General features: G+C 33.1%; 7 protein-coding genes and 2 long non-coding RNA genes across 11 annotated transcripts in view; 3 read left to right on the forward strand and 6 right to left on the reverse strand.

The window, feature by feature from the left end:
* Positions 1–1,137, reverse strand: part of LOC107957590 (protein NRT1/ PTR FAMILY 8.1) — a 3,211-nt gene extending 2,074 nt beyond the window's left edge. The window contains 1 exon segment of the mRNA XM_016893130.2: positions 42–1,137. Within this exon segment, the coding sequence (XP_016748619.2) occupies positions 42–237 (196 nt within the window). The 5' untranslated portion in view covers positions 238–1,137.
* Positions 1,138–1,279: 142 nt separating this feature from the next.
* On the reverse strand, positions 1,280–2,568 carry LOC107957593 (dehydration-responsive element-binding protein 2D). The gene has a single exon (XM_016893134.2). It carries the CDS (start codon positions 2,238–2,240, stop codon positions 1,518–1,520), a length of 723 nt encoding a protein of 240 aa, XP_016748623.1. The 5' UTR covers positions 2,241–2,568; the 3' UTR covers positions 1,280–1,517.
* A 567-nt stretch (positions 2,569–3,135) lies between these two features.
* Positions 3,136–7,274, reverse strand: LOC107957592 (probable GTP-binding protein OBGC2). The gene is made up of 10 exons (XM_016893133.2): positions 6,977–7,274; positions 6,363–6,844; positions 6,066–6,157; positions 5,616–5,699; positions 5,379–5,456; positions 5,013–5,213; positions 4,824–4,931; positions 4,406–4,480; positions 3,700–3,920; positions 3,136–3,563 (listed from the first exon to the last, which is right to left on the reverse strand). Exons 1-10 carry the CDS (start codon positions 7,075–7,077, stop codon positions 3,458–3,460), a joined length of 1,548 nt encoding a protein of 515 aa, XP_016748622.1. The 5' UTR covers positions 7,078–7,274; the 3' UTR covers positions 3,136–3,457.
* Positions 7,275–28,291: 21,017 nt separating this feature from the next.
* On the forward strand, positions 28,292–31,764 carry LOC107957595 (26S proteasome regulatory subunit S10B homolog B). The gene is made up of 10 exons (XM_016893135.2): positions 28,292–28,596; positions 29,136–29,255; positions 29,514–29,650; positions 29,745–29,906; positions 30,048–30,134; positions 30,239–30,325; positions 30,407–30,544; positions 30,975–31,166; positions 31,243–31,341; positions 31,464–31,764. The coding sequence occupies exons 1-10, from the start codon at positions 28,497–28,499 to the stop codon at positions 31,536–31,538; spliced, it is 1,197 nt and encodes a 398-aa protein (XP_016748624.1). The 5' UTR covers positions 28,292–28,496; the 3' UTR covers positions 31,539–31,764.
* Positions 31,765–32,641: 877 nt separating this feature from the next.
* On the forward strand, positions 32,642–36,205 carry LOC107957596 (uncharacterized). Of its 2 annotated transcripts, XM_016893137.1 has the most exons (9): positions 32,642–33,331; positions 33,423–33,515; positions 33,644–33,722; positions 33,832–33,910; positions 34,260–34,299; positions 34,388–34,522; positions 35,141–35,278; positions 35,547–35,701; positions 35,995–36,205. In XM_016893137.1, exons 1-9 carry the CDS (start codon positions 33,108–33,110, stop codon positions 36,015–36,017), a joined length of 966 nt encoding a protein of 321 aa, XP_016748626.1. In that variant the 5' UTR covers positions 32,642–33,107; the 3' UTR covers positions 36,018–36,205. The 2 variants fall into 2 exon arrangements, with proteins under 2 accessions (XP_016748626.1, XP_016748625.1); XM_016893136.2 differs by lacking the exon at positions 35,995–36,205 and having other exon boundaries at positions 32,645–33,331; positions 35,547–35,961.
* LOC107957597 (AAA-ATPase At3g50940) lies at positions 36,092–37,892 on the reverse strand. The gene is made up of 2 exons (XM_016893138.2): positions 36,670–37,892; positions 36,092–36,603 (listed from the first exon to the last, which is right to left on the reverse strand). Exons 1-2 carry the CDS (start codon positions 37,276–37,278, stop codon positions 36,220–36,222), a joined length of 993 nt encoding a protein of 330 aa, XP_016748627.2. The 5' UTR covers positions 37,279–37,892; the 3' UTR covers positions 36,092–36,219.
* A 6,261-nt stretch (positions 37,893–44,153) lies between these two features.
* On the reverse strand, positions 44,154–45,283 carry LOC107957598 (uncharacterized). Its single transcript, XM_016893139.2, has one exon. The coding sequence runs from the start codon at positions 45,134–45,136 to the stop codon at positions 44,264–44,266; it is 873 nt and encodes a 290-aa protein (XP_016748628.2). The 5' UTR covers positions 45,137–45,283; the 3' UTR covers positions 44,154–44,263.
* Positions 45,284–46,657: 1,374 nt separating this feature from the next.
* Positions 46,658–49,383, forward strand: LOC107957599 (uncharacterized). 2 transcript variants are annotated; one of them, XR_001700504.2, is made up of 4 exons: positions 46,658–47,475; positions 47,615–47,696; positions 47,779–48,140; positions 48,264–49,383. It is a non-coding gene; the product is annotated as an uncharacterized lncRNA (long non-coding RNA). The 2 variants fall into 2 exon arrangements; XR_001700503.2 differs by lacking the exon at positions 48,264–49,383 and having other exon boundaries at positions 47,779–48,166.
* LOC121229015 (uncharacterized) lies at positions 47,196–52,932 on the reverse strand. The gene is made up of 2 exons (XR_005926432.1): positions 49,592–52,932; positions 47,196–49,365 (listed from the first exon to the last, which is right to left on the reverse strand). It is a non-coding gene; the product is annotated as an uncharacterized lncRNA (long non-coding RNA).
* Between the last annotated feature and the right edge of the window lie 19,157 nt (positions 52,933–72,089).

The raw sequence follows: 72,089 nt of genomic DNA on the forward strand, positions 1-72,089 counted from the left end.
CAAAATTGAGCTGAGAGGCGAGAGCTGGTTTTCGTGAATACCTATGATAAATGGAGATGCCTTCCATCCTCCAGTTGTTTGTTTATCTGCAATATTCCCCCTAAAATCCACGCATCCATTGCCAACCAATGTAGTTGATGATTCAATTTTCCCATCATCCTGCTGTATATTCTCAACAAATTTCTCCATAGAAGGCTGAATAAAGGACTTCTCAAATGGGTTACCACCAGGTTCCATTATTTCCACTGTTGAAACTCTTGGGGTGGGTTCTGTTTTCGGGAACAATGCTATAACATTAATTCTGGTGGGATATCTTAACTTGAGTCCTCACATAAATAAGAGATCAATTTGCCCCCCCAAAAAAAGTAACCCTTAAAAAACTGCATTGCTACGTGTCTTGTAGTTTGTCTGGTTTGCTTTTTGACGTTTAACGAGTATCTTCCAACTGATGGGGTAAATGATGGCGTTTCGCCGGCAATAGGAACAATGGGTCTTAATTTTTTTTTTATTTGCTTAAATCGGGCTACCTCCAAATGGGGTTGAAGAGAAGTGTAACAGGCTGAAGTAATGGTTAGATAGTGACGATTATTTGTTGTCTATCAGACCAAACCTTGTATTGAATCATTCAGAAATAGGGCCTGTTCTTTTTCAAAGAAATCAACATATTCCCATATCAGAAGGCAACAAAATCATATATATATATTTTTGGTAAAAACATTGATCCCTCCCTCTCCAAAAAATAACAACAAAAATTTTAAATTCTGTGTAATATCAAATTTCAGTCCCGATTCTAAAAAAATCATATGAAAAAAATGTATATAAAAAAAATATGAAACTTTTAACTTCAGAAAATATATAGATAAGCAGGAAGTGTAAATTTGAGATTATACCAATTCTTCAGAAGTTAAAATTTATGATTATCTCAATCTTTGAGAGGTAAAATTATAATTATAGCTATCAAAATTGTGACATCAACTAACATGTAGAACAAGTAAGTATCTTTGTTGGGGGGACAAATGTGACCAAAGATATCTTTTTAATGCACCTCATGTGGCTGAATATGGGTTTCTGGTACGGGCCAAGGCCCATCGTCAAGGCAAGCTCAAAAGCAGTAATGCTTGTTAGCTCTCTCTTTTCACATAAAATCATCAAAATTACTAAATTAGATATAAGAGTTAAAGTTTGCAGGAGCTATGGGATCGAAATACCGGTTACTACCATTGGTGGACTACGTAGTGTAACGTTTTCTATTTTCCACGTCCCAAGTACTAGTAGTCTCTTGCAAAATTTATTCACTTTTGATTTTATACAAACGTTATACACTTTTCAACAATGTAACTGATACTTACAGGAATGTAAATAATTATAAATAAAAAAGTAGAAAATATAGAAAGACACTGCCATGAAAAACCCAGAAAAACCATGTGGTTTTCATGGCTATTAGCTATTGAATGTATAGAAAGACTATGGAACGGCTTTCACATGTCCGACGTAGCTAGCAGAGAGCTGATTTAGATTTACATGCACCACGGGGTTTGCAAGGCATCCCATCCTGTTGTATCGACAAGACTGGTATCGAAAATGCTTGGATCATCCATCACTGGAAAATCTAATGACATAACAGCTTCTGCCCAAATGGAGTCATCTAAAACAGGCAAGTTCATCGTCATATTCTCCCAAAACCCACCAATTTCTTCTTGGTTTTGTCCAAATTTGGCATTGTTCTCCACCATGTTCCCTTGAGACATATCTGATTCGCTATTGCTCACTGGTGTTACTTCATCGATCCTAATAATAATCGGGCTGTTCGATGAACTGGTAGTCGGATTTAGAGGTTGGTTCCCTCTCGGGGCGACCTGAGTATTTGGTGGAGGTGGAAACCGAGAGTTGACACACAAGTGTGGCAAGTTGAGCTTGGCATCCGAACCATAGAGTTTACGTGCGGCAGCATCGTAAGTCATCGCAGCTTCAAGGGCGGTGTCGAAAGTACCTAACCAAAGACGAGAACCACGGTTGGGTTCACGAATTTCAGCCACCCATTTGCCCCAAGTTCTTTGTCTTACACCTTTGTAAGTGCAAAGAGCATTCTCTGGACCTCCCTTCCCTCTCATGCACCCTTTTCTCGAGCTCGCTTGTGCACGTCTCTTCACTTGTTTTTTCTCTCCAGACCCAGGGCCACCCATGGCTGATGCTGACATTGTTAACCCAACCCAAAGAACAAAAGTTATTGATAAGCACATTAACTGAGAGGGGGGAAATCGTATTTATACAATAGAAAGAGAGATAAGAGGTGAAATGGGGGTGTAATTAAGATTGGCTGGAACGTGTCTTAAAGATGGGTTTTGAGATGATACTTGGCATGGGAACCATGTTGGCACGCGTCGACAGCAAAGCTAATTAACATTTCTGATGGACACACTTGGCCTAGATTCTTGTGTGTAAACAAACTCAGGCGGCAAACAGGGAGTTCGATTTCTTTTGGAAAATTTGGGGGATGGGATAAATGGTCAATTTTCTATTGGGAAATGGCGTGGGGGCAATCGGTTTGAGATAAGAATGTCCCCCGCTCGAGGGTCGAGGATTCCAAAAAAGAACCCCTCAATAAATGACAAATGAGAGAGGCTGGCTTCATTGATACGTGGGAGCTCCCAAAAACAAGCTCCACAAAATTACTAAGATTAAAATCTGCCTCCACTTTGTCAGTTTGATTCGAGAAAACAATAATTTAATTAAATTAGTTTTAAAAAGTTATTCTGATTCTATATTTAATTTCAAATATAATTATGAGCTTGAATTAATGTAATAAAAACTAAGTTACTCGGAAAATAACCAAATCTATTTCCATTTTTTGAGCAGGATACGAATCAGACCCTATCCCTTATCTTGAGGTCAAGAACACTAAAATATGATAATCCTATCTATGAGCTACAATCAAAGGGTCTCCTATATAATAACCCAAGTTAGATCGTGTTAGGAAACTGGTATTTTCATTTCATTTCATGTTTTTTCCCATTAATCCAACAATGGCTGACCCTAAATCTCCATATACATGTCAAGAATTTGAAGGAAAGAAGAGGAAGGATACAAAAACGAATGATACACGAGAAAAAGTGGAAACAGCGGAGAGCACAAAAATACAATAAACTGACCATTTTCATTCATCTAAGCACCTAATTGGGTCATATAAAGCTAAAGCAATAATTTGGATTAATCCATAGTTTGAAAATCTCAGCGAAGATATATACATAACCAAGACAGCGAAAACTTTTGCACTGAAGTTGCAGCCCTCAAATATGGCAGTATTGACTGTTGAGCTTTTAAAGGAGTCAATCTTGTAGCATTATTAGTGTGAGCCAAAATTGTTCCAGAATTCATGGGCAAAGGGAGAAAATCTAGGGTAAGCTTCACATTGGCAACTTGAGTCCGGATGTATTGAATTAGTACATTCACAACTGTATTACTCCCTTGACCTCGCACTTAATTCCAATGCATCGTTCGAATCTCGACACTTCCTTAAGGCAGCCCTTATCTCCTTCAACATGTCGTTTACTCTGATGCCTTTCCTGCTCAATATCCGGAAAAACTTAGTCAGGCTGCTCATCAACCTTGAACCTCAGAATGCAATATTAAGATGGAACTTTTAATGAGCTGACGCACTAGAGATGCAAGACAGTATTTAAGAAGAGAAACATTACTTACAAAACACTAACACCAACAATGGCAGCGGGCCGTGGATAGTCCTCAATTCCTTTATCCATTCTATCTTCAACAGAAATCGCTGAAGACAATGTAGTCGCTTCGCCACCTTCAGTGGGCAATGATTGCACTTCACCTCTAGAACTCATTCCCAATTCAGAATGTACTATATCACTTCCAATCTTTAAGATTTCTTCAGTTAAATGCGGAAGCTTATCCCTCGCCTATGGTTGTACCAGATATGTTTTAAAATTCATTAAAAGAGATGACATATCAGATGTTATACGCATAACTCTTGCACTTAAAACACAAACTCTCAAGAGAAGGTAATGGTTAAGTCTTGTTATTTCTAAAAATCTTAATACAATAAAGATATTATCACATGTATAATGTTATGTATTTCCACATAATACTCACACAAAAAAAAAATGTTATTTTAGTTAATGGATTCAATGGCTAACATTTGGATTAGACATAGAATTCCAAAATTTAAAAAGTATAGAGATTAGAAATAATCAAATTCGAGAACAATGACTAAATCCACAACTTACATATAGTGTGATACTAATAACAGAATTTGACCTAATGGATTTAACTGCTACCACTAGGGTCTGGATTGAAATTTCAAATTTGGGAAAGTATAGGGACTAAAATTGACCAAATTAGAATTTGACCGAAGATAAAAGCCCAATCACTAAGTGAGACTTACCTTGGGAAGGTCAATCTTGTTCAGTACTACAACATATGGTCGTTCTAGGTAATTTGGATTGTACATCCGCAGTTCCTGCACATCATAATTACTATGGTAAGAGGAGTTGAAATTGAGGGGTATTCAGTTTGAGACATGATATATTTAGATGTTGAGAGTATCCAAGGCAAGAGTTTATCATTAATAGTGTTCGTATAACTTAACGCACAATCTTAAATGGATTGAAAGGCCAAAGATGATATCCAAACACAAACTTTGGCCCACCCTAAATGTTTTAAAACCACAAAATGCCATAAAAGCTACAACTTATTAGTAAAACAAATTATTCCATCAATGAAAAAGGTTTGAATAAGACAACGGAACAATGTTATTGAAGTGAATATAAAATAACAAAAAATATGAACGAGGGAAGACATACCTCTCTGACAGTTATGTAGTCATTTAAAGGGTCATCACCTGATGCATCAACAACATGGACCAACAAACGTGTCCTCCTCAAATGCCTCAAGAAATTGCGACCTAGGCCCTAAACAATAAAAACGTCTCAAGTTGAAACAGTAAATCAGAATAAGCAGTTTCACAAGATGAAAAAGTCAAAATGCATTACCTTGCCCAGATGAGCACCTTCTATAAGACCAGGCAAATCTGCCAATGTTGCTTCAGATGAATATTGACCTGGCCCTAAATCAGGGTCACCATCAAGCCGCCCAAGGTTTGGCATCAATGTCGTGAAAGGATAGTCAGCAATATCTGGTTTTGCAAGTGTAATGGCAGCTAGAAGCGTTGACTTGCCTGCATTTGGAAGCCCCTGCAGGGAAAATAAAATATCAGCATCTACCTTTTGTAGCCAATCTGATGGACTATCATAAATTATTATGACCTAGCCACCAACAGAGATTACAAGGAAATACAAACCGAATCATGTTACATAGAAATGCAAGACAAATGAAAAATAATAGGATGCAGTACATACAATTAACCCAACATCAGCAACAACTCGAAGAATCAACTCCAAACTAACCTCCTCTCCAGGCTGACCAAGAACTAAAACCTGCAGACGTAAATAAAAGAAAATATTGAAAATGAATTTTAACACAACAAACAGAAAGAGCAATCACCTTGTAAATACTAAAAACCATATAAATTTTCATCAAATAAGCTGTTTCTTTCTGCGCTGCCATAGTAAGGGATAAGATTTCATCTTGGACACCTTATCACTTTCATCTCTCATTACGTTTGTGGTTAAAGACATCAACTTTTTCCTTCTGTATTCAGGCATTTCTATCAAGCTAATCTGCCACAAAACAAAGAAAATTAAACCGTCAATCACAGATCGATACTGAGAATATAACTTATACAGCATGCTTAGGAACAGAATATAGCCAAAACAAAGGAGGTCTATCAAACAGAATAAGATTGGATCATAGGAATCCTAGTTATTATCAATCAGTTCTTTGAACTATAAATAATCTGATACCTATCATATTCAGAGTTTTATGATCATTAGGATAAAGAAGAAAGAAAAAGGCATCAAATTACTAAACATGTAGCTTTGCATGACTCATATAATAAAATGCAAAACGTCAACTTGAAATTTTACCGAGTTAATTGAATCTTAGGATGGGTTTAAAGTTTAAACAACCAAGTTCTTAATTCTTACCCCTCCTTGACCACCCCTAGCAACAAGTACTTCATCACCAGGCTGCTTTAGGTCAGCCAATAACTTCCCACGTTTGCGTTTCACAACAGTGCCTGCAAACCAATACAAACAATAAGAAAATATGCATCTGGGATAATCCAAATATTATCATACCATCTCAACAAGCCATGAAAAGACCATAAAAAATGGGGATATTCTTGGTATGTTCTTATCTACTCTTAATAATTGAAATTCAATTTCCATTTACGACGAAAAGCCAAATGTTGTAGATGGCATCAAAAGAGTAATACTACAAACCAACAGGAACAGGGATACGCAAAGTTGGGGCAGCAAGGCCATCACGCAGCTGAGAAGTTAAAACACCCATAGCAGCGACATTTCCGCCACGCTTTGCATTATGTCGACTCTTCTTATGAAGTTCCAATAAAGTATCTTTCCCTTCATCAGCATAAATTACTACGTCTCCACCATGGCCACCCACTGGAAGGATAAGTGACCCATCAAAATCCCTTTTATACGAAAGTTTCTTCTTTGACTTCTCTTTATTGTCATGTTTTCCTTGCGACTTCGTAGCTCGTTGTTGGCTAGGCATAGTAAGGATGGCACCATGGCCGCCATCACCCGAACGGACGGTGATGATTACTTGATCAAAATACTTGTGAGGTTCTTTTAGTAATTGATCGGGGTTTGTGGAAGGAGACTCTTTGGTTCTTGTTGTGAGTCTGGACTTTATCGTACAAAACCTCGATTTCCCAGATTTGTTTAAGTCCCAATTATGCCTACAACAGAAAGAAGAGCAAAAGCAATCACAAAATGTCAAGGACAAAAAGGATAAAAATGGTTAAGCTTCATGTAGAAAAGATTGGAGAAGTGAAATTGAAGGAAGGAACTAAGAAAATTAAGATGCCCACTTTGTGCTTGTGGAAATGGGGAGGAGAGGACCAAAGAAGAGTTTGTCGATAGTAAGGCGCGGGGTGAGATAGGCGGAAGGCAGCGAAACCAGAGTCGCCATTATCTCAAAGTAATAATGGCGTGTAGATTTTTTGGTAAAAGAAAATTAGAGTTTATAAATTTGAATCGTAATACTTTTTAAATTTTTTCTATTTAATTTTTATTTTTATTTATAAAAGAAAGGTTTTTGGCAAAAAAAAAACAGTTTTTTTATTACGGATAATGTTTGAGGTAATTATTATATGCATAATAACGATGAGGGCAGGTGGGAGCTGTACCTTCGAAATTCGATATTTGTAACGGGTATCATCGAGTGGGCCGGAACCTATTCGGTTTCTTTGAAGGGGGAGCTAGGATCGATCCTTTCTAAACCAGAGCTTCGTTAAATGATCCGATTTTTCTCTATCTGTTTATTTTTTTACTGAAGGGCTTAGCTTTTTATTCGGTAATGCAAAAATGCAATGAGCAATTCAAGGGGTTTCTATTTGTTGTCGAGGATTTAGTGTGTCTCATCTACGGTTTACATATGACAACTTTTTTTCTGTCGGGCAATTGTCCCTGAGTGCAATACTATTAAAAATGTTGAGGGGAATTATGAGGCTGCATCGGGTAAGGCTATAAATTACCAGGAATCAAGTATTGCGATCAATTCTAACATTTTGGCATTTGTTCGGCACACGATTATGGGTATCTTTAGGTCTCCCTCCCTTGTTGGGTGTAACAAACATCAAAAATTTTCTTTTCTAAATAAACGACTTAGTAAGCACTTGTTGTCTTGGAAGAATAAATGGAGATAGTTATTAACACGATAGTGTAGGCTTTATCAATCTATTGCATGAGTGTGTTTTTGTTGCTTTGCACTTTCTTTGATGATCTTCAAAAGTTGATGAACTTGTTTTGTTGGTGTAGTGATAGTAATGGAGCGAGGGAGCTCAAGTGGGCCTTGTAAGAGCAGTAGTGTGTCCTAAGAAATTTAGTGGCATGGGTTTTCGAGATTTACATAGCTTTAAATGTTGAGTAAGAAGATTGTCCGATTTATGACGGATCTGTCCGCTTTTTTTTATTGGTTCTTCAAAGTAAAATATTATCCAAATTCATCTTTCCTTGATGCTTATGAGGTTGGTAATCCCTTGTTTGTATGGTGCAATATTTTGGCATCAAAACATGTGATTTTGTGTGGTATGTAATGGCAAGTTAGGAATGACAATGATATTTCAATATTTCGTTGACCCATGGTGTAACACCCTTAATTTGTATCCGTCGTCGGAATGGGGTTACGAGGTATTACCGATCAAAATACAACTCAGAACAAACTTTCATTTCAATGTTAATCATCTAGTAAAATTGTAAACCAATCAAACATGCTTCAATTCTATAATTCATACAATTTCCAAATTTTTATTCAATAAATACAACCAAGGAATCATGAAAATCGAATGCTTAACTCATAATCAAGTATATTTCATTTCATATGCTAATCATATATGCATACTTAACATTTATCGCATTCAAATTATTTAAATATAAAATAACTTATCAACTTACAAATTATATGCGCATACTTTAAAACATGCAAACATACATCATTTCATTTCATATAAATAACATGTACCATTATGTCTATTTCATCTATCAAATAATAACGTACCATTATAACATTTGTTTACCTAACTACAACAATTGCATAACATAGATACATATATATAATATTCTACTTAGCATATGCCGAATAAATCATCAACTTAACCAATTAAACTACTCAAATAAACTAACCAAAACATTCAAGTAATATGCCATTTGAAACTGACACAAAAACCACATTCATTAATCAATTTTTCATAGCCTAACTTAGTCCGCAAATATTCAATACCACAATTATAGCATTAACATATAAGTAAACCCATAATGACTTAATTTAAGCACACTTGTCGAACCACAACTATGGCACATTTTCAACTCAATATAAAACCTAACATTTTAGTCTTTTATTACCGAACCTCAAACAAAGCATATTAACTAAATCAATCATATAACATACTTATTATTTTGTCTTCATTGACCATACTTAATCAGCCAACCATTCAAACATAATATGTATGCACATACATTGCCATTACAACCGAATCAAAATAACTAATACCCATTCAAATATATATATAAATCATTATCATTTTACTCCATTACTAAGCCAAATTAATAAACCATTCTCAAAGACAAAACATACCATACATCAAACTTACCAAAAGTGAGCTAAACATAGGTTATGTGTGATACCTTAAAAAAGCACATCAACCAAGTTCACATATATATTTATCTATGCATGAACCATAGTCGAATCACCAACCATTTTCAATGCATATAACATATATAAACTTAACTAGAATTTCATATACTCACATATCATATTAGCCATTTTCGCATGGCTTAATATATACACAACTTCAAACTTCACCAAATATAATCTAGCCTATACATGCCATAGGTTCAAGTTCAAACTTATAAAATACCAATAACAGTCGATAGTGTGATAGACTTTGTTGACGATCCTCGAGCTCATAACTTGAATCCAAAATCTATAAAACAGAGGCAAACATAAACACACATAGTAAACTATCATAGCTTAGTAAGTCATAAGCAAATAAATAACTCAATGTTAATATCAACTCCACTTAACCAAACTAATTTATGCTATCATGGTCACATTTATTTTCAAGCTCACAATTTCATATACAACATGTACTTTTATTTAGCCGAATTTACATATATCCAATATCAAAATATCATTTAATCTCAAAACCATAATATCATTATTTAACCGAATATACATAAACTCATATACATATATTCATGAATCATTTCATAAATATTCACATTTTATATCCATAAGGCCGAATATAAACATTTATAAATGTTTGCACATAGATCACAAATATGATATCACTATACATAACCATTGGCCAAGTGTACTTTCCATATGCACACATATATTTTTTAATTTACATCATATATGATTTGCAACACATATCAAGTAACCTACTTACCTTATTTCAAACTGGTAATAGGCTATTACATACCTGATCACTTTAGCTCGTTTATACATTCAATCACAACTTATCATTGCCCGTTGAACTATTTGGAATTGAATACGGTACTCGGATAATCACATATATCGTACAATGCCAACGTCCCAGACGTGGTCTTACATGCTATCATATAGCGATGCCACTGTCCCAGACAGGGTCTTACACGAATCAAATACGATGTCGATGTCCCAAGCATGGTCTTACACGTAATCAAATATCGATGCCAACGTATTATACATGGTCTTACACGTAACCATATATCGAAAATCCTATGTCATGACATATGTATCCTAGCTATTCCTAATGTTCATAACGGGCTTTCGGACGTCGTAACTCGATCGAATTGAACTCGTATACATAGATTCCAAGTTTATACGTATTCGGCTTCCACATATATAATATCAAATTATTCATTTCAGCATGTATAGTTCATATTTAATCAAATAAATAACATTTATTTGCTTATAAACTTACCTCGGACAATGATAATCAGACCGGGATGACTAATTGACAACTTTGGTTTTCCCTGATCCAAATATGATTTCTTTGGTTATTGATCTAAACATATTAAAATTAAACTAATTCAAACATATTTTCACTCAATTTAGTCAAAAAACACATAAATGGGTAAATTACCATTTTACCCCTAACATTTTACACTTTTTACAATTTAGTCCAAATAGCACAAAAGACAAAACATGCAAAATTTGCACACACCATGCTTAGGCCTAATATTCCTTATGCTCATACAAGTCCATACATTTCATTTATTTCACATTTTAGTCCTTCAAATTATTATTTTTATAATTTAGCCCTAATTACTCAAATTCATAAAAAATTCCAATACAAAATATATTAATCCAAAACATATCTTTCATAATTCATCAACTAACATCACAAAACTCAAATATTCATCAGTGGCATAACTCAAAATATTCATCAAAATCAGAAATTCAAGCATGGGCTTTGTACATTACACTGCAACGATCTCAAAAACATAAAAATTATAAAAAACTGAGCTAGTTACATACCTTAATCAAGTTCAACAATGGCTGAATACCTAAGCTTTGTTTCTTTTCTTTCTTTTTTTTATTATTCAGTCATAAGAAATAAAATATGAACAAATGGCTTTTAATTATGTTTTATTATAACATATATTAACTTATTTATGAATTTACATATTTAACCTTAATGATTTAATAACAAAACTATATATTGCATGCCGTTACCGTCCATTCATATAATCAATGGCATAATTGCAATATAAGTACCTCATGCAATAAAGACATCATCAATTCGGCTCTTTTAAAATTAACCATCAAATTCTCATTTTACGCGATTAAACCCTTTTTATTAAATCGGCATTCAAATGACAAAATTAAATCACGAAAATTTCACACATATAAATTCACACATAATAAACACAGAAAATAAATTTTAAATATTTTTTTGACTCGGATTCGTGGTCCCGAAACCACCATTCTGAATAAGATCTAAATCGGGCTGTTACAACTCTCCCCCCTTAGGGATTTTCGTCCCCAAAAATCTTACCAGTGAATAGGTTCGGATAAAGTTATTTCATTGCATCCTCTGGCTCCCACGTTGCCTCATCAACTCTGTGTCTATGCCACAGTACTTACACTACCGAAATTTTCTTATTTTCCAATTCTTTAACTTCAAGATCTAGAATACGAATCGGTTCTTCCTCATATGTCATATCAAACTTAATATCAATCTTTGACGAATTAATCACATGTGAGGGATCAGATCGATATCTACGAAGCATCGAAACATGGAATACGTTATGGATCTTTTCTAACTCAGGTGGCAACAACAGTCTATAAGCAACCGGCTTAATATGCTCAATAATCTGATATGGCCCAATAAATCTCGGACTCAATTTGCCTTTACGACTGAATCTGAGTATTTTCTTCCACTGTGAGACTTTCAAAAAGACTTTATCCCTGATCTGAAACTCTATATCTTTTCGTTTCAAGTCCGCATACGATTTCTGACGATCTGGCGCTGTTTTCAGACTTTCGCGGATCACTTTTACTTTATATTCAGTCTCTCTGATCAAATCGATCCTGTGTATCTTATTTTCACTGAGTTCATTCCAATATAATAGTGTTCGACATTTACGGCAGTACAAAGCCTCGTAAGGTACCATTTTAATACTCGATTGAAAGCTATTATTGTACGCAAATTCAATTAGAGGTAAGTATCATTCCCACGTACCTTCGAACTCGAGAATGCAACATCTCAACATATGCTCAAGTATCTGAATAATTCGTTCGGACTGACCATCTGTTTGCGGATGGAAAGCAGTGCTGAAATGTAATTTCGTACCTAGAGCATCTTGTAGTTTCTTCCAAAACCGTAATGTAAACCTCGGATCTCTATCCAAAACAATAGAAATAGGTATTCCGTGCAATCTTAAAATCTGAGAAACATATAATTTAGCTAGCTTATCAAGCGAGTGATCTGTGCGAACCGGAACAAAATGAGTCGATTTAGTCAATCTATCCACAATAACCCAGATTGCATCTTTCTTAATCGGTGTCAACGACAAACTGAATACAAAATCCATCGTAACTCTATCTCATTTCCACTCAGGTATCATGATAGGCTGAAGCAATCTAGAAAGTACCTAATGCTCGGCTTTTGCTTGTTGACAGACTAAACATTTCGAAACAAAGTCAGAAATGTCTCATTTCATATCATGCCACCAGTAAAGCTATTTCAGATCATTATACATTTTCGTACTACCCAGGTGAACAGATAACCGACTGCTGTGAGCTTCGTTCAAAATCATCTAAATCAACTCTGGATTTCTCGGAACACATATTCAGTTTCTGAACCTCAGACAACCTTCAGCATCAACTTAAAACTCTACATCAACATTCGAATCACATTGGCTCAACTTTGCTAACAATTCATTATCAACTTTCTGAGCATCACAAATATGTTGAATAAATAACGGTCTTGCTTTCAATTCAGCTATTATCGAACCATCATCAGACATAGCCATATGCACATTCATTGCACACAAAGTAAATAGTGATTTTTTGGCTTAGAGCATCAGGAACAACATTAGCCTTTCCCGGATGGTAGTCAATCACAAGTTCGTAGTCTTTTAATAGCTCTAACCATCGACGCTATCTTAAGTTCAGATATTTCTAAGTCATTAGATATTTTAGGCTTTTGTGATTAAAATAAACATGACATTTCTCACCGAACAGATAGTGACACTATATCTTCAATGCAAACACAATTGCTACCAATTCTAGATCGTGTATCGGATAGTTCTTTTCATGCGGCTTTAACTGTCTCGAGGCATAAGCATGATTTTGCCTTTCTGCATTAAAACACAGCCCAAACAATTTAAAGATGCATCACTATAGATAACAAATTTTTTACCCGATTCTGGCTGAACTAGTATTGGAGCTTCGGTCAAAAGGGCTTTCAACTGATCAAAACTTTTCTGGTAACCACTCAAACTTAACATCTTTCTGTAATAGCTTCGTCATCGGGATTGCAATCATAAAGAAACCTTTAACGAACCGTCTGTAGTAACCAGCAAGTCCTAGAAGACTTCAGACTTCAGAAACATTTCTCGGAGGTTTCCAATTAAGTATAGCTGAAATTGTACTCGGATCAACCCGAATACCCGATGCTGATACAACATGTCCCAAAAAACTAACTTCATGTAACCAAAACTTACATTTGCTGAACTTTGCATACAACTATTTACCTCGCAAAGTCTGTAATACAAGTTTCAGATGTTTGGCATGTTCAGTTTCATCACGGGAATAGATCAAAATGTCATCTATAAATACAACCACAAATCGATCTAAATACTGTCTGAAGATCCGATTAATCAAATTCATGAAAACAACAGGTGCATTAGTAAGTCCGAAAGGTATAACCAGAAACTCATAGTGTCCGTACCTCATTGGGAAAGCAGTTTTCGGCACATCGGAGTCTTTAACTCACAACTGATAGTAGCTTGATCTCAAATCTATCTTTCAAAACACTGTAGCCACTTTCAGTTGATCGAACAGGTCGTCAATCCATGGCAACGGATATTTATTCTTTACGGTCACCTTATTGAGCTGTCTATAGTCGATACACATTCTCATAGTTCCGTTTTTCTTTTTCACAAATAAAACTGGTGCATCCCAGGGAGAGAAACTCGATCGCGCGAAATTTCTATCTGTCAATTCTTGCAACCTAGCTTTCGATATCGGATTCGTCCCTGGCACTAACTCAATACCAAACTCTACTTCTCGAATAGGTGGCAAACTCGGCAATTTTTCAAGAAATACGGCTGGATACTCGCAGACAATTGGTACTGATATAATCTTTCTTTAAGCTACTTTACTATCAAGCACATACGCAAAGTAAGCTTCACAACCCTTTCTCACATACTTTTGAGCTAACATTGAAGATATCACTGCCGGTAAACCATTCAGATCATTAGATTCAATCCGAATAATCTTATTATTCTGACACCGTAAATCAATAGTCTTTCTTTTGCAATTTACGACAGCATTATGCAAAGTCAACCAGTCCATACCCAGAATTATATCGAACCCGTCAAATGGCAACAACATCAAATCAGCCAGAAAACACGAATCTTGAATCATCAAATGACAATTCTTACACATTTTGTCAACCAGAACACACTGGCCCAAGAGGTTCGGTACTGTAATCACAAACTCAGTAGACTCAATAGGCAAAGTCTTACTGAATACTAATGTTTCACACACATAAGAATGAGTCGAACCAGGATCAATCAATGCAATTACACTAGTATCATATAGAGTGAATGTACCAGTAATAACATCTGGGGATGAAGCCTTCTCACGAGCACGTATGGGATAATCTCTAGTAGGTGCGCAAGCCTCAGATTAAACTGCTGTGTCTTTAGTTTCTTTTTGACTGTTACTCACATTACCCGTTCTTCTGGGCTGTTTACCTCGAGCTGACATGTTACTCGATCTCGCATTCTATATGTGTTTTGTTCAGCTAACTTAGAGCATTCACGAATGAAATGATCCATCGATCCATATTTAAAACAGGTTCGATCGTGCAATCTACAACTATCGGGATGTCATTTACCGTAATGTTTACACTCGGGTTGGTTCGATCTAACATTACTAACACTAGCTACTGAGGTAGCTCTCATGCTCGCAGGTGGTCTATCTCAATCTCGTCTAGAATAACCAGTAGTAGCCTTTGAACGGCTAGAATCATCTCGAAATCTCTTTGATGCCGACTAAAATATTTTACCGGACGATCTTTTACGTAAATCTCTAGCTTCAAAGTCTGCTTTTCTTTTCTCTTTCCTGATCTCTTCTGTTTTGCACGTTCGCTCAACTAGTACTACAAACCCTTTTATTTCAAGTATGCCAACCAGCAGTTTAATGTCTTTGTTCAACCCGTCTTCAAATCTTTTACACATTATGGCTTCAGTCGAAACATACTCTAGGGCAAATCGATTGAGTCTCACGAATTTTCGTTCATATTTTGTCACAGTCATCTGACCCTGTTTCAATTCTTGAAATTCTTTGCGCTTCTGATCGATAAATCTCTGGTTGATGTATTTCTTACGAAACTCAGTCTAAAAGAACTCCCAAGTCACCCATTCTTTCGAAATCACCGATACTAATGTATTCCACCAGTGATATGCGGTGTCTCGTAGCAAAGATATGGCACATTTCAAACACTCATCCGGGGTACAAGATAGGTCATCAAACACGCGGATAGTATTATCAAGCCAAAATTCAGCTCGCTTAGCATAATCATCATCAGTAGCTCTGAATTCTTCAGCTCCGTGTTTTCTGATTTTATCAACAGGAGGTTTATGTAATCTCAACGGATCACTCACTTGAGGTATAACAGGTATCAGAGAAGGATTACTCGGGGGTGGAGGTTGTTGTGCAGCCGGATTTGTCAGGATATATTGAGTAAACTAGTCATTCATCATTTGATAAAAGGCTTGTCTAGCATCTCTCTCTTGGCTACTCGAAGTCGGTCAAGAATCAACCGGAACTGTCCCTTACGCAGGAGCAGGCGCTATACTCTCGACATCATCAGCTACGGCTCTATCGGGATCCATTTACTATACGTAAACACATTTTCAAATGTCAGAAATCATTACATTATCACAGTATATAATATGACATGTATAGCTAGACTCACACGCATTATGTTAGTCCTAGAATTGACTAAACTGTGGCTTTGATACCAATAAAATGTAACACCCCTAACCCGTATCGGTCGCTGGAATAGGGTTACGAGGCATTACCAATCAAAATACAACTCAGAACAGACGTTCAAAATACAACTCAGAACAGACATTCATTTCAATGTTAATAATCTAGTAAAATTTTAAACCAATCTAACATGCTTTGATTCTATAATTCATACAATTTTCAAATTTGTATTCAATTAATACAACCAAGGAATCATGAAAATCGAATGCTTAACTCATAATCAAGTATATTTTATTTCAATACTAATCATATATGCATACTTAACATTTATGGCATTCAAATTATTTAAATATAAAATAACTTATCAACTTACAAATTATATGCACATACTTTAAAACATGCAAACATACATCATTTCATTTCATATAAATAACATGCACCATTATGTCTATTTCATCTATCAAATAATAACGTACCATTATAACAATTGTTTACCTAACTATAACAATTGCATAACATAGATACATATATATAATATTCTACTTAGCATATGCCGAATATATCATCAACTTAACCAATTAAACTACTCAAATAAACTAACCAAAACATTCAAGTAATATGCCATTTGAAACTGACACAAAAACCACTTTCATTAATCAATTTTTCATAGCCTAACTTAGTCCAAAAATATTCAATACCACAATTATAGCATTAACATATAAGTAAACCCATAATGACCTAATTTAAGCACACTTGTCGAACCACAACTATGGCATATTTTCAACTCAATATAAAACCTAACATTTTAGTCTTTTATTACAGAACCTCAAACAAAGCATATTAACCAAATCAATCGTATAACATACTTATTATTTTGTCTTCATTGACCATACTTAATTAGCCAACCATTCAAACATAATATGTATGCACATACATTGCCATTACAACTGAATCAAAATAACTAATACCCATTCGAATATATATATAAATCATTATCATTTTACTCCATTACTAAGCCAAATTAATAAACCATTCTCAAAGACAAAACATACCATACATCAAACTTACCAAAAGTGAGCTAAACATAGGCTATGTGTGATACCTTAACAAAGCACATCAACCAAGTTCACATATATATTTATCTATGCATGAACCATAGCCGAATCAACCAAACACACATCCAAAATCACCAACCATTTTCAATGCATATAACATATATAAACTTGACTAGTATTTCATATACTCACATATCATATTAGCCATTTTCGCATGGCTTAATATATACACAACTTCAAACTTAACCAAATATAAACTAGCCTATACATGCCATAGGTTCAAGTTCAAACTTATAAAATACCAATAACAGTCGATAGTATGATAGACTTTGTTGACGATCCCCGAGCTCGTAACTTGAATCCAAAATCTATAAAACAGAGGCAAACATAAACACACACAGTAAGCTATCATAGCTTAGTAAGTTATAAGCAAATAAATAACTCAATGTTAATATCAACTCCATTAACCAAACTAATTTATGCTATCATGGTCACATTTATTTTCAAGCTCACAATTTCGTTTACAACATGTACTTTTATTTAGCCGAATTTACATATATCTAATATCAAAATATCATTTAATCTCAAAACCATAATATCATTATTTAATCGAATATACATAAACTCATATACATATATTCATGAATCATTTCATAAATATTCACATTTTATATCCATAAGGCCGAATATAAACATTTATAAATGTTTGTACATAGATCACAAATATGATATCACTATACATAACCATTGGCCGAATGTACTTTCCATATGCATACATATATTTTTTAATTTACATCATATATGATTTGCAACACATATCAAGTAACCTACTTACTTTATTTCAAACTAGTAATAAGCTATCACATACCTGATCACTTTAGCTCGTTTATACATTCAATCACAACTTATCATTACCCGTTGAACCATTTAGAATTGAATAGGGTACTCGGATAATCACATATATCATACAATGCCAACGTCCCAGACGTGGTCTTACATGCTATCATATAGCGATGCCATTGTCCCAGATAGGGTCTTACACGAATCAAATACGATGCCAATGTCCCAGGCATGGTCATACACGTAATCACATATCGATGCCAACGTCCCATACGTGGTCTTACATGTAATCACATATTGAAAATCCTATGTCATGACATATGTATCCTAACTATTCCTTATGTTCGTACGGGGCTTTCGGACATTGTAACTCGATTGAATTGAACTCGTATACTTAGATTACAAGCTTATACATATTTGGCTTCCACATATATAATATCACATTATTCATTTCAGCATGTATAGTTCGTATTTAATCAAATAAATAACATCTATTTGCTTATAAACCTCAGACAACGATAATCGGACCGGGACGAATAATCGACAACTTTGGTTTTTCCTGATCCAAATCCGATTTCTTTGGTTATTAATCTAAACATATTCAAATTAAACTAATTCAAACATATTTTCACTCAATTTAGTCCAAAAACACATAAATGGGCAAATTACCATTTTACCCTTTTTACAATTTAGTCCAAATAGCACAAAACACAAAACATGCAAAATTTGCACACACCATGCTTAGGCCGAATCTACCTTATGCTCATACAAGTCCATAAATTTTATTTATTTCACATTTTAATCCCTCAAATTATTATTTTTACAATTTAGCCTAAATTACTCAAATTCATCAAAAATTCCAATATAAACATATTAATTCAAAACATATCTTTCATAATTCATCAACTAACATCACAAACTCAAATATTCATCAATGGCATAACTCAAAATATTCATCAAAATCAGAAATTCAAGCATGGGCTTTGTACATTACACTGCAACGATCTCAAAAACGTAAAAATTATCAAAAACTGAGCTAGTTACATACCTTAATCAAGCTCAACAATGGCAGAATACCTAAGATTTGTTTCTTTTATTTATTTTTTTGTTATTCGGTCATAAGAAATAAAATATGAACAAATGGCTTTTAATTATGTTTTATTATAACATATATTAACTTATTTATGAATTTACATATTTAACCTTAATGATTTAATAACAAAACTATATATTGCATGCCATTACCGCCCATTCATATAATCAATGGCATAATTGCAACATAAGTACCTCATGAAATAAAGACATCATTTATTTGGCCCTTTTAAAATTAACCATCAAATTCTCATTTTACGCTATTAAACCTTTTTTTTTAAATCGACACTCAAATGACAAAATTAAATCACGAAAATTTCACACATATAAATTCACACATAATAAACAAATAAAATAATTTTTATATATTTTTCTGACTCGGATTCTTGGTCCGAAAACTACCATTCCGAATAGGGTCTAAATCGGGCTATTACACATCGTTGGTTGATGACATGATTTTTTATGTGAGTCACTTCTAGGTTGTTGTTTTATTTAATGGTAATGGTTGTGCAAGGATAAGGGACTTAGTGGAAGACATTTTAGCTTTTGATGATGCAAAATATGTTCTTCAGATCCTAGTTAGTTACACTCTTACAACGGATCGACTAATATTGTAACAACCTGGTTTTAGCTAAATCGGAATAGTGGTTTTGAAACCATAAATCTAAGGTCTTAAAATTATTTTAATATTATTCTTGGTGTTATCAGCATTTGAAAATATATGTGTGAAATTTTCGTGAGCTAATTTTATCATTTAATAGCTCAATTTGAGAAAAAATGACTTAATCGAGTAAAATGCAAAAATTGCATTCTATTGTTAAAGTACTTTATTTGCTAAGAAATTTAAATGTGTAAGTCTTTATATGGTTATTTGACCTTTAGTTAATGGGATGGACAAATATAGCCATCCATTAAGTGTTTTATAATGTTTAATTAAGGGTTATTATAGTAATTTGTATATTAATGACTAATTAAATAAAACAAATGATAAAAATTAGTGGGATTTGTCATCTTTCTCACAGAAATTCAAAGGAAGAAGAAGCCATTGTTGGGTTTAAGGGTTCGACAATTGCATTAACAAATTGGTATGTGATTTTTGCTCGGTTTTTGTTGATTTCTACGTTTTTGTGATCGTTACTTTGAGTATTAGCTAGCCCGTGCCTTAATTTTTGAAACTGTTAAAGATTTTGAGAGTTGAAATTGATGATTTATTGTGTTCTTTGGTATTTGATAATGAAATATGAATTTTTGATGATAGATTATAATGTTTTGTAAAGTAATTTTTAGTGAAATTGCATAAAAGGGGTTAAATTGTAAAAAAGATGAAAATGTGTGGTTAAATGTGTAAAATATTGATAAATATGGCTGATATATACACTAGGATAATTCGGCTAGCATGTATTTGAAAGAAATTGTGTAATTTTGTGTATTTGTGAAATAAGGACTAAATTGCAAGAAATGTGAAAGTTTAGGGCTAAAGTGTAAAAATACCCAAATATGTGTTTGTGGATGAAATTGAATGAACATGTGATTAAATAAGCTAATTTTGAATGTATATAGATCAAGAACGAAAGAAAATAGATTTAGATTGATGAAAATCAAAAGTTGACGAATAGTCGATTCCGTTCGTTTATCCCGAATACGAGGTAAGTTCATATGCAAATAAATGTTTTTAAATTGAATTACATATGTTTACTTGTCATGGAAATGTTATAAATGTTGAACGAGCACTTACGAGCAAGAATCGACGAAGTTATGATATACAAAAGTCTCGTATGAACCTTAAGAATAGTATAGGATATGAATGTCATGACATTAGGTTACCGAGATATGATTATATATAAGACCATGTATGGGACATTGGCATTGTATTGAAATTATTTGTAAGACCATGTCTGGGACATTGGCATCTTTAATCGATTTCGTATGAGACCCTGTCTGGGATAGTGGCATCGATATGTAATAACATGTAAGACCATATCAGGGATATGACATTGTGACAGTCCTAAATTGACCCTAGTCGGGAAGTGGTTTCGGGACCACAAAACCTAGTTAAAAATTTTGTAAAATATTAATTTCAGTGTTTTTGTTATGTGAATTACCTATTGTGAAAGTTGGGTGGTCTAATTTAGTTAATTGGATGCTAAATTATTTAGTTGGGATTTGATTGTATAAAGGAAAATTTTAGAAGTTTTTTTTTAAAGTGGCCAATTGTTAACATGGCTAAAATGTGGGGCTAAAATGTCAATTAGACCCCTTTTATTTTAGTGGACGGCAATGATTGAAGGGAAATTTGTATCTTTGTGCTTTTTATATTAGTAAAATAATGATAATTCGTTTTATAATATGAAATGAATATAAATATTATAATGAACACATGGTGATAAAAACAAAGCTATATGTTATTTCTTCTCACCTTTGCCGAGAATAAAGAAAGAAACTAAGGAAAGAAGGCTTTGGATAATCGACCATGGAGGTCTAAAATTCAAGGTAATTTCTTGATTATTTGAGCTTCATCTTGATGAATTGAGTTCCTTGCTTGGTACCCTCTTTGACCCATGTTTCTACTTATTTTATCTTTGAAAGTGATGTCTTGGGAACATTCGGTTATGGGGGGAGTTTTGAATGTGAAAGCTGTACTAGAAATGGAATTTGGAGTGTTTAATGGACTCCATGTTGCTAAAATTTACATGAATACAAATTTCTAAGCTTAAATTGTAAGAATTTGAGTTGTGTGGTTTAAATTGTCAAAGATGCATTTGGCAATTGATTATAATTTGTTAAAGGGTGTAAAGTATTGATAGTTCTAAATGGTACATAGTTAAATGAAGATGGAAGCTTGATAAAATTTTATTTAGAATGAAAGTAGGAGAAATGTGTATTCGGCCATGTTGTGATGAGTTGAATTTGAATGGTTGATGCTTTAGTTTATAAATGGTCATTAGATGAGTTTTAAAATTGTTAAAGTTTGATAATTTGGGGGTGTTAAATTGGGGAAAACGTGTAATAAAAATGGGTTGATAATGTTTGTTTGTTAATTGATGTTTGCACCATTGTCGAATGTGCTTAACATTAAGGCATGAGTTAGTTAAATGCAAACTAATGGAAGAATGGAATTTAGCTTTGCCGTACATGTGTTAAAATGATGGAATTAGTAGGAAATGGGTATGAGCTTGTCAAAATTTTGAAATTAGGACCTTGTGAACTAAATGATATTCGGCAATGGTACTTTTTACATGAGGAATTCGGTGTTAATTGTATTAAATAAGGTTGAGGTAGTTGCCGAATGTGTTTATAATTAAGTAAGGTTAATAATAGAGCAATGAGTGGCTAGTAGAATCTAGTTAGTCTTCTTGTTATATTCGGCCATAAATTTGTATAATTGGTTTGTAATAGATTAAATTTGTTTATTCAAGCTCAAGAGCTTAGGGAGTCTAATTCGGATAAGAGAAAAAGCTACCTAACCGAATAGTCGATCTGTAATCGTTCGACAACTTCCGAGTTAAGTTCTTAAGTATTTGAGTTTGATTCCTTTGTAAGTTTTAAGTTTTTAAATGGGATGAATATGAATTAAGAATATACGTTAGGGTCAATGACTTTTCTAAATGATGGCATATATGATATTATGTTTTAAATATGTGAATGAGAACTTTACAGAGTAAATTTGTATAAATCTGCTTGGGACAGCAGCAGTAGTGTGTTTTGGAAAAATTACCATAAATTGTGGGAATTGAGTTAAAGGTTGAATAGATTATGTAATTAAAGCTTGATGCGTCTAGTTTCGTATAAAAGAAATCGTGTAAGTAAAGGGGTTGCCGATAATGAGATTTTTTTAAAGTTGTGTGAGACAGAGTCAGAATGGCTCCGAAATCCCCTGTCCAGTATTTGGAAAATCATTATAAACCGTACAAAAATGATTATATGATAAGATTTATATGCTTAGACTCCTTAATGAGTCTAGTTTCAAACAAAATAAACGAAAACATATTTTGAATTCTGTACAATGAGAAATTCAATTCTTAGTGAAGAGTAGTCAGAATAGTCAAGCAGTAAAATAGGGGAAACTTTAAGAAAAATATGGTATTGATTAGCCAAACCAAAAATTCTGAAAATTTTGTGGATAGAATATATACGAGTCTATTTTCATGGAAAATTAACGGCACATCATTTGGAGTTTCGTAGCTCCAGTTACAAATAATTTAACGACTGTTGCTCAGGAAAACAGCTTGTAGAGAATATGTGATTATGTTGTAAACATTGATAAAACTTGTTTTAGTTGCTCATAAGCTATTGATTAAACCCATACGTGAATTCTAATTTGTGACATTATAAAATGATATATGAGTGTTAGATGGATCTTTGATATTAAAATTGTGAAATTGTAAGTTTATAAGTATTCGAATATGAAATGATAGTATGGCTTGAAATTGAATTATTCATTGGAAAATGATAGATGTAGATTCAGCCAAGACAAAGTGTATACATGAAAGTTTATGTGGTATATGAAGTATATTTCGATAATTGTGATGTGAATATATGAAAATTTATATTTTGATTCAGAATTTTATGTGATGAATGTGAATCTGTCTTTATGAGATAAGGCCGAATGGCCAATGTGATGAACGTAAAAGTGTATATATATATTGTGGCCAAATGACAAACTGTGGAAGGTGTGTTTTATTAGATATTTGATGAGGCAAATGAATTACAAATATGATAGTCGATGTGAATGCTGTAACATGTGAATAAATATGCATGAAACTTTGTGATGTAAATCCGGGATTTAAGACCCGATGACTATATGTGGTGACTATGTCCAGGTTAAGACCCGTTGACTTCGTCTGGAGATTTCATCTGAGCTAAAGGTCTCGCCGATAATCCGAGTAGAGTTTAAAGCTATAAGACTTCGCAATAAGAATTGCTTATAAATATATTCAATGCGAAAGGTTAAACAGGTATGTACTCCGAGTTTATATGTGAGCTTGATTTGAACTAAATCATAAGGTAGTTATGTGATGCATACGTGAGCAATCTATGAGACTATTCCTATGATTATGTGGCATCGGATCAGTGTGAAAGGTTATATGAAATTATACAATATATCTATGTTACATGAGTTCACTTTTATGTGAAAGTTTATCTGCCTATTGTATATGATGAGATGTGCATATTCGGTAAAGGGATGATATACCCAAAGGAAGAGTGAAATAAAAATACGAACAACCATGTTATAATTTGATTGTTATCTGTTGATACTGTTTAAAACTTACTAAGCATTGTAATGCTTACTCCGTTTACTTTGTTTCCTCTGTTTTATAGATCTCATTTGGAAGCTACAGACTCGGAGATCGTCAGCAACTTGTTACACTATCACTATCCACTGCTTGGTACTGTTATGTTTTGGGTTATTTTATGGCATGTGTATAATAGACCAGTGGCAGAAGAATATTTTGGTTAATGTATATAAGCCATGCGAAAATGGCATCTTTGAATGTGTACTTATAGAAGTTTAAATTGTATCCCTGGCTGTCTTTAGTATTTATCTAAAGGAATGTTCTTTATTTCAAAAAAAAAAATTCAAAATTTTTTTCTGTTCTGATATGAGTTTCAAGTTCGGTAATGCCCCTTTACCTATTCCGGCGATGGATACGGGATAGGGGTGTTACAGACATTGTATGAGCTTATGTGATTTTTGAGTATCCTTAACGATTCCGAACGGTTCAATGGGTAAAGTCAAGTCGAGAAAGAATATGTGAATGAGCTAAGTGAATCAGGTACGTATGAAATTCATACGAGTATTGAAAAGGAAAAGTATTTGATGAACTTGATTAAGACATTGATTTTATCTTCAATGAGAAAGGTTTGTAAATTTGAATGCGATTAGCTATGTTTAGCATATTGAATTGATATGCAAATATTCATGTGATGACTTTATTAGTATATGGTTTACTAAGCTTTTAAAGTTTACTTTAAGCTTTTAAAGTTTACTTTGAGTGTTTTTTCCATGTTTTATAGATTATCGAAGCTAGCTCGGACATCGAGTATCATCGGGAACCATCATCACATTATCGACTACTTTTTGGTACTTTTGGAGCTTTGTATATATGGTATATGGCATGTATAAGCTAGTGTCATCTTGTTATGTTTTGAGTTGTGATTATAGCCATGAGATTTGGCTTGTAAATGTTGGAATATGGCCATTTAAGTTGGCTTGAATCTTATGTTGAATAAATGATATATGTGATGTTTATAATGGCCTAAGTGTTGGCTTGTTTTGAATGGTTGTATGCATGCTCTTTTGGTTAGTTATTAGTTGATATATTATTGCTTGGAAGTTGGTATATTTTGGTATGATTTGAGGATGATGAATTGATATATTTGAGAAGCATGATCTAGTTGATGGAAATGTATTATAATGCATTTAAAAGTTATTTGAGTTTGATGATTTTGGTACAATGATTTGGTATGTTTTGAATATGAAATTGAGTAATTGTAATGATTGTGGATAGTTGGCATGATTTGTGTATGAAATTATATGTTTTGGTTGTCTATTAATATATTGAAATGATACCATTTTGATGGCTAGGTGTGCATGAGAATAGGGTGGCAAATTCGCTTTGCAAATGGCCTATTTTTGTCCTCACGGGTAGAGACACGGGCGTGTGTCTCAGCCGTGTGTGACACATGGTCATGCTAAACGGCCGTGTGTCCCCTAGGGTACCCTTCAAATTAAAGTCAATATACCCTACAGGTTTGGCACGGCCTAGACACACAGGCGTGTCTACTGGCCGTGTATGGTACACGGATTTGACACACGGGCGTGTGATCAACCGTGTGGCCAAGTCAGTAACCCCTCTTAGTTTTCACACGGTCTGGCACACAGGTGTGTCCTCGGCCATATGGTACAAGTCAGTACGTATGTCCTATTTTCACACGGTCTGTGACACGGGCGTGTCTGGTAACCGTGTGAGGCACACGGCCTATTCACATAGGCATGTAACCTTTAAAATTTTGAAAATTTTATAAGTTTCTCAAAGTTTGTGAATGTTTTCGGTTTAGTCCCGAACCACTTCTAAGCATGTTTTAAGGTCTCGGAGGATCTTATAAGGGACAAATTGATTGAGATGAATGGACTTTAATGATGATTGCACAAATGTATAGTTTATGTTGTGGTTGATCGGTAATGCCTCGTAACCCTATTCCGGCGACTGATACGGGTTAGGGGTGTTACAGATATGGTATTTTAATCCATATGGAAGATATAGTGTGAGATCGGCATACCATGTTATTCTTAATATGTGTTTGGATTGGTCATTGTTGGATGAGAACACGATTTAGGCGAAGCTATGGCGATGTAAAATTTCATTAAAGGTTAAAGACTTTGTTTGGCATTTTTTGAGGCATTTTTTACTTATATAGGTTTGTTCGAATGAGAAGGGTATTCCATTATCTCCCTTATGTAGCTGATGTGGTAAGGTTGAGGGTAAGAATCACGTTTTGTTACTTTGTTCGTATGCGCAAGTTATTTGGATTGCTATTGGTTTTTCATTCGGTCAATCAACAATGACTAACATATTTTGCAAGCTTCTTGACTCGGCAACTCCTGAGCATATATAGCGTGTATTGGTGCTATGTCATTTGGCATGGTCTAATCACAATTATTTTGTTTGGAAAAAGGATGATGTGGTTGCAATATCAGTCGTTTGGATTGTTGATGCTTTTCGGACCTGTTGGCAACAGTCGATAAGGGTGTTTGCTACGGCTAATGTGAGTGGTGACTGGGACAAAATGACTCGTGGTTGGGGAAGGGCTGGTTGGGCACCTCTGGAAGGTTGCTTGCTAAAATGTAATGTAGATTTAGCATGTTTCGAGTAAGAGCTGGCTATAAGGTATGCGGTTGTAGTTTGGGACTCTACAGACTATATGCTTAAAAGTTTTTTAGGTGCTTATTTATGCTTTTGCTAGTCCTTTCATTGTCAAAGCTTTTACCATTAAGGAGGTCTTGTCATGGTTAAAATCTTTAGCATTCGATAATGTTATAGTTGAGTCAGATTATCTAATTGTAATTTTGGCTTTGTCACACCCATCATTTGATTTTTCTGAATTAGGTGTGTTGTTACATAATTGTTTACTAATGAAAAATCAATTTCAACACTTATCTTTCTGTTGGACTTGTCGGTGTGCCGACAAGGTGACTCGTTCTTTAACTCGAGCACCTTTGTCATATGCAAACCACATGGAATGTAATAGCTTTCATATCGTTTCTTTTAATAAGAATGTTTTGTCTGTAATTGAAGATAGTGTGGTTAGGGAGTAGGGATGATAAGTTCGAGTGTATGGGATGAATCTGTTGGTTCGTGTTTTAACTTATTCGCTTGTTGTCTTAATACTCATTAATGAACTTCAGTTTTTTTCTAAAAAAAAAAGGGAAAAAGAAAAGAATGAAGATAGCAAGGTTGCTGAAGGTTGGAACCCAAGTTTATGTTAATAGAAGTTTTGCGTTCTATTCTACTTATATATATGTAATTATGTAATGCTAGCTAAAAAGTCCGCGTTTTTACAATATAGAGTAATTATATAAAAAAGTGTACTTATTAAATTAATAATTACCTTTTTAATTATAAAAAAATTCATTTTATATTCATTTTATATATCTTTGTTTCATAGAATTTAATTACAAAGTTTTTTTTTGAATTTTTTATTTTTGTTTTAATCTTGTCGTTAAACAATGAATCATCAATTAAGGTTTTGCCGTTTTGGTTCAAAAGTAAAAATATTTATATAATGGGGGTAATATATTATTTAGTGTATAAATTTTATTTCAATATTCAATTTAATATTTAAGTTTGGCTTCAACACTCATTTTAATATTTTAATTTTTTTTAATTTGATAATTACATTATTTTTTATTCTAGCTAAATACCTATGTAGAGTTTCAATATTCAATTTAATATTTAAATTTTACATAAAAAAAAATCTAGCTAACAAATTCACCATTGAAACCCACAACCAGGCTCCAAGTTTTATATTAACCCCAAAAAAATCTATCCTTTTCCTCTTTTTAGTGAAACACTTTTATTTATTTATTTACAATCAATAGTCCCAACTCCCACATCCTGAAGTCTCAGAAAGGCCCAAAAACAAAGCATTTTCTCCAACGATTTCGATATCTGGTGAGAGATTTTGTCAATGAGCGACGGAGAAGACGCCGTGCGGCGCCGGAATGCGGTTGCGGAGTACCGGAAGAAACTCCTTCAACACAAAGAATACGAATCCAGGGTTCGAGCAGGTTTCTTCCAATCTTATCTCATAACCTCCCTCATCTAACCCTATTTTAGGACCCTTTCTTATATGCGTTTTATTTTAATTTGAATTATAGTTTTGGTGTTTACTCATTTAGGAATTAGGGTTTTGCTTTGCCGTTTTGGTTCGTCTATGGGTTCTATCAGCTGAATGTTTGTGCTTAAAGCGATTTGCAAATATGTTGTTTTGAAATCTTTTCCTGTTCTTTGTAGAGATAACTTGAAGTGGTAAAATTGGCGAGAAAAGATTTAAGCTTTGATTGCCACAATAGACAATCACTTTGTTTTCAATTGAAATTATCCTTTGCGATTTCTTCTCTGGTTGGGCTGCAAATTGACTTTTATTTTTGGCCTTTGCTGATGATGAAATTAAATTCTTGGGGCCTTTGACAAAATACAAGAGAAAAATAAAACAAGGAACAATTTTTGTAGCTATTAATTTGAATACCGAATCTTTACCTCTCTGATTAGCCTTATGTATTTGTTAGATGGTTTTTTCATATCAGTTATACTCATGAATGTTCAGGTAGGGAGAATCTGAGAGCTGCTAAGAAGGAGTTCAACAAAACAGAAGATGATTTGAAGTCTCTTCAGAGTGTTGGGCAGATCATTGGGGAAGTTCTCAGGCCTCTTGATAATGAACGCTGTAAGCCTGTAACTATACTTTTGCCCCCACTGTTTTTCTTTTTCTAATGTTGATGTTTCTACGTTAGTTCAAGTGGCTAAGCATCTTCTGAACTTACATTACAATCTTATTGACTTGGGTTCTGTGTTCTTTTAGGTAAAACTGCATAGCTTGAGTCTGAGTAGTTGTGTTTGGATATTAGGCTAATGTTGATTCACTTTTAGTGAGAATTGATAAATGATAATAACCATAAAATTGGATGTTTATATGAGTTTGCAGTAATTGTTAAAGCAAGCAGTGGCCCTCGTTATGTTGTTGGTTGCCGCAGTAAAGTTGATAAGGAGAAACTGACTTCAGGAACTAGAGTGGTTCTTGACATGACAACACTTACTATCATGCGGGCCCTACCTCGTGAAGTAATTAGCATTCAAATTAGTTCAGCTATATTTACGATATAAAAGTAAGTTTTCTTTGCAGATGTCTGATATCGTGATACATTTTGGATGACAGGTTGATCCAGTCGTTTACAACATGTTGCACGAGGATCCTGGTAATGTTAGCTACTCTGCTGTTGGTGGTTTATCTGATCAAATTCGAGAGCTGAGGGAATCTATTGAGCTCCCTCTCATGAATCCTGAGCTTTTCCTTAGAGTAGGGATTAAACCTCCCAAGGTGATTATTGCTTCCTGTCTCCCTCTCTTCTAATTATAGAGTTTTAAAGGGTGTACTTGTGTTTATCTTGATGGGTGAAGCAATCTGTAGCAGAGTGATGTTTGGTTGAGAATCATCTAAAATATTTCGTCTTCATTGCAGGGTGTCCTCCTTTATGGGCCTCCTGGTACTGGCAAGACATTGTTAGCCAGAGCAATAGCAAGTAATATTGATGCCAACTTCTTAAAGGTCTGTCTTCTTTTTGTACTGTATCTATTACCTTTGTGGTTTTCTCTGGCTTGTTAACCTGTCATTGAATAAATGTGATTTACCTTCTCTTCATCTGAATTCAGGTTGTTTCAAGTGCAATAATTGACAAATACATAGGAGAAAGTGCAAGACTGATAAGAGAAATGTTTGGATATGCACGTGATCACCAAGTGAGAGCCTGGTGTTATGAATGTTTCTTCTGTTCTATATACCCCTTAATATTGCTCTTATGTTCATTTCTTTTTATTCAGCCTTGCATTATCTTTATGGATGAGATTGATGCTATTGGTGGACGCCGTTTCAGTGAGGGAACAAGTGCTGACCGTGAAATACAGAGAACACTAATGGAGTTACTTAATCAGCTTGATGGATTTGATCAGCTTGGGAAGGTACATTATTTTGATCTGAGCTAGTTCATGATTGTGATTTAAAGCAAATATTCTTGAACTTCAACTACATCTCTTCATGACTTAATTTAGTAGTTTATACTTTTTTTTTATTTCCAAACGAAGTGGATGAAGGGTGGGGTATTCTGGTAGTTTGTTTATCGATAGTAAGCTTCAAAATGCCGGCGATTACTGCTTTGAAATATAGAGTCATAACATCTCCTTGGTGTCCTTGGAGAAGAAGCTTACCTTTGACATATATGAACTGAATGGCTGGTTGCTTTAATCATATGCACCTTTTAATATATGGTTTTTCCTCTGGAACTCAAATTTCTCTCAATGCAATCCTTAATTGCTGCCCTACTACACAAGTTTGCTTTTACATTCTCTGAAATGTGGGGAAATCATTAAAAGCTTAAATTGCTTCATGTAGGTTAAAATGATCATGGCTACAAACCGCCCTGATGTTCTTGACCCTGCACTGCTTCGTCCTGGACGGCTGGACAGAAAGATAGAGATCCCATTGCCAAATGAGCAGTCAAGAATGGAAATCCTCAAGATTCATGCTGCTGGCATAGCCAAGCATGGTGAAATTGACTACGAGGCTGTTGTTAAACTTGCTGAGGTAAGTCAACGGATGGTTTCTATTTCATGCCGGTAATCTACATTGCTAAATATAATCTTTATCACCATTGCTTTAGGGCTTTAATGGTGCTGATCTACGAAATGTTTGCACGGAAGCTGGAATGTCAGCAATTCGCGCAGAACGTGATTATGTCATCCACGAAGATTTCATGAAGGTATAACCTCGAAACCCGAAAGACTTCTCTTTTTTTTTGGGTATAACAATTGGGAAAAAAACTGAAGTTCGGACAACAGGGGATGATGTGCTCACTTCTATCTCTGTCTGATGAAATTGCAGGCAGTGAGAAAATTGAATGAAGCCAAGAAATTGGAATCCAGTGCACACTACAGTGCCGATTTTGGGAAAGAATAGAGCTTTTCTGTTCTTCCCGAAGCTATCGCTAATTTCCTCAAGTCGAGCACTCAGTTCGTTTATCAACACGTTAGAGAAGTCAACTATGCATTTAAAATTTTTACATAGCTTTTCATACCAAAAGGGTTGCACACAATGTTGTTGAGACCATTGTATGAAGGGGCCTCTGCATGTTATACCGAATTGAAATATTTGAATCTGGATTATTGAATGATTTTTAGCATTAGCTCAGGTTGTTATATTTCTATTTCATTTCAAATGTTCAACCACCATTGATTGTCAATTTGGAGTTCATGAAGTTTAACTTTGATGGCTTGGGATATTTTCTTTCCATAAATAATAATTCCAGTTAACATAAAACCTGGGGTAGTTTCCACTAAAATTAAATCTTGGTTGTACCGTTCTGGGTGTTTGCACGGCTGTAATTGGTGATAATTTCATCAAGAAACCCCAAGTTCATGTATTAATTATAAATTAAGAATTTAACTTTTATATTTTTACTTTTAAGAATTTAATTTTACTTTTTAAAATTTAAGCTCATAATTTCAGTATAATGTAACTGTTTAGTTATATTGTTACAATATAACAATGTTAATAATTGGGCTTGAATATTAAAAAAATGTGAAAATTAAATTACAAATTCGAAAAGATATGGGTCTCTATGTTATATTTTAATGAAAGAAATATCATCCTTAAGGTTTTGGAGGTGAAAATAAGTAAATTGATCGAACAATTAACTATTGGAGCAATGTCTTCTTTAATTGTATATTATTTTGATTGGTATAGTAATAATTTTAACCTTTAAAACTTATACACTCTGTAAAATTAGTTTAATTTTAATAAATTTATCCCTCAAGCTTTAAGTTGAGGGTTTAAGGTTGAATTTATTGAATTTCTTAAAATTAAGACTATAATGATAAAATATGTACAATTAAAAGAAGATGTTATTGTAACTATTAATTAATCTTATTTTTAAAATTAAGAAGGATTAAATTATTCTAATTTTTAAAATAAATCAATTAAATTGAGAAAGATATATAGATTGGAATAGAGTTTTTACCCTCACGGTCATGTTCAAGGTGTTGAGCCCAGTAAATGTGGCTAATCCAATTAACCAGAGGTGTCCTAAACCAACTAATATTCTTCCGACTTTGATTGCCATAATCGTGTATCTGGGTAATCTAAAGCCTCTTGTCTCTCCTAATCCTTGCTAAGCCGCTTTAGCTTGTATTTTTTTTTTTCATTAAAACAACCAGAAACAGGAAACAATCCTCACAACAAGCTCAAAAGAGCAGCAGAGGGCGAAATCGCCTAATCAAGGGGACAAGTCCTTAAACGGGTCTTACCAGCTACCCAATCAGCAGCGGCATCTGCACCCCTATTCAAAAAACGAAAACCAACACCAGAAAAATGGGCAGAAAGGAGAAGGATATCATACACTCGATCACTTTAGCTTGTATTTGAGTGATTAAATCTCTTTAGCTTGTATTTGAGTGATTAAATCTTTATTGTTGATCCAAAACTCTAAGGAAAGTGACAATAACGTTTCAAAAGCCATACTTTCAGGAGATGGAAATTTGTCAATTATCAGGACATTTTTTCTCAGGCATTCCCCTTCAATTTAACTATCGTTTACGAAAATCAGGTAGAACCCCAAGGTTTTTAACTTATGCGAATGGGGTTAGCTGTTACCAAACGGAGAACACGGGCCAAGATTCTCAGAATCGGATGTTTATTCTTGGCATGGGTTTTGTCGGACAATTCTTTGCTGAGGAGCTCCGGAATGAAGGCTGGTAAGATTTCCTAACTATCCACTATCTGTAATTTATTAAAATTTTAAAGAATTCATTCATCGTTGGTTCATTTCTATGCTTTTATATGTAGGATTGTCTCTGGGACTTGCACAAGCATGAAGAAGAGAAATGAACTTCAGGAAAGAGGACTCGATGTTCTACTTTTTGATGCAAATCACCCAGAGTAAGTTTTAGTTTTTATTTAATTTCATTTGCAATTATATCTATATATTGCATCTTGCTTCTTTTTATTTGCTTTTGTCATAATTTCTTTTTTGTAATGATTTTTGCTTCATGTTTTTTGTTCTATAGGATGGGTACCATGAATACATTGAAATCCTATACACATCTTCTTGTCTCAGTTCCTCCTATTATGGGTATTGGTGATCCGGTATGCTGAGAAAGTTTTGGTACCTACTGCATTTGATCCGTTTTGGCCAACATGCTCATTTTTTTGAGGTTTTTAATTTGGCATATTTTTTTCATTTGCTGATTTTTAGATGCTTCAACATGGAGAACTTCTAAGAAGTACAATGATAGATGGCAATCTTCAGTGGCTCTGTTATTTGTCCTCTACAAGTATACCTTTCATCATATTCATATCTGTTTTATTGAACATAGCATGCATTAATGCTTGAATATCTGCAAGTGATCTATATCAGCTTAATGTTCTGCTTTAAACTTGAAAAACAATCTAGCCATTGTCATGTTCACACTGTCCTGCGGCTTTACTCATCAATAGAGGGGACTATGGTATCTGTTGGAGAGCTTCGTTGTGTATTTTAGAAGTTTGTCTTCCTTGTAAAGGAGAAAACCTTGCATCATTTACTCCTTAAAAGTAATAGTACAATTTGATACCTCATGCCTAACAACCTCATTATGTTTAGCAAAACTTATCTGGCATGGAAATCCACTGTGATCTTAACAGGTGTATATGGGGATTGTGGTGGTGCATGCGTGGACGAGGAGTAAGACCAAGACCATACCCACATAGACTAGTGTTTTATAAATGACTCCCCATCGGGAGTACTAATTTCCTACATTATATAACTGCAGTTTCCTTGCAAGCCCTACAAATGAGATGGCTAAATTGAGGTTAGTTGCTGAGCAAGGATGGTTGAATCTAGCGCATGATGTTGGGATCAAGGCACACGTATTCCGACTTGGAGGTATCTATGGCCCTGGTAGAAGGTTTGATAGTTTTAATAACCAGTAGTTTGATGCTTAGAATTACTAGTTAGTAAGGAACTCACATGTTAGCACGAGTTTATTTTATGAAGATAGTGATATTAGGTAAATTTTGGCCTTTATAGTTCATGTATGATTAGCTATGTAAATTAGCTCCACCTTTGTATGTTAATGCTATTAGCAGATCATTTTTCAAAAAAGAAGTTATCAGCAGATTTGTTCTATTTTGTTTTGATTCTTATGTTAATGCTATTAGCAGATCATTTTTCAAAAAAGAAGTTATCAGCAGATTTGTTCTATTTTGTTTTGATTCTTCATTTTCCTTAAAGTATCCATGTCCAGCACCCATATCTGGCATATACAGGTCAAATGCATGGGGTTAAGAAATTCCAAAAATTATTTGCATACATGGAAAAATTGGAAAAAATTAAATATACCCGTGATCCACACCAACCGTGTTTGAGTTACTCTAATACTGGTTAATGTCATTATTAATCATTAATGAATTTAAATTGAACTTTTCATGTCATAAATGTTCATTTTAGCTTATTGTTGTGCACTTCAAGTTCTGCACAAACTTTCAGGAGGCTTATGAGTGAGAACTGCTTCTTTCCTTTGCAGTGCCGTTGACACAATAATTAAGCAGGGACCTTTATCAGAATCCCAGAAACGGAGAGTTGCTAAACAATTCACGTCCAGAGTTCACGTAGCGGACATTTGTCAAGCACTCAAGGCCAGCATTCGCATCGAACTCTCCAGGTATGCTTTAGTTATCAGCTGCAATTAGGTTCGCTAGTGAATTTTTACTGATTATGTATCAATTGAAGTCCATTTGATTAAGAATTCAGAATGTCATACTACAATCTACTTTCAAGAAGAGATTTGGCATCAAAATATCAGTTTGTAATTCGACAACCTCCATCATGCAGAATCGAATTCATGATTCTTGGAACTTCTAATACCTTCTAAATATATTGTTTATGGCATGTAGATATCGAACCAGTCATTATAATGTAACTTTTTTCAGGAGAATTTACAATATTGTAGATGATGATCCGGCATCTCGGAAAGAGGTATTTGCTTATGCATTGGACTTGGTTGAGAAAAAGTGGCCTTCTCTGGTCAAGGAAATCACTTCTCATGAGAGAGCTGAACCATTTGTTCAGAAAACAACTTTAAAAGGTGAGAAACGAGTTTCTAATGCGCATATGAAGAATGAATTAGCTGTGCAGCTTCTTTATCCGAGCTATAAATCTGGATTACAGAGCATAATCGACCAGATTGAGAACCCATTTTAGCTATAAATCTGTATGCATTTCACCAGCGTTCATTCTTGGCTAGTTCTAGAGACTTTTTTTTTTCAAGGAAAAACCACAAGGTTGCGTAACTGTGAAGTAACAAGCTTTAGATTTCATGCCTTATTGAAGTTATTTATGTCTGAATCTTGCTCTTTTTGCTTCCCTGACTGTACTAAGCGACTGCAATCGGGCATCTGTAGAAAACAACAAGTCATCCATTCTCAAATCAACTCAAGACCAAGACATTACAACAGCAAAGGACGGTGCAATTCAGTTTGCACATAACATAATCGTGATGTTTTTATTATTATTGATATTCAGCTTGAACAGGTTATTTGTTTTTTTTCTATCTGCAGCAAAAAGAATGGCAGTAACAGCTATTACAAAATCAGGTCCTAAACACTATTTAATATTCAAACTACCATCCTGCATCTCAGTGTTAGCCCTGTTATGAAACCATTTGATAAGTCCTCGAAGAGCAACATTAGGATCTTCACATTTCATCAACTCTCCTGCAACCGCAGCTGGTGTTGCCTGAACCTTATCTAACCACCCTTTGATTTCATCAAAAAGTTGATGATCTTGAATTCGCAGGTAATTAGAAGCCAGGGTTTTGAAACCACTAAATGTGCAGTAAGACATATGGAGGTGCATATCCATGCGTCCTGGTCTTAGCAGCACTGGATCAAGACGGTCCTTGTGATTGGTTGTAAACACTATTATCCTTTCATCCCCACAACTTGACCACAGTCCATCAATGAAGTTCAGTAGACCAGATAATGTAACCTGCAGTAAAGGCAATGGTCAAATAAGCCAATAGATTTTAAGGGATATTTCATTATTGATGCATACCTTGTCATCTTCAGCAGAATCTAGTGAAGTATCAATGTCTTCAATGACAATTATAGATCCATTACCAGTGCCAATTAATAACCTCCTCAAATCCGAATTGCATTGAATTTCTTTCAAATCCAAATCGTAAACATCAAACTTAAGATAATTAGCCATGGCAGCAACCAAACTTGACTTCCCTGTACCAGGTTGTCCATATAACAAATACCCACGTTTCCAAGCCTTCCCTACTCTCCTGTAAAACTCTCTTCTCCTTGAAAACCTATCAAGATCTTCAATCAGTGCAGTCTTCACTGCTGGATCCATTGCCATTGTATCAAAACTTGCTGGATGATCAAGATTGATGGAACCCCAATAATCAGTGCCATTGTAATCAACCGTGTGAAGCTTCAATGTCTTGTTCTTTTCTTTAATCTCTTTTCCTTTTTGAAGAAGGTAAGGCAAGTAAGAACCCAACACCATCTCCCTGTTCTTCTTATGAAAACTAAGCTCGAAGTACCGTATTTCCTCCTTTAAAACCCCATTTTTGTTGTTTTTCTTCAACACATGGTTCCTCGAAGTAGACAGCAACACCCACTTCAACTTCATACCTTTGAATACATCCACCATTTCTTGATTCTTGTCGGTAGTCACTTGCAAACCCTTCTCTTTTTCGGGCTTTTTAACTTTGATCCTCGGCGTGGACGACGACAGCTTTTCGCCCAAGTAAACATTTGCGGCGTGGAAGACTTGATTGACCGTGAGACCGTCGGATTATTCGATGACGACCGTGAGCTGAGAAGATAAAGAGGACGAAATCTTGTGAAGGTGTAAAAATAGACGATCTTTGATGGATTCGGGGATGAAATCATTGGCGATGGTTCGTAAAAGAATGACGGAAGCGGTGAGAGAGGCGGTTGCTGACAGAATTGCTTCGTAGGAAGGCATAGTTTTGGTTGAAAACCACATTTTTTTTTATTGTATGTAGAAAAGTCCATTTTCAGGGGGTTTTAGAGAGGTTTTAAGGTTAGAATTCTCTGGGACAAAAAGTATTCATGCATAGGTTACCTTTCAGGCCCAACAAGGAAATCCAGCATCTTAAAAGAAGCCCACAATTTGTACAAGGGAAAGCTAAAAATATATTAGGCAGCCCAACATGGTTTCTATTTATTATGATCCCTTCTTTGGTTATCTCAAATATTGTTCAAAAAATAATTTAAATAATTTATTTAAATTTAATTGTAATTTTTTATATATATTTTTTATTTATTTTTAAACAATGAAACAAATTGGATTTGGTCAGTTCGGGGTCAAAAGCTTAGCTTAGGTCTTTCCTATCATACTTAATTGCAAGAATTTTAGGCTTAATGACAAATTTAGTCATTAATGTTCATATGTTTTGTTAAAATGGTTCTAATTGTATTTTTTGGCTATTAATTTTTATATTTTTTTTCAAACCGCTTTTTCTAACAGATTTGATGAAATTACCGTTAAAAAAATTAATGAGGATGATGTAGAATATTTTTAATAAGATGTAATTTACTATTTCAGTAACCCAATAAAATAGTTACATGTGAAAATAATAAAATAAATAAATCATACATGAAATTAAAAAAATAAATAGTTACATGTGAATATAATAAAATAAATAAATCATACATGAAATTAAAAAATAACTCTTAATTTAATGAAAATAAATGTAATTATCTAAAAAAATATTTTAAAATGAATGCACACGCTTGTTTACTGAAAGGTTTCAAAAATATATTTAATAAATCAAATCGAAAATATTGAATGTGTACAATCATTTTGAAACTTTTTTTAGATAATTACGTTTATTTTCTTTAAATTAAAAGTTTTTTTTAAGTTCATGAATTATTTATTTATTTTATTATTTTTCACATGTAATTATTTTATTGGGTTATCTAAGTAATAAATCACATCTCATGAAAAATATTCCACATATGAAATTCGACATCATCCCGTTAACTTTTTTAACGCTACTTTCATTAAATCTGTTAAAAAAGTAAATTGAAAAAAAATAAAATAAAGGTTGATGGCCAAAAAAAAGCTCAAAAATACAATTAGGGCCATTTTGACAAAACATGTAAACATTAGTGGTCAAATTTGTCATTAAGCTAGAATTTTATTCAAATTCTTTTGGATTCTTATTTTATTGTACTTTGTACTGATTTAATTTCAATTTGTACTTTTAAGCATTAACCCTAATTTTTAATTAGTCCATAATTAATTAGAAATTAATTAGTAGAGTATTTACACATATTTAACCTATATTTAATAATTAAAATCCAATAAACTTTAACTAAATTAGATCACAGTTAAACTAGATTAATCTTTTATGATAATAAATAATAACAAGTAATTATTATTATATATGTAATGTGACAACTTCTTTTTTATTCTTCTTTTCCATATTTAATATCAATTTGTATTATGTATGTAGTCTATTTATAATAAATATACCTTAGAAAAGAAAGAAAATGTATATAAATGTTGATATTGACGACAAGATGAGTATAAAAAAGGAGTTGTCGGAGTTTGGAATTTGGAAAAGAAGAAAAGTGGGGGACCCTTTTTTGTTTCAAAATAAAGTAGCAACATTATAAGTTTTTCTACTCATTAAATCTTATTAAAGTGGATCATGCCCCAATTTTTTACCTACAAAATATTTCATTTTTGTTTTTTCTTTGTCTTTTGTGTTGGGAAAATTTCTTTTTATTTCATTTGTTTATGAAACCCTCCATTTATTGTCACCGACTCAACGTAATCTAGTGGTCTGCCCCCCTAATCCCAGTTTCCTCGTTGCTTCTAAGAAATTACGTTAAACACTCCCAATTTTACCATAATTCAAACATCAATCATTCTTTAATGCTAACTAAAAAGATAATCAACAATCTCGTTTTAATGTGTAATTTAATATATAATATTTTTTTTGTGTAATTACATACATAAGACTAAAATTATAATTTAATATATAAATAAAAATTTAATTTTTAATTTAATTTGCATACATTTAAAGAAATAGATATATGCATTTAATTTCATACTAGATTAATATAATAATTTATGATGCAATATATCAACAATGAATTCCCTGATTTCGAAAAAATATTTTTTATTTTTTAATTATAATTTATTAATTTTATAATAAATTATAATATATATTTAATTTTATAAATATCTTTGTTTTAAATTTTTATTTATTTTATAATATATATTTGGTTTAATTTTGCCAAAACTAACGTATTACGAAACATTATTTAAAAATTTGGGACAGAAAGGCATGATGGTTTGAGGTTGGGATTAGAGTCGAGGAAAAGCTATTGCTCTGTTGTCATTCTTATTTAATATTATAAATAAGTATAAAAAAATAAATATAAGAAGATCATAGGTTTGATAATTGATACCAAAATATTTTATTTTTTTAAAAAAAACAATGTATTATATTTAAATATACAGTTATCTAAAATGAATACTATATTATTGATTGAGTGTTTGCTCGATTGATATGAGTATTATTGTTAATGTAGAAGGATGTGAATTTGAGTGTGTTGAAACGTATTATCCTCTTATTTATGAGTTAGAGAGAAATTTTAGATAATTTTAGATATTATTTAATAAAAATAATGTATAATCAAAACTTATAATGATTATTAAAAAGAAATGAATATTATATTAGAGGTGGCTGCCCCCTGGTTGAAAGGTTCAGAAAAGTGGAAAAAGGAGTGAGAGTTCAAGGGATGTTTTATTCAGAAACAAATAAATGAATATCATATATGACAGCTAGTGAGCAGTAGAATAGAAATAAAAATCACAATCTCTGGTTGCAGACAAGGATATTATTGTTCCAATATGAAGACAAATATGATATTATAATAATATTTAAAATCAGTTGGCAACTTGCCCTTTTTCACTTTTTCATATCATAATAGATATGTTATTTACTATTGCTATCGCAACATGAAAGTAACAACTACCTTTGCATTTCAATATACAATATTAATGGTTTCCCATTTATATATATATATATATAGCTTAATATAGCAGTAACAGGATAATACTTTGTTTAAAAGAGATGCAATTTGCAGGTAATGGTAATGGATAGTGTGATGAAGTCAAGGTGACGCATGGTGTGTATATATATATATATATAAAGTTGAAGGTTGAAAAGAAATAAAATGATTATATATCTGCCATTTGTAGGGGAGCTGCCTGCATGGATCAAATAATTGTTTTTTTATCAACGCCCAGTTGACGGTTAATGCCAAGCTGCGAAACAACGAAAATGTTTGTAATGATGATGGCTTAGTAAACAAACAATGAACTACCCTCCCCTTTTTGGTTAAATAATTTTCATGGATAAGAGTTGATGATTATAAAGAAGTTAATCTTAACCTAAAAGATTAACGGATAAAGATGTATATCCGATACGAATATATAGGTAGGAATAGTGCCCATAGCACACGAGAGGTTTGAACCCACTCTGAACCCATTGTTCCCTAACAAACCACCGCGCCTAAACCACCATAGCCTCAGCCCTTCTTTTTTATCCCAATGGGTCCTTTTTGTCAAACATGGAAGACCAAATAGAAACCATGTTCTTGAAAGCCTTGAATTATTGTACTGCAAACAGCTGGGTTTCATAGTTTTTCAAACTTACTTGGTACTGTGGTCTAATCATAGGCAAATAATGAGATTTTTTTTATAAGGAAAAAAAGGAATTATTAGAAGAAGACATGACACAATATATCACTTCAAAGGGACAATACATAAAGCTGTTGGTGGGAGCTACCTTGTCTTTGGAATTACAACTTTTTTTTTTCTTTTTTGTTCCAAGGGATTCTGAAGTTGCACCAATTTTCGATAAACACGATTAAGACTGAGATTAAGACAAAAGTAGAGCAAAAGTTATTGACTTTCTTGCTAATGATTTGAAGCTTTTTGGTTGTAAATCCATCAACATTCTAATTTTATTTAATCAAATTATTAAAGTGCTTTCATTTTCGACTTTTAATTCAAATCACGTAAACGTGCGTTTCTCAATTGGTGGTGACATACAAAACAACACAACTCAATTCCAGTTTCCCTTTTCTAATGCACTTAGATTATTGTAGAGGAATTATTATTAATAATTGAGATTAACAGTGTAATTTTTCATTATGGGGGCCGGGGGGGGGGGTTCATGAAGCCAACAGTCAACTTTTTTGGCTTCTTTTCATGCATTTCACGGCCCTTTTACATACTACTATATATAGCTTCAGATTTTTTGGGTATTGATAGTCAAACACTGAAATTGGAATGCATATATTCTATGCAATAATCATCAAGAATTGAAAAGTAATTGAGGATTATGTACGAATGCTTGTTGAATCCAGGGTAAAGAATTTGATATTGTTTGAGATTTTAGATTTTAATCTAAATTTAGGCTTTATATTTGATAGATCATTGAAAAAATTAAATAAATTTAAAATTAATATTTTCAATAGTTTGATTATGTTTGATAATCCAAAATAAAAATAATTTGATAAACTTTTTTATAAAAAAATTTAAAAAATAATAAATACATAAAAATTACTTATCACGTAATGACAAATATTTTTAATTAATTCTATCTTATTTTATTTATTTTAATATTAAATTATCTTATAAAAACTTTATGTTTAAAATTTAATTTTTGTTTAGATTAAGATAAAATGTCTAAGTAAAATGTAGAATTTTATTTTTTATAATTTAAAATCTATATTTATCAAACAATCTAAATATATTCCATAATTAATTTTAAATAATATATCAAACACTTTTATAATTTAAATTCACTAATTAATCATACAGCACTAATTACACCTAATATGATTACCCAACATAAGAAATATCAGAATAAAACAGAAAAACAGTAAGGAAATGAAATAACATATAAATAACTAAGGAATGTTTCCTCTAACCAAACTGATGATAAATATAAAGTATTTTTGGCGGTTTTTTTTTTTTTTTGAGTATTTTGGCTCTTGAATTGCCATAGTTGATAAATAAGAATTTCCCAAAAGGAAATATAGAGGAATTGAAATGAATGGCTTTTCTTTTGCTTGATTCATGAAGTATACTTGTTTTTTTATATGGTATTTAAATATTTTTTACCCTAACTTGATATTTAAGTTACACTTAAATTCTCAATTTGATATTTAAAATATGTCTTCGTTATATTTTTTAGTCTATTTTATGATAGATATTAAAAAGAAATTCTTATAGCCAATCACACAGCATCATGTGGCATCTTTATGTAAACTTTTTTTCTTTTATTAAATTTATATACACATTAAAAATATAAAAATAGAATTAAATATATAAAAAATTCAGAAAAATTATATAATCTAGAAAAAACATATAAATTATAAAAAATAAAATTTACAATAATACAATAATTAAAAATAAATTAGTTGAAATTAATAATATTATTACAAAAAATGTAAAAATAAATTTAAAAAATTAAAAAAAGGTTTAAAATAATTTTTTATAAAATTCTAAAATGTATTATAAAAAGGTATTCAAGGGTTTTTTTTTGCAATTTAAGTACCTTTTTAAATTTTTATAACATTTTCAATTTTTATATATCATATATGATTTTTTCTTTTTAATCAATATAATATATATAATACTAAAAATTAAAAAAATTGACACTTGGCGTGTTCTAATAGCGCCATATGACCCGTCAAAGTCGAAAGTGTTTTTTAATAATTTAATATTATAATTTTCTATTTTTTAATTTAAATTTAATGTTTTTATTATAAATAATTTTAATTGTCATGTGACAATTTTCATTAGTCAAAACATGTCACGTGGCGTTTTTAATTAGCCAAAGTTGCTTAACAATTTTTTTTAAAATCTGTTAGAAAATGGACTTAAAATAAAGAAAATTAATGCTTTTAAAAAAAGTTTAGCTACCAAAATGAGAAAATGGGTATCCTTCAAAGGCTAAATGGTGAATTAAGTTTTTTTTAAATAAAATAAACAGATAATGTAATAATTTGTTACTAAAAAGGAAACCCAAACATTCCAAAATTCGTACCAAAGCCCAGTTCTGGTTGTACTGTACTTTATAAAATTTACTCGATCAACTTGTCTGAAATAAAACTGGGTTTTAAATCCGTAGATTTATTCAATTATATATCTAAAAAAATATTATTGGGCAAATTTGAGATTGAAGTTTCAATATCTGGGAACCATTAACAGCATCTTTTGTACCAAAAAAGGATTGCATTTGATTCATAAGTCAAGTAATAAACTCGGCAAAGCAGAAACACATATAACAGTAGTCAGAAGGAATGTCCAATCCAAAGAACAAGGAGATTAAAAAGAAATATAACACAACTTGTGTGTTGGCTCGATACTTAGAATGTTTACCATCCCAAAAATTATCTGAACTCAGTTAGAGCTTTAGACTCTACTTATAATACACCAATATATATATATATTATTTCTCATGGAACTTAAATAAATTATCTTATTAAATTTAAGCCGGGAAATATTATCACTGTACATCCTTAACAGTTATTAATACTATATGATCCTAAAACCTAATAATGTTGTAATTAATCTCCTAATGCTTCACTAGGATAGGCATGCACTTTTCTTTTGTCCCAGTGTTTTCTTGCGATAGAGTTTTCCTTCTTTCAGCAATGAAACTATCTATGATCCGCTGAAACTCTTCGTCACTCATTTCCTCCATTGATTTCCTCCGCGGCTCTATACTTGAAACCACCATCTCTCCGCCGCCGCCTTCGCAGATTGATGTCTCGGATCTCCGAAACTCGATGGGCGCTCTTTGGTTTACAGATTCCGAAACCGTTGGTTGACTTCTTCGATACTCCTTTTCCCTGACTTCAGTTGATGAAACGGCAGGCTTTGTCTTTGTCGGTACTGTACGGTTCTCAGTAGTCGTCTTCGTCGTTGTAGGTTGTTCAACTGGTGAAAGGGAAGTCTTTGTCTCTCTAACCGTTTCAACTGTCGCTTCTAGCTGCTTTACAAGAGAAACCGGAGGAACCGCATTTTCTACATGAACAATTTGTTTGTCCACCATGCTCTCTTCCGCGGCAGGAACGGCAGTGGCGACGGTGGATCTGAGTATACTTCGGCGATAACTGCCGACGTATTCGTCGTAGATGTCAGCGCTTGTGGTTTGTTTCTGGGTGTGTTTTCCGCCAGACAATATATAAACAACAACGATGATGAAGTTTACAAGGACAAAGGTGAAAAGAGGTTCATTAAAAGCAGAAACCAAACGGCGGCGAAAATCTCCGGCAACCTCGAGGGTTCCAGGGATGAAAGTAGGGAACCAAGACCATGAAAATAAAAACAAAGCCAACAAAAATCCGATTAAACGAAGTTCAATCTTCAACTTCTTCTCCATGTTGTACATCCATAAAGCATCTTCTTTCTCGGCCTTGACGTTATCAAATTCAAAGGAAGCCATAGGTTTGTTTACAAGAGAAATGACGGGCAAAGTTAAAGGTTGCTTTCACAATTTATTGAAGAGAAAAAAAGAAAGAACTTCTTTTTGGGTTTTGTGAACTGAATGATTTGAAATGATGATTCGCAGGGCATTATAAATAGATGAACCCATCCAGCACTTTTTGCATTACAAAAAAGAGAAAATGTATAAAAAATAATGATGATTGAATAATATGGGTTGACAAGGACAGAGAGCGAAGGAAAGACTTAAGTAAGAGTTGAGAAGCACGCGTCGGGAGACGAGGGGTGAGTTAGGTGGTCCGCAATACTGTAGACAGCAGAGGAGGCGAAACGGACGAGATCAAACGGGTCCCGGGTTGGCGCAATTATTTTTCTCCGTTGCTGTGTCGCAAATCACAAGCCTATGATTTTAATATTATCAAAACTAGTGGTGGGTCATACATTGCCTTGTAAATTTTTTTTATACATATTATAAATTGACAAATTAGGAGTTACTCCTTCTGTAATTTTTATTTTCTTTTATTTTATTATTTTGAATATTTTATGTTTTAAGAACTAACTTTTCAAAATATTTTTATCAATATTTTGTTTTTGTAATTGATACATTATTTATTTTGTTATTGTTGATACATTATTTATTTTGTTATTGTTGATACACAATATCAATAGAAGTCTGAGAAAGAGGGGACAACACTCCGAACCCTACCTTTTTATCGCCTTCTCTGCTTCTTCACCCTTCCTCTCTTTCTCCGCTTCATTAATACTATGAATCAACAGTTCTAAAACTTTTTAAGGTTTTTTTTTGTTCACAAAAAATTCATTTATAAATCTTTATTATTCTATTAATAAACTCTAGTTTAAGTACTACTATATTCGTGCTTATCCATATTTATTATGGTCTAGCTCTAGACTACATATTTTGGTTCTTGGTATGATTTTAATTCGTAATGGTTGATTTTGGTTATAGATATTTAGATGTATTCAAATATTATATCATCTGCAATTGTGATAGTATTTGTAATTGGAATAGGAATTTTTGAAGAAATTTTTAAAATCTTTCTATTTGGTTATTAGAAGAAAATTATTGATTATCTCAAATTGATTAAGTGAAATTAATCAAAATATTCGAAAATTTTCATATATGATAGGAAAATTTTGAAAATGATATTCTTATTAATTATTTTAACATGTGATAAATATAATGATGTAATTTTGAGGTGAATTTTTTAAAATTGATATAAAGTAATTGAATCATCATGAGTTCATAACAAGATATGAGAAATAGTAAAAACATGTTGACATATAAAATAATATGAATGCATAAATGTAGGTAAATAAGTTTTTGGACCAATTACAAAGTGCTACGTGTTAAGACGAAATTATCATAGGTTAAGTCAAAATTTCAAGGTAAAAATGATGATGTTACACATTGTGTTATAATTGTTTGTTCTCTGATTGATTTAAATTAATTAATAGATAGATTATAAAAATTTATATTATTACTATTTTTTTTGAATAAGGATATACTAGGTATTCATTATTAAAATAAAACAACCAAAAAACAATTGTTCTGGCTTACTAAGGCAAGCCCAATGACCGCCTCAGCCTTTTACCATCTGTATTGAAACCAGCAAATCAAATTGAAAAAAAAAATTAGAAAAATAAATGGAAACCGAAAAAACAATTAATAGCCTAGGAAAAGTAAACCTAATCTACCCATTATTCACACTTCAACAGCTGGAAACCATTAGTCTTGCACGACTTGTCTTATCGTCTTTCTCATCCATTCCATTCGTCTGTCGATAGCTCTGCCCAAGGATACTTTCTTTGCTATCCTATTTTGAAAAACAAATTTCTCCTAATCCATTAGTCTGGATTCATTACCCGTTGTTCTACTTCACCACCAGTGCGCCGAATCAGTTCTTCGCTCTCCAGGTATGTATTCTCTCCTTTCTTCAATGATTCACTTGCGATATTATGAGCTCTCCTATTCCCTGTTCTCTGAATGTATTAGAACTCGATCTTTTGAAAGCATGATTTCTTGCTGTGGATGTCTCTAATAATTGCTCCGATAATTGAGTAATCCCTTGTTGTTGACTGGCATTTTTGAATTACTGTTCTTGAGTCACATAATATCTGATTTTCCTGAAAACCCATTTCATTCCTAACTTTACTGCATCCAATCCTGCATGTGCCTCTGCTGCGAACGGAGATGCAATATTGGCATGAATGATTGACTTCAAAACCAGAAACTCGTTTCTTGTACCCCAAATCACCAGCCTGACGCCGATCTGTGCTTTTTGTAGTCAAACGCCGCATCAAATTAAATCTTCACCATCGGTACGTCTTCCCTCACACTTTGTTTATTGACTGTGTTTGTTAAAATCTTTTTTGCTCTAATCCCCTCAAACTCTGTCATATGATTCCGAATCTGTTACGTGATGCTTTCACTTCTTGTGTTTATCTTCTTATGCAACAGTTGATTCCTTGAAAACCAGAACATCCATAAGGCAAAACAAAAATATCTGCATTGTTCCTCCGACCTTTGTTTGAAAACCTCGGTAAGCCATTCCCAGAAATTAAGTTGAAAAATATCTGTGACCCATGATAAATTTACTAACTGCCAAACTTCAATGCTTATAGGGCATTGCTTGAGGATGTGATGACAGTCTTCCACTTCATAGCCACAACGAGGGCATCTGGCGTTGGACACTATTCTTCTATGTCTGAGATTTCCCAAAGTGGTAATATAATTCCAGGATATGCACCAGATTGTAATTGTAACTTTAGGTGGTAGTTGCAGATTCCATAATTTTCTAAAAAAGTCCTTAGATTCAGTCTGTAATAAATAATCACTAGGATCCAGATTAGCAATTTGTAATAGTTTGTAAGCACTGTGAACTGAGTATGTACCAGTCGGTTTACCCCTTTAGACTTGAAAATCTTCGTGGTTAGATTCTGATAATGAGATTTGTAAGATTGATCAAGTCACCCTTGGCTGAAAGGTATTGCTAATTAACTTTGCCCTCCATTTCCTATTAGTATTATCAATAAGATCCGAAACTAACTTTATCTGCATATTTTTTGAATTGTTTGGCCTTTCCAATGAATCAATCCCCTGAATCCAGCAATCATACCAAATGAATACCTTATTTCCTCGTCCAATTCTCCAGCATAATCCTTTTTTAAGGAGACCATTGGCTGCCCAAATGCTCTCTCAAGTAAGTGAAGGTAAAGTTCCTAACTGAGCCTTTAAGAAATTCGATCTCGGATAGTATTTCACTTTCAAAACCCTGGCTAATAATGAACAAGGATAACTAATCAAACACCAACCTTGTTTAGCAAATAACGTAATATTAAATTAACTTAAATTACGAAAACCTAAGCCACTATTTTCTTTTAAAAAACAAAGGTTTTTCCAAGTACACCAATGAATTCCCCTCTTCCCCCAACCCTGCTGCCACCAATACTTTGCTAAAATACTTTCAAGCTCCTCACATAGCGATTTTAAAAAACATGCCATCGAATAGGTTAGAACAGCTTGCAAAATTACTAGTACTCCAGTTATTTATTCGTTTTTTAATACGGTCTTTCAAATTCTGAAATGCATCCTTTTTCCTCCTCCTTACCATATTTGGCAAACCAAGATACCTCTCTAGCTCGTTAAAGCTACGAACACCCAGCAAATTGACTACCCAATTCTTTTTTTCCTCTGAAGTGTTCTTACTGAAGAAAACCGTTGATTTATGAAAATTCACACATTGACCCGAGCAACTTCTGTATTCTTACAAAATACTTTTTAATACTTGTGCCCCCTTCTTGTGGCCTATCTGAATAAAATGCAATCATCTGTAAATAATAGATGCGAAATTGAAGGACCGTTTCTACTTACTTTCACTCCTTTCGAAAGCCTTTCTCTTACTCCTAGTCGCATTAAACTGGATAAACCCTCACCACATAACAGAAATAAGAAAGGACTTAATGGGTCTCCCTGTCAGAGTCATCTTATTGGCTGGAACTTTCCTTCTAATTGTCTATTCAAAATCACTGAATAAAAGACTGTAGAAACACACTTCATAATCGTCTCAATCCATCTTGCTGCAAAACCCATCCGAGTCTTAACTTGCTCTAGAAAATCCCATTCCACTCTATCATGTGCTTTGTTCATGTCAAGTTTCACTGCCATGAACCCTTTCTTCCCCATCCTCTTTTGCTTTAACGTGTTCAAAACTTCATAAGCGAACAACACATTATCAGAAATTAAACGTCCCAGCACAAAAGCACTCTATGCATCATCGATAAATTTGCCAATTATAGCTCGAAAACGGTTCGCAATAACCTTTGCCAAAATTTTATATAGCAAATTACATAGGCTAATTAGACGAAAATGCATTAAATTAAACGGGTTAGCAATTTTTAGAATGAGCACAGTATTTGTAAAATTTAGTAAACTAACCTCCATGCTACCATTCAAGAGTAGTAAGCAAAACTTCGTTACTTCACTCCTAATAATGTGCCAACATTTTTAATAAAATAATCTCGGGGGACCATCTTCGCCTAGAGCTTTCGTAGGTCCCATATCAAATACCGCAATTTGAATATCCTCTTTTGTATATTTAGCGGTGAGCAACTTATTATCCTCATCATTAATACACCGATCAACGTCTGATAGCAAGTGTTCAAGAGATCCTCTATATCCTGCCGAAAAAAGCTTCTGAAAATATGAACTGGCCACCACCTCCATTTCATGTAGAACCTCCTTCTCCTCCCCAACTTCATTTACTAGCTTACGAATAAGGTTTCACTTTTTACGTTATGTTGCTTGTCACCAAGTTTCAGCCAGTTCAGCCGAGCCCTTTGTTCCTAGTATCGTTCATCCTTTTCAATCTCAAAGTTCAACTGTATTTTTGTGTCAAACAGCTCTGTCAAATTGTTATCATCTCTCTCTGCTTATATAAATCAGCTAGCTTATTCGTAAGTACTTGTTTTTTCTTCTTCCTATTAAATTGGATCTGTCCAGCCCAAACGTCCAATCCCTTTTTTAACATTTTCTAGCTTTTCCATCAAGTTCCCTAAAGATGTCCCCCAAATTCGTTCAACCTCATTAAGAAAAGATTCATCCAATGACCACCAAGCTTCAAATCTAAAGTTTCTGTTCTTCAGACATCTCTCTTCTCTACTGGTATTAATCAATAAGGGATAGTGGTCTGAAAATAAGTGCACCAAATGCTTTACTTTCACTTTTAGAAACAAAAATACCCATTCATCATTTGTTACCCCTCTATCTAGTCGTTCTCGTATATTTGTCTCCGGAAGATTATCTCTCTCCCATGTGAACCATCTGCCTAGATAACCGATATCTACCAATTGACATTCCTCCAAAGTTCTCTGAAATAAATCCATCATTCTTCCATCCCTAGGCAGCCCTCCTTTCTTCTCAAACCCATACATTATTTCATTAAAATCCCCACAAATGAACTAATGGGTCATCTCCAACATTATTTAGGCTTTTCAAAACCTCCCATGAATTACTTCTCTCTTATGCATAAGGAGACCCATAAAAACCTGTGAATCGCCATTTGACATTCGACTTCCATATCAATATGTCTTTTAGAGTAAGATCGAAGAACAACTGAAATATCTGTTCGTCAAGCCAAACATAAACCTCCTCTACTACCTTCAGAATTTACCTCAAGACCATGCATAAAACCGCATCTTCTACACACACGTTCCATCTGCCTACTACCAAGTTTCGTCTCTATAAAGAAGACAATATGGGGATTACACATCCTCAGCAAGTGCCGAAGTCGTCGAATCGTCCGTGGCCTCCCCAAACCATGGACATTCTAACTCAAGATTTTTATTGCGACCAGTCGGCTTGCCTCTTGGCAGCCAACGATAAAAATTGATTGGAATCCACCGTCCTTCTATTCCCTTCGGTAGTAACATCTCTTTCTGATGTTTCCTGCATCACCCCTCTAGCTCTCTTTTTCCTCTCCTCTCCAATCAAAATACCATCCTCCATATCATTCTCCATAACTGAATGTGAAAAATCTGATGATAAATTAACATTCTTCCAGTCTAAAGTTGATGAAACCCCTTCTAGTTTGAAACCTAAAACTAGATCAATGGTCATTCCATCTCCGCCCTTAATCAAATCATCCAATAATTTACTCATTGACCCCCAACAATTTTTCCCCTCTCTTTCACGTTGACTATCATTCTCCTTCCTAAGCCAAACACTATTCATCGACAAAACTCTTCGTGATCGAGCCCGTAGAGAGAGATCCCAACCTAACTCAGCAAATTCCACCCCAAGTAGCATCTTCGCTTCACAAAACGAATCGCTATGCCCCAGTCGACCACAATAAAAGCAAAACAGAGATAAACATTCATACTTGAATCTAACGTAGGAACATATTCTATTAAACATAACCTGTTTCTTCCTTTTTAGTGGACATCTAATGTCAATTTGAGCTCTTATACGCATATAATTGTAATTCTCCTTCCCTAGATTTGCACCATCATATTCCAAAAAACTTTCCAAAAATTTACACAATTGTGTTGCTAATTTTTCAGAAAATAATCCAGTAGGAACATCATGAATTTGAACCTAAAAAGGGGTATAGATTAATGGCACCTTTACTGGATCCTCTCCATACTATAATCTGTGAAGAACGAATAAATGGTTGTTGAAGGTCCATGGTGACCCCTTGAGAACCCGATCCATGTCCATAACGTGAAAGAATTGGAATAAGTACCTTTTTTTCTCCCAAATCTCGGATCTGAACTTCACGAATTGGATGCCACAGATTCGCTATCGTACTTTTCATGGCTGGAAAGTGTACTATGCTTGCCGTCAGGAAGCACTCTACTAGTTGAAACTCACCCCTTTCCTTACTTGCAACCGAGTCTATTTGAATCTGTAAAATTTCATCTTCATCATCGTTGAGAGAGAGATCAGCTAATCTATTTTCCATTGATGCAAATACCCGCCTCAAGATTCAGAAAACCTTACTCCAAGCGTGCGTGATAGACTAATTATCAAAATACTAATTTTAAATGAACACAAAAAATCGAAAGCAAAAAAATTGGTAGACCAGAAAAACCTATAAACTTATGCGAGCGGCGGCAGACATTGGCTTGCTAGGGTTAGCAGACTAATTAGGATGTCGTTAAATTGACAAATTCTAACAAAATCTTATGTTATTACTAATTAAATTAAAATAATTAAATAACAATATTAAATGATTATTTTATCTACAATTAATTAATTTATATGAGATAAATAATCAATAAAAGACTTTAATTCTTGTATAACACTTAAATTAAGAGATTAAGTTCTATAAGCACTTTCTTTTACTTTACTAATTGGTACTATATGTTGGAACTCCGGTACCCACATGGCACAACGGAAAAAAAAATTCCTGCAATCCAAATCACGGATCCATGTGCGAGGAACTAATCGGGGTGAAAAAGGTTTTGAAATTACTGAAACTTCAATCTGAGTAGATAGTGAAGCCTCGGTAATGAGAATACTGATTTGCTTTCGAATCCAAGCTGCAATCTTTATGATCCCGACCTCTACATAATCCACCCAGTTGACAATGAACGGAAGAAATCTCCAAAACTATTTTCAAAGATATTTTGCTTGACAGTTGCTAGACTTAGTAGCAAAGCTTCGGGTTTTTATATATATTCACTTTTTAGGGTTTTTCTCCCTTTCTATATATAACTGTAACACCCCTCGCCCGCATCTGATGCCGGGACGGGGTTCGAGGTGCTACCTGACTTTTACTAACACTTCCATACTAAACAGGGCCATGAAATCTCAAATAATTAAAAACTTAAATCTCAAATAATTAAAAACTTTTATTTTCACATACAATCTGTCCCATATACGGGCTTACAAGGCCCAAAACATACATCCGGAGTGGTTCGGGACCCAACCGAGAACTCATGAAAAACTTAGAAAATCTCTTGCATTAAGGCTTCATACGCCCGTGTGGGTATAGAGCACACGCCCGTGTGTTAGGGACACGCCCGTCTGCTAGGAACACGCCCGTGTCCCAAACCCGTGTCCGAAAACCTGGACAAATACAAGGCTATTTTCCAAGCCATTTTGTCACACTCACAATAGGTACACGCATACTTATACAATAACATAAAACATGGCAAAATTAGGTACTTAAACATTCCTAACATGTCATGATTATGGCAATTTCACATGCAATAGATATCATAGATTTTACTCACATCTTTACCACATTCATACTATAATCATTATAAACTCATCACATAATACCATAGCACATGCATGCATAATTAAAATAGATTTACAACCCCATAATCAAAATAGGCCAACACATATGGTTAAAGCCATATCACGTACTCTAATATTTAAACTCCTATACATGCCATAGGCTCAAAGTACTTGAAATCACTACACCAATAGCGTTAGCTTGACAGTGTGATAATATCTCTGACGGCCTCCAACCCGAGCTAACTTAGAAACTCTAGAAAACATGGGAAAGAAGAGGGGGGTAAGCTTTCGCTTAGTAAGTTCATATGAAAATAATAAGCAACTCATTAACTTGTTTTATCAATGTTTACAACATATTCTCAAGTTCACTACAAGCTGTCTTTCTGAGCAACGGTCACTAAATTATTTATATCTAGAGCTACGAAACTCCGAATTAAGTTCCGTTAATTTTCCTTAAAAATATACTTATTTTCCTTTCTTCCATAAAATTTCCAGAATTTTTGGTTAAGCCAAATAGTACAGTTTATTCCTCAAAGTTACCCCTGATTCACTGTCTGACAGTTCCGACCTTTCTGTACTAAAGTTCGATTATCTCATAGTACAAGACTCGAATAATATTCTCGTCTATTTCTCTTGAAACTAGACTCATATGTCTAGTTACTAATTTTTTTCTAGAATTTTTGGTTGGGCCAATTAGTACAGTTTATTAGTTAAATTCTCCCCTATTTCAGGGTATGACCACTCTGGCCCCTGTGCACTACAAGCCGAATTTCTCCCTGTAAAAAATTCCAACGACCATGCCATTTATTTTCCCTAAAAATAGACTCAATAAGGAATCCATTTATGTAAGATATGACTCTTAATAATTTTTTTACAATTTTTGGTGAATTTCTAATATCAGAACAGGGGATCTCGAATTCATTCAGACCCTGTTTCACAATAATTCAAATATACACAATATGGAATTCTTTTTCTACCCCTGTTTCTTTCATGTGAAAATAGACTCATTAAGCTTTAATCCCATATTTTATTCGGCCTCTAACTCATTTTCCACTATTTTTAGTGTATTTTCAAAGTTACACTACTGCAGTAACTCAAATCTGTCAAGGCTAAATTACTCATTCATGATCATTGTTCACAAAATTAATACACCATCGTTTGTATAATCATCACCGAGACATTCATATCACATTTTCATTTACCATCTTACCATATTGTTGTTATGTCGAGTTTTCAACCCGAGGGTTAAGTACATACCTGTTCAAAGTATCCATTTCACAACATTTACCAATATGTCCCTTTCATCTCGAGTATTCCTCCATTTGAGTAGAATTTTACCCGTTGAACACATCGGAATATAATTCGGATACATGGAAAGTTTGCACATAAGTGCCACATATGTAGCCAAGCTACCATGTAACCCGCCCATAAGTGAACTCGGACTCAACTCAACGAGCTCGGGCGTTCGCATCCATAAGTGAACTCGGACTCAACTCAATGAGCTCGGATACCTAATTACATCTCACGAACTCGGACTCAACTCAACGAGTTCGGATGCTCAACCATCCTAGTGACATGTCACTTGTATCCTAATCTATTCCTAAGGTTCAAACGAGATTTTCCTCGAACACATATCCTTGCCATCTTCCGTAAAATACCGAAACCAATACTCGGTAGCACTTTATATTTAACAGATAATACACATAACTTGCATTTTATTCGAAAATAACCACAAAGCATATATTTCATGATAAAAATCAGCATATCATATATTTAACATCAATAACTTACAAAATAACAATTATGCTACATTATTTACACATGAACTTACCTCGATACCACAAAGGTGAAAAAAGACGTAATTATCCCTTAATCAATTTCTTTCCGTTCTAGGTCCAAATCTCGATTTTCATCATCTAAAATATCACATTCAACTTATTAAAACAATGTACTGATCAAATTAGTCCATTGACACACTTGGGCAATTTTTACAATTTTGCCCCTATATTTTGCCAAAATTACCAAATTACCCCTAGGCTCGTAAAATAATTTTTATCACATTTCTTTACTCCTTGAGTCTAGATGAACCATTTTCATAACTATAGCAACTCATAATTTCAACTATTTCACACATTTACAACTCATTTTACAACTTAGCAATCTAGCCCCTTTTAAGGTGTTTTCATGCAATTTCTTTTACAAAAGTTGTTTATTAGACAACTAGGACTCATAATCTTCCATAAAAACACAGCAAACAACACATTTACTCTCATGAGAAAACCCTATACTCTTCATCATTTTGCAAAATAGACCCCTCATATGAAAGCTCATGCTTTAGGGGTTCCAAGAATGTAAAATTATCAAGAAAAAGCATTAAAATCACTTACTATAAAGGGAGTTTCTTTGCTGAAAGTTTCCAGCTTCTAAACCCTTTCTTTGCTGCCATTTTTTTGGTGGAGAGAAGATGAAGAAAAGATGATATTTTCTTTTCTTTATTTTATTACTTATTTGTCAAATAAGTCACCAAACACTTACCTAACATGTTTGACCATTTCATTCCTTGTCTCATGGCCGGCCATCACTCTTTAAATGGCCTAATTTCACTTTAAATACCCCCAATTTAAAATACAAGGCAATTTAACACCTTTAGGTATTAAAGCTCAACTTTTACCTTTTACGCGATTTAGTCCTTTTTCGAAATTGGGCTAGAAATCGCTTAAATTAACTTACCAAAATTTACATGCACTTATAAAATTATATTATAACACAAAATAATACTAAAATAATTTTCTCTGGCCTCGGAATAGTGGTCTAGAAACTACTGTTCTGACTAGGCCCAAAATCGGGCTGTTATAATAACTCCCCTTATAATTGGTATGTATATAACGAATTCTTAATTTATTAAATTTTAATCTGAACATAATAATCATAATTAAAATAAATAAATATAATAATGTTTTAACTGAAACTTATAATTACATTAATTATAATAAAGATTTCGGTAAACTATATTTATTTAAATTTATATACGAATGAAATTCATATATTAATAGAATTATGTTCTCCTTATGTGTACAACGTCCTTGTACATATAATATATTTGATATTTGATTGCCCAATTAAATTAATTCTATAATGAATTTGATTGCAATATACTCAGCCTCTGTTGTAGAATCGGCTACTGTACTTTGCTTTGAACTCTTCTAACTCACAGCACCACAATTAAGGTAAAACACAAAACCTGATTCCGATCGAGAATCATCCTTGTCGGTTTGGAAGCTGGCATCAGTGTAACCTTTTACACTTAACTCTTCCTCACCTTCATATATTAGGAATGTATCCTTAGTTCTTCTCAAGTATTTAAGGATATTCTTGACTGTAGTCTAGTGACCTTCACCGGGATCTATTTAGTACCTGCTCGTCACACTTAAGGCATATGAGACATCTGGATGAGTATATAACATGGCATACATGATAGATCCAATAGCATAAGCATATGAAATTTTACTCATGCGTTCTCTCTCTTGTGGAGTTGAAGGACACATTTCCTTCGAGAGTGAAATACCATGTCTCATAGGTAGGAATCCTCTCTTAGATTCTTCCATGTTGAACCTTTTCAATACTTTATCTATGTATATACTTTGGCTTAGACCTAGTAGTCGTCTAGATCTATTTCTATAGATCTTGACTCCTAATATGTAAGTGGCTTCGCCCAAGTCCTTCATAGAAAAATAACTTCCTAACCAGGTTTTAATAGACTGCAAGGTAGGTATGCCATTTCCCATGATAAGTATGTCATCCACATACAGTACCAAGAATGTGATAGTGTTCCCACTAACTTTCTTGTAAACACATGGCTCATCTTCATTTTTGACAAAACCAAACTCCTTGATTGCATCGTTAAAACGAAGATTCCAACTTCGAGAACTTGCTTTAATCCATAAATGGATCTTTGTAGCTTATATATCTTTCTAGCATCCTTTGGATTGACAAAACCTTCAGGTTGTGTCATGTACACATCCTCTTCAAGTTTCACGTTAAGGAAAGCTGTTTTGACGTCCATCTGCCAAATTTTATAATCATGAAATGCAGCTATGGCGAGCAAGATCCTGATGGATTTAAACATAGCTACAGGAGAAAAGGTTTCATCATAGTCAACACCATGAATTTGGCGAAAACCTTTAGAGACTAATCGCCCCTTGTATGTTTGTACATTACCATCCATTTCAGTTTTCTTTTTGAAAACCCATTTGCACCCTATGGTTTAACCCCTTCGGGTGGGTCAATCAAAGTCCATACTTGGTTTTCATACATGGAATCCATCTCAGATCTCATGGCCTCAAGCCATTTCTTAGAGTCTAGGCTCGTCATCGCTTCTTGATAAGTTCTAGGCTCATCTTGATCTATAAGAAGAACGTCACCATATGTTGTAATGAGAAATCCATATCTCTCAGGTGTATGGCATTCTTTTAAAGATCTGTTCGGTGGTTGTGTTTCTACAACAGTTACATATTCCCTAATTTCTTGTGGCATTTACTGTTGTTCTATCTCTGGTTTAGTGGTATCTTGTGATTTTCAAATTTCTTCAAGTTCAATCTTTCTCCCACTTCCTTTTCTAGAAACAAATTCTCTCTCTAGGAAGACACCAGTCCGAGCAACAAACATTTTGTTCTCAGTGGGATTAAAGAAATAATATCATTTGGTTTCTTTCAGATACCCCACAAAAATACACCTTTCAGATTTGGGTTTAAGCTTAGTAGACGTTTGACGTTTAACATAAGCTTCGCAACCCTAAATTTTCATAAAAGTCATACTGGGACGTTTTCCAGTCCACATCTCATATGGCGTCTTTTGAACTGATTTAGATGGAATACGATTTAGTGTGAAAGCAGCTGTTTCAAGTGCATGACCCCAAAAGGAAGTCGGTAGATCAGCATGACTCATCATGGATCGAACCATGTCTAACAGAGTTCTATTTCTACTCTCAGTAACTCAATTCCATTGAGGAGTACCAGGAAGAGTAAGTTGTGAGACAATCCCACATTCCTTCAAAAGATCATCAAACTTTAGGCTCAAATACTCTCCACCTCGATCAGATCGAAGTATCTTGATAGTTTTGCCTAGTTGATTTTGTACTTCATTTTTGAATTCCTTGAACTTCTCAAGGGCCTCAGACTTATGGCGCATGAGATAAACATACCCATATCTACTGAAATCATTAGTGAAAGTAATGAAGTAGTGAAATCCACCTCTGGCCTGTGTATTTATTGGTCCACATACATCAGAATGTATTAAGCCCAATAAATCACTAGCTCATTCACTTTTACCAGTAAAAGGAGATTTAGTCATTTTTCCTAATAAGCAGGATTCACATACTTCAAATTGTTTAAAAATAAATGAATCCAAGAGACCATCTTTATGGAGTTTGGATATGCGTTTCTCACTTATGTGACCCAAACGACAATGGCAAAGATAAGTTTGATTTAAGTAATTTATTTTAGATCTTTTAGTATTTATGTTGTAAATGGGATTCATTTGATCTAAAATATAGAGGCCATTAATCTATTGTGCCGAACTATAGAAAACATTATTCAGATAAAAGGAACAACAATTATTCTTAATAATTATCTCAAAACCAATTTTGTCTAAACAAGAAATTGAAATAATGTTTTTAGTCAAACTGGGCACAAAATAATAACCCTCTAAACATAAATCAAGTCTACTAGGCAAAGCTAAAGTATATGTTCCCACAGCTAATGCAGCAACTCTTGCTCTATTTCCAACTCTCAGGTCCACATCTCCTCTAGCCAAAGTCCTACTCCTTCGTAGTCCCTGTACAGAAGTACAAATATGAGAACCACAACCAGTATCTAATACCCAAGAAGTAGTAGTTGATAAATTAATATCAATAACATAAATACCTGAAGCAGACGTTCCGCTTGCCTTGGCCTTCTTGATTTCCTTAAGATAGACAGGGCAGTTCCGCTTCCAATATCCTGTCACACCACAATGAAAATAGTTTCCTTCCTTAGACACCCCACCTTTAGGTTTCAGTGCAGCCTTTCCTTTTCCAGGATTGGGCTTACCTTTGCCCTTGAGCTTTGTTAGAACTTTGGTCTTTCCCTTGCTCTTGTTGTTACGGACCATCAGTATGGGTTTGGGTCCAACCTTTTTCATGTTGCCTTTAGTAGTTCGCAACATAATGAGCAACTGTGGCAGAGTCTTGTCAATTTCATTCATATTGAAATTGAGGACAAACTTGCTGTAGCTATCCGGCAACGATTGCAGAATAACATCAGTGGCTAACTCTTGGTTCAATGGAACCCAAGCTTAGATAGGCTTTCAATATAACCAATCATCTTAAGGACATGAGGTCCTACTGGGCTTCCTTTAGCCAGCTTACATTGGAATAGGGCCTTAGAAATATCAAACCTCTTTTGACGTGCTTGCCCCTGATAAAGTTCTTTCAGGTGCTCAATCATATCATAAGCAACCATGTCCTCATGTTGCTTCCGAAGCTCAAGATTCATAGCAGCAAGCATAAAACATCCAACATCTACCATGTCATCGAGATGTTTCTTGTAAGCATCTCTATCAGCCCTCGAGGCATTAGCGGGTGGTTCATTAGGAAGTGGTTGTTTAATGACATATAATTTTCGTTCTTGTTTGAGGACAATCCTCAAGTTACGGAACCAGTCAAGAAAGTTCAAACCATTCAATTTGTCATTCTCAAGGACCGATCGCAATGAGAGTGTATTAGTGTTTGTAGCCATAATATATCTACAATAATAAAATATGCGTGTGAATAAATTTACCAATTTTATATCAATCATTAAAAGGACTTTATTATTTGATGTTCCCACTATTTTATTTCAAAATTAATAACCCTCATATATTAATTTCAGAAAGACTTTCTTGAAAGTATTTCTAGTGGGTTAAGGATCTATATTTCACCTCCTCTTAAGTCAGCTTTGTCTTTACTCTCAAGATTATGGTTATTTAGGTAATCAACACTTGCTAATTACATCATATGTAACTCCTACAATTTGGTGAACAACTCTTGTTCTAATCATCTTATGATTTATCCAAATTACTTGCCTTTAGGTTTCTAATCCTATTAGAGTAACCTAGTTAAGTCATTAACCAATTTTTAACCAGTGAATATCACTTGTTTATTCTTCGAGTTTAATCAAGATAAATACTAGTACTTCGCTTTGGCAGAACCTACATAGTATTGATCGAGGCCTTAACGAGGGAAAAAATTGGAAGGCCATGATGACTTAATATTTTAATAGAGGGATTTTATTAAAGTTGTTGTATCTCACCAATTATGGTCTACTTCAGTCCATTTAATCTTTTAATTGATCTCATCAATTAATGGGGTTTATTATTACCAAATTTGTATGCTTTAGACATCCATATCATCTCATACATGAATAGATGAAGCAATAAATAAATGCAATAGTTATAGCCCATAAACTATGGTGGTTCAACCTAAGCCAATGGGAGAACCAAAAGGAAACCTAAAGGTGTAAGCCGTTTCACAAGCTGTCAGTCCACATTAGTTGGCCCATCTTCCTTCTCGTCTAGTCCACAGCAACTTTTGCAAATTACAATATTTAGAAACTCATTTTACATACGAGGGAGTAAGATGAGAAGATAAATACAAGAGAATAGTAGTAAGGCACGACACGCAGGCCGTATTTATAAAATTAGAACCTTTTTATCAAATGGGTCATCGGGCTATAACTATGCATTTCAAACACCGTGCATTTCAAAAATAGCATACATCTTCAACGTTTTGCTAAATGAATTATAAAATATCCTTTCAACCTTTTATGGCCCATCAAGTTTTATTTATTACAAAACATACTGAAAGATGATGGGGATCTGAGGCGGTTCGAGGGAGCGGACCGAACCAGGGGTGTCCCCGCGGTACGAACCGCATACCCCAGTTAAATGAAACCTCACGATTTGATAACTTTTATCAACAGAATCATGTTTTCAGTATTTGAATCCTTGAGGTTTCATATCGGAACAACCCTTGTTCCACTGGCCAGTTAACTCTTACTGGAAACTGTAAATACCACCGTCGCATCATTATAGATTTTTAAAGTTAACAATAATAACATAAAACCAAATAGGTCATAACACCATGATTAACATTTAATCAATTATCGAAAGGAACAGTAATCAATTTTTGCTTAGACGATATAAACAGTCAAAAATCGTAATAAAATTAAAGCATGCATCTTATACAATTGCATCACCCAAGTATTTAAACCTTAGTCCATATCACGCAAGTGGCTCTGATACCACTGTTGGAACGCCAGTACCCCAATTGCACAGCGGAAAAAATATATATATATTTCAGCATCCAAACCATGGATCCATATGCGAGGAACAAATCGGGGTGAAAAAGGTTTCAAAATTACCGAAACTTTAATCTGAGTAGACAGTGAAGCCTCGACAATGAGAATATTGTGTTGCTTTTGAATCCAAGCCGCAATCTTTATGATCCCGACCTCTACGTAATCCACCAAGTTGACAATGAACGGAAGAAATCCCCAAAACTATTTTCAGAGATATTTTGCTTGACGGCTGCTAGACCTAGTAGCAAAGCTTCGGGTTTTTATATATATTCACTTTTTAGGGTTTTTCTCCCTTTCTATAAATAAATCCCCTTATAATTGGTATGTATATAACGAATTCTTAATTTATTACAGTTTAATTCGAACATAATAATCATAATTAAAATAAATAAATATAATAATGTTTTAACTGAAAATTATAATTACATTAATTATAATAAAGATTTCGGTAAACTATATTTATTTAAATTTATATATGAACAAAATTCATATATTAATAGAATTATGTTCTCCTTATGCAATATCCTTGTACATATAATATGTTCGATATTTGATTGCCCAATTAAATTAATTCTATAATTAATTTAATTCATGTGACAACCAAACACAATACCAACTACGTTTTATTTCGTTCATTTCAACCATAGGGTGTGACCCTGTAGATTCTTATAACGTTAGCAGTAATACTAGAACGATTCTAATGTTACAAACAATAAGTGGCATCTAGTAATGCATCATTGCTACCTAAGTTACAAGAAGTCATGATTTGACATAACCTTTTGTGATTAACCTTTCATGCATTAATCCTTAAGTCATTTATCTCTGGAATAGACACAAGTCATGGAATAGTCACACTTCAATAGTCAATCCCATGTTTCTTGATACCTTGAGTAGACTATGATACACAAATAAGTATGACATCTCATATCAACTTATTTGAGCATGGTCATGCATTTCTAGTCTCACTCAATTAAATGGCCTAATATATTACTCCCATTATGTAGGAGGGACTTATCCTATATTGATCAACCATATCCCTCTACATAGATTGTGGTATATCCAACATCAGCCTTTATAAAACAACCAATTACGATATACGTTTGACTGTATCAAAATATACAGCTAACGATGTTGAGATAATGATGATCTCAAGTCTGAGGATTATATACATATTAATCACTATGAGTAATGTTGTGACAATTACATAATAATCCAAGAAACATACTCATAGCGGGTCAGTCCAATATGTTGTTCTCTAACACACATATTCGTGCATTGATTCTGACACTCCATATCAATGGCAACTCTTTATCATCAATCAACTACATGTTAGTCTTAATGCATTATTGTAGTCCTAGTCAACAATAATACTTGACTAAGGACCTTTTAAGAATAATCATATTATTCTCAGGACATTATTATAAAACAGTTTATTTATACATACAGAAAAGAAACTGAAATAATAATGGCAACGTCTTATATTAATAAACACGATAAATCAAGTATGTTATTACAAACATCTCATGATTGATCTTTGGGCATACTCTTACACTATAAAAGTGGTCACCCTCAAGTCATTTAGCACAACTTCACATGTTTAGAAGCCCAAGAGTTTAGAATCAAAGTCTAGGGTGAAGATTTTGAAGACTAAAAGTTTTCTCTAAAATCCCAAGAAATCTCTTAGATTTCTAAAAACTCAAAGAAATATTGAAGAACACAGTACCACTTGTTTAGAAGTCCAAAAGTTTAGAAATCAAAGTCTAAGGTGAAGATTTTGAAAGCTAAAAATTTTCTCTAAAATCCCAAGAAATCTATGAAGAATTTGAAAAACTTAAAGAAATTTTGAAGAACACCATACCATTTGTTTAGAAGTCCAAGAGTTTAGAAATCAAAGTCTAGGGTGAAGATTTTAAAGACTAGAAGTTTTCTCTAAAATCCCAAGAAAGCTACTCTTCAATCTTGTTTAACAGATAGAAAAGAGGCTAAATCCATTTTTTTTGAGATCAAGCCTAGAAAGCCCTTGAAGTGGAATCATCCAAGATCAAGTCTACACAACCTTGGATCAAAGTTCTCCCCAATCTGATTACAACAACTTAAAGGAGATAAAACTTGTTTTCAAGAACCGTTGAAGCAAATATCATTTAGTTAAGATCAAGTCTCAAAGACCCTTTAATCCAATCTAATCAAATACTGAGGTAAGTATCTCGCCAAATTCAACTTCAAGATTAAGCCTCAACAACTCTTGAAGTAAACTACATTTTTCCAAGATAAGTCTAAACAACCCTTGGATTGAAGCTCCATCTAAGAGAAGAATCAAAGGAGTTTTTTTTTTAATGATTAGGAAATTTAGAGATTGTATTTCTTTCAAAGTTGATAAATAAATTGGAAGTCCAATTTTTCAAAGTCAATTTCCGACTCAATTTTGTGTGTACAATAAAAATGTCAAAATTTATATAAAACTAAATATTAACTATGCAAAAAAGACAAATATTTCTTGAAAAACCCTTATTTGAGATTTTTTTTAAAGGTTTAACTCTTATTTGACAATTTTGAAAGCTTTGGCCTTCATTGAGTATATTCGTAAAGATTTGATCCTTATAAGACCATTTTGAAAGATTTGATTTTTATATAAGTAATTCATAAAAGATTGAGCTCCAACTTGAACATTTAGCATTGTTTTTATATAAAGTGTAAATTTAGATAAAATATTTTAATTATAATACTATAAATATACACAAAAAAGACAAATATGTTGCAACATATAATTTTTTTAAACTGAATCACTATGATTAACTATGCAAAAATATTTTATAAAGTGAGATATGATAATGACAAATTTTCTCTAAATCAAATAACAATATAAAACTATGAAGATATGAAATGAATTGAGATATAACATTAATATCTAAAAGTAATTGAACTCTATGTATTGACCTGATAGCTAAGGGTGTTCACTAGAGGTGTGCATGGTGGCCCGGCCCGAAGGCCAGCCCGAAATTTGGGAGGGTTTGGGCAAAAATATAGGCCCGAAAAATGGGTTTGGGCAAAAAATTTAGGCCCATTTAAAAAACGGGCCAGGCCTCGGGTAAGGCATTTTTTGTCTGAGCCCGGCCCGACCCGAATTCACTACATGACAAAAAATTTATTTTTTTTAATATTGTTTCATTATTGTTTTCTCTCTATTTTGCTACTATTTTACTATTATGTTGCTACTATTTTGTTGTTATTGTTTGGATATTGTATAAATTTTATTTTATTGTTAATTTTTTTTATTATTTTAAACACATTTTTTAATTTTGTTATTATTTTAGAAGCATTTGCTTGTTAAGTTGCATATATTTTAGTGTTATTTAAGTATACATATTTTTAAAAATTTATTTTCAATATGTTGAGAAATATTATTTTGATGTTTTTAGTATTTTTGATAGTTTATATATATATTAAAATTATATAAAAAATAATATAAAAATTAATATGGGCAGACCGGGTAGGGCCCGGGTTTTAACATTTTTATTCGGGTTAGGCTTGGACAAAATTTTAAGCCCATTTTTTCGGGCCGAGCCTAGCAAACCGGCCTAAATTTTTAGTTGGGCCTGCCCCGAACCCAGCTCGACCTGGTCCGGCCCATGCACACCTCTAGTGTTCACCGTCCCAAATATGGTCTAAATTCAAGTCATGCTTATTGCATTGCTGTTAAGGCTTTATCTTGTAATTCACCAACAAAAAATACCTAAAAGTAATTAAAAAACATAAATCCGATAATGATAATAAGAAAATGTTAAAATGTACATACTTCGAACTATTAATATTTAAAGATTTATATAAATTCAAAATACTTTATTATCACATATTTTCGTTCTTATTTTTCATTTATGCTCCTTTCTCCTTTTCCATTCCATTCCATTTCTTTTCCTTTATTTGGAATTACTTAATTAACCCTTAAAGTTTAATAAAGCAAAATCCATTGCTTTAGTGTCTGCCATGATTTAAATTATATACAAGCCATCCATTTAATTTGGGCATTACTTTTAGACTAAATGTTCAAACTAATGCTCAATTTTTTAGGAGTTTGATGAAGGAAACGTTAAATCTTTTAAAATGTTGATAAAAAATTAAATATTTATGAAAGTATTTAAGTAAGAATTCTTTTTTATGTATTTGTATTAAAAATTAGATAAACTATGACATGTTTAGAACATAACACATGATGGTTGCATCAAATATTATTTGGAAAATAAAAAAAAAATTAAAATCTAATTTTCAATATTATGTACGATATTTGAAAAATCCTTATTTATGAATTTTTTTAAAGGTATGACTCTTATTTGACAATTTTGAAAGTTTTGGTCTTCATTTGAGCATATTCGTAAAGATTTTATCCTTATAGGACTATTTTGAAAGATTTGACTTTTATGTGAGCAACTTTAAAATTTTAAGTAGAAAATTAATGAATAATAAAAAAGTAAATAATTTATATAACAAGCAAACTAAAAAGAGAGAAAAAAAAGGACAAAATTCTAAATGCTTTACGAACGGAGCATTTTATGTATGTTTTTGTTAAATTTTTATTTTATATATTTGGTACAGGTTGATCTTATTTTTATATAAAGTGTAAATTAGATAAAATATTTTAAGTGTTATGTGTATTTTTAAAATTTTTAATTTAATAATAGATATACTTATATGTGACATTTAAACATGGTTCAATAGTACCAATTAGGACTTGACATCTCATCCTGGATTAAGGCAGAGGCATTGGATAATTGAGCATCTATATTTAAGTTTTACTATGCACAATTATAATTTGTGAGTCTCTAGCAATGTAGTAGGTTCCGCTTGCATCGACTAGTGTGCACCGTTCTAGTAACAAACCAGAACAATACTTCTCTTTTCCACACTGGTGTAAATTTCAATCTATACTTGTTGCACTGGCTCGTTCCAGTCAATTCTGGTTGCACCAATTGAGACATTGTGCACCAGCCAATGCATGAATAATGTTAAAAATAGATAAAATTATTTTTATTTAACCAACTTTAATCTTTTTATTAATCAGATTTAAACTTTAACCAAAGCAGAGGAGAAACTTTAAAATTTTAAGTAGAAAATTAATGAATAATAAAAAAAGTAAATAATTTATATAACAAACAAACTAAAGAGAGAAAAAAAAAGGACAAAATTCTAAATGCTTAACGAACACAATATTTTATGTATGTTTTTGTTAAACTTTTATTTTATATATTTGGTACAAGATGATCTTATTGTAGATTTTTTTTTTAAAATAATGTTGTGGATAATTTTGTTGTTTAATGTGTGGGATGTTTTTTTCCCCTTATTTACTTTAGATTTGTTAAATGATGAATTTTTATTTGTGAAGTATATTGATAAGTATTTTATATTTGAAATTATTTAATCTAATTTAATTGATATATTTTATGGTTTATATATCAAATATTTTTCAAAAAATCAATAAATACGAAATGGTACACCGAAACAGATTGTTATTGGTATATACCAGTTCTAGTAGAAAAATGGTGTGTCCACCGATGTGGTTCTAACTACCTTAGTCTCTAGTTTGATCATGTTATGAGCATATGCCATGTACAGATTTTGCTTGGATGTTTTGGTTTTGACTAATTCTTTTCGATTCTTCGTCTATTATGCTTTGAGCTGATTTGATTTTACGTTATAATTATCTGGACATATATTTATATTTATACATATACTCTATTTGTAATAAAAAATCTTTCAAGAAAATATTGTTGAATAATTATACATACTTACAAGAAAATATAAATGTAAGGTTTTAAGTTAAGGTGAGTTTAGATGGATTAAGCGTTTACCTACTGTTAGTATAAAAATAATAATAATAATAAAGTAAGACACTGTAATGTAATTATTTCAAGAAAGAAAAAAGTTTTAGACTTTAAAAACCAAAAAGAGAAAGAAGAATCGAGAGAAACAAAGATAATTTCAATTACCAACAAAGACAATTCAGGCTTGTAGGAGATTCAATGTCTAATTGATCATAGACATCCTAGAATTGGTCGACAATGATTGTGTGCTTTCATACCAAAGTGCGGTGGTCTGATTCTGGACAACTTCATTACAATTATTTCTCAAAATGTTTGGTCCTTAAATTTAGCATATTTATTTATTAATATAATGCATAGGTATGGGCAAATGCGTGGAGACCTAACACCCTTCCCATAAATCTTACAACAATGCGTATGGCCAAAATATATCATTCTTTCCGGAAAAGTAGATGACAATTAGGGGAAGAAAGATCCCTTCTCAACTCAACTGGCTTGTTTGTAGGTTTACTTGGTGTAACCTATTAAAAACTCTAACAGTACAGGGGATGTTCGAAACAAAATTTGAGGTTAAAATTAAGTTACATATTTGTATGATGGTTAAATTTTTTTTTAAAGTAAAATGTAATTTTATTACGTACTAATTTAAAATTTTATAAATTTTAAAAATGTCAAAAATTGAATTTTTCATATTAAAGGGTCCAAGGCCTTGATAGTCCCGCTATGGCAACCCTAAATGGGAACTTATACCAGTAAGTAATAAACTATAACAAAGTTTTCATTTCAATTGTCAAACTTAGAAAAAATTACAAAAAAGTCAATCACGTTTTTTTTATCACTTAACTATTAATTGAGTAATGGGATATAATACGGAATTATAAATTCTACTTCAATTTCACATAATACTATTAAACTTTTTTTTCCTATTTAATCCATAAATTATGTTGTTTAAAGTGTCATGCTTTATTTTGTCAAAGGAAAGAAGAGAAGAATGAAAGAAGAAAAGTTGAATTTATTAATATAATTGTATTTTTTATGGATGTAAATTTTTGAATTGATTTGATATTTCTATCATATTTATCTAAAATAGTGTATATATTAATATTTATCGAACGGATGAAAGTTTTTATATAAAACAAATTGTTAGGAATTTTTAATTTATGTTAAATTCGACATATATGATATATATGAATAGAATATGAAATATAATACTTTGATCATTTAAATATTAATTGTACAAAAAATACGAAAGGGCTAAAACTGCTTTAATTTTACACCAGTTCCCTAGTATAAAAATCAACAAAAATTATAGGGAACCAATTTAAAGTTATGACGAAAGAAACATACCAATTTAACAATTTTCCTATTTCTGTAGAAATTAGGAATCCACGACCCTAGTTTCTTTCACCATATATTCCCATCAATTTTCAGAAATGGGAAATATCGATTAGTACATCATTGTTCTTAATTGGATTCTTTTCTCTTACAATTTTTCAGAAAAAAATGTAGTTGAAAAAGTTAACTCCCCAAAATACCCATTTCTTTAACTTAACTTCAACTTTTGTTCAAATTGATGATAGCTCTTGATTGAGGTACGTCCATTCTTTTGCCTTTCTTCTTTCATTTATTCACTTTGTCTGTATGATGAATATCAGAATGAAGTTTGAAACTTGAAAAAAATGTAGTGTAAGGAATTAAAAGAAAAAAAAAAGGTTTTTTAATATTATGTGAAATTATCAATTTAAATCATCTTTTCGTTATTCAGTTAAAAGTTGGGTGATACAACTATAAAAATGTGAATGATTATTTTGTAGCTATTTAGAATTAAATGATTAAAATAAAAATTTGTTAATAATTGAGTTGATATTTGTATAGTTCAATTAAAACATAATTATCAATATTTCCTAAAGGTTTTTAATGAATTATTAGTATATGATTCATTATTGATGTATATATTTATATAATGATAAAATATCGAATACAAACTGTTAATAAAAAGATTACATTTGATGCAATGTTTTTATTAAAAAATATATAATTATCATCTCTATTTTTTGATTTAATACTTGAAGTTCAATTACTAAATAATGGAGGGTGAAGTTTTTCTCTCGACACAGAATAATGAAAGACTTGGTTCTCCAATCCTTCTTGACGTGGAAAGAGCCACGAAGAAAGTACGAAACAAGTCACGCAATGAGAATGAATGGGTGGGAGTGGCTAACACATATAAACAATCTACCTTCGAATGTTGAGGATTAGACGGATTTGTCCAATGATGAGTTTGATGTCTTGGACTGTGACAATATCGAAGTATTGAAAGGTGATGTTCATGTTTCCTATGATGGGCCTTATTCGGAAATCACTTTTTTAGAACGAGTGCATGATCTTTTTGACAAGAGCATGGACAATACGGTTCTCATCAAGCCTCTCTTAGTAGAGCCATTGGCTACCGTACGCTAGAGGGAAGACCTAAAAGCACTTGGAATCTTCAAATTGGTTGATTTAAACAATGATTATTTCATAGTGAAGTTGAGTTCTTCAAATGATTCCAAAAGAGTTTTGACGGAGGGACTTTGGATGATTTTTGGACACTACATCATGGTGTAGCCTTGGAGTAGGGATTTCTCAACTAAAGAAAGACATCTTGCTAAAGTAGTTGTTTAGATTCGGCTACCATGTCTTCCATATAGCTATTATACAAAGGGCATGTTGAGGGCTATCACGGAGGTGTTTGGTCAAGTGGTGAAAGTCAATTAGAATACTATGGATGGAAAGAGAGGGCGGTTTGCTGGGATTGCAGTGGTTGTCGATCTTAACAAACCTCTGAAGTCTTGAGTGGGTATTGATGGTACACCACAAGCAGTTGAATATGAGGGCTTACAATTATCTGTTATGAATGTGGTACGTACACATGGCCATACACATGAAACACGCACTAAGAAGCAGGAGATCACGGTGCAACTAGGAAGACAACTATGAATATGGGGAATCATGGATAACAAAAAGTCTCTTCTTTAGACTCAGGACAAGCAGAAGAAAGTACAGATGAGAAGTTTTTGTTGCGCGGAAGCGTGTGAAAGAGTAAAATTATTGTACTGAAAAAATCACACTAAGTTCAATTCCCAGGAAAGAGAGGTGGATCACGAGGATCGCTTACATACCAGATCTTTCCTAGCCAGAATATCCCTCTATCGTAATTTAATAGCACAATAAATCACTACAATGACACTTGCAAAATATGCAGAACAAAAATAAAGAACACTAGAATTTTAACGAGGTTCAGCAAATTTTGCCTACGTCCTCGGGCACTACCAAATATATTTCACTCCAAAAATACAAGTGAAAGTTTACAAATAGGGAGAGAGAACAATTGCCTTAAGTAGAGAATGGCAAGTGTGGGATGAAGAAAGTAAGAAATGGTTAGGCCTATTTATAGTTGAGGTTCAAGGATCAACTTGCAATGTCCCTATACAATTAGGGACCAAAATTGCAATTATCCCATGCCAACTTTTAACCCAACTTGCCAACCAATTTTACTTTCTACTTTCGGTGCCCACCCTTTTTGACTTTTCAAACAATGGGTGGGTTCCAATAGTTTTTGTATGGCCCTTTGATGCAAGCTCCAACTCGCTAGAGAAAACAATCTATTACGAGAAAGTATGGTTCAAAAGGAAAGAAAAATGCAGGGGAATCTCGAGGTAGGGGTGAGCGTTCGATCGAATTAAATGAAATTTTTTTAAGTTAATCGAGTTGAAGAATATTATTTTATCATCCTAACTCGATTTGAAATTTTCTCGAGTTTAGTCAAGTGAGATGGAATTCAAATCGAATATATTTGTTCGAGTTATATTAAAAAAAATGAATTTGGGTCCTTATAGCTATTGCCACCCACCGTAATCAAATTTATTATTAACTTCATCCCCTCATAATTTATTTATTAATCTTTTATATACGGGTTAGCTTATTTGCTTTAATTATCTTTTGATGGTTCTTGTCACCATGTATTTTGAAATTAAAATATATATTAAATGTAAAAAATGTGATTTTTTCAATAAAAAGTTATTTTAAATATAAAATGTGAAATTGATAGCAATAGAAAATTTTAACACAAATATTTTATGGCATTATAAATAATTCAATTTTAACATAAATTGATAAACATTAAGTATGATTGAATAATTCAATAAAATAAATAATACAAAATATAAATAGTAGACATAAATTCACCCCCACAATCTCCTTATTTTGTCACTGTATTTATTTCTTCAACAAATCATAGGATTCGGATCACACAATCTCTAACAATAAATAAATAATTAAACGTAAAATGATTCAATTATTTTTTTAAAATAAAATAATTTATAATAAAAAATTTAAGCTCAGACGAAACTTACACTTTTATTTTTTTATTTTGTTACATAAATTTTATCTCTCTTTTTTTTCTTGCTCACTTCCTTGTTTCTATATAGATAGGATGAATTTTTACCTTTTAAGTTGATAAACATGTCT

Source organism: Gossypium hirsutum, chromosome A05 (assembly GCF_007990345.1).
Source record: "Gossypium hirsutum isolate 1008001.06 chromosome A05, Gossypium_hirsutum_v2.1, whole genome shotgun sequence".
In the NCBI taxonomy this organism is placed as follows: Eukaryota; Viridiplantae; Streptophyta; class Magnoliopsida; order Malvales; family Malvaceae; genus Gossypium; species Gossypium hirsutum.

Bases quoted from the DNA above. Each gene is read 5' to 3' on its own strand.
- LOC107957593 (XM_016893134.2), bottom strand. From the start codon at position 2,240: ATGTGCTTATCAATAACTTTTGTTCTTTGGGTTGGGTTAACAATGTCA.
- LOC107957592 (XM_016893133.2), bottom strand. From the start codon at position 7,077: ATGGCGACTCTGGTTTCGCTGCCTTCCGCCTATCTCACCCCGCGCCTT. The intron at 6,158-6,362 runs GTTTGTAGTATT...ATTGGTTTGCAG, and splicing joins GCGTATCCCTGTTCCTGTTG to GCACTGTTGTGAAACGCAAA. The intron at 5,700-6,065 runs GTAAGAATTAAG...GTTTTGTGGCAG, and splicing joins CTAGGGGTGGTCAAGGAGGG to ATTAGCTTGATAGAAATGCC.
- LOC107957595 (XM_016893135.2), top strand. From the start codon at position 28,497: ATGAGCGACGGAGAAGACGCCGTGCGGCGCCGGAATGCGGTTGCGGAG. The intron at 28,597-29,135 runs GTTTCTTCCAAT...ATGAATGTTCAG, and splicing joins CGAATCCAGGGTTCGAGCAG to GTAGGGAGAATCTGAGAGCT. The intron at 30,545-30,974 runs GTACATTATTTT...TGCTTCATGTAG, and splicing joins GATTTGATCAGCTTGGGAAG to GTTAAAATGATCATGGCTAC.
- LOC107957596 (XM_016893136.2), top strand. From the start codon at position 33,108: ATGGAAATTTGTCAATTATCAGGACATTTTTTCTCAGGCATTCCCCTT. The intron at 33,516-33,643 runs GTAAGTTTTAGT...TTTGTTCTATAG, and splicing joins TTTGATGCAAATCACCCAGA to GATGGGTACCATGAATACAT. The intron at 33,911-34,259 runs GTATACCTTTCA...TGATCTTAACAG, and splicing joins CTGTTATTTGTCCTCTACAA to GTGTATATGGGGATTGTGGT.
- LOC107957597 (XM_016893138.2), bottom strand. From the start codon at position 37,278: ATGGTGGATGTATTCAAAGGTATGAAGTTGAAGTGGGTGTTGCTGTCT. The intron at 36,604-36,669 runs GTATGCATCAAT...CCTTTACTGCAG, and splicing joins ATTCTGCTGAAGATGACAAG to GTTACATTATCTGGTCTACT.
- LOC107957598 (XM_016893139.2), bottom strand. From the start codon at position 45,136: ATGGCTTCCTTTGAATTTGATAACGTCAAGGCCGAGAAAGAAGATGCT.